Genomic DNA, 72,089 nt, shown 5'->3' with positions numbered 1-72,089 from the left:
CTTGAAATTTGGTTAAGGGTGGAGTGAAAAAAAAATGGTTAGATTTATAAGAAAAAATTACTATATGAAAATTAATTTCGTTTGTGAAGGGTCAAAATTGGGTGTCAACAGTAAGAATATTTTGAGCCTATTGGGTCTATGAGATCTAACAATATTTCTCGCATATTTTATCATATAACAATTATGTTTATAGGTATTATAATTTTAACATGTCAATTAAATGGATATTAGGCCTTCATAAATATTTTTTCATAACAATTATGAGTAGAATTCATGCCCCCTAGGGTTCTAATAAATATTTATCATATTATTCTCTATTTGAAATCATGTCTATATTTTAATACATCTTTAGTAGATCAACATTTAGAAAACCATATCCATAGCGTTTAATAAGTTTTTTAGCATGCTCTTAACTAAAGTCATATGAATAGTATTCTATAAAATATTATTAGTTAATAACTAAAATTATCAAGCATACTTTCTTTTATCACAATCATCTTAGTAATTAAGTTTGCCCATCATATTATTTAAGTTTGTACGCACACACATGATCATGATGACCTTCACAACTTATCTGTGTTTTCAAGCATGTTAATTAATTAATTTAGAGGCTTACTTGAGATTTTATGTGCTAACTGCTTGTCCTATCTGTTTAGTTTGACGATGTGTCTAATTAGGATGCCTATATTTCCTTTGGTCTAAAACTTACCCTAAATAGTACATCCAATGCCTCTTGGATATTAAGTTGGGACGTTAGACACCTTTTAAAGACGTTAATTTTTATTATTTCTTTTAAATCGCTTTAGGATTATAATAATAAATAAACTTAAGAGGGGTAGGGGTAATTAGGCCCTTCGGAAATGATGGAAGTTGACCCGAGCAGAAAAATGACAAAAAACTTTATATATTTTGTCTTCCGATTAATAAGCCGGCGCTGATCCGAAGAAGATAAGAATGCAGATATTTTTATTTCATGTCAACTTCTAAATATTTTCATTTGCATATATTTGGGGTAGTTTAATATTTCTAAAACTTAATAATTTTTAGGCATCACCAATCTTACTAGAAGTTTCACCCAAATTATATTTATGACATATTACACATATCTACACTCTTTGTTGTGAAGCTCATTCCCCGATCCCTACATAAAATGAGTCTGTTCTACGCTTTTAGGGTCGAAAGACTAAATCAAGACAAGTGGTCTATTATCTTATTCACTTTTTATTTTCTTTTTATCGTGGCTACAAACAAAGTAACAATTGCTAATACTAGACATTCATTTTAGTTACCATAAATTAGGTAAGCTTATTTATTCAAATGATTTTAAAATATACATTTGTATTTCCATACATAAAATTTTCATACATTTCAAGTATATTATTTATTATTTATTTTTACTATACAATAAATATATTATTATTAAATTTGTTCCATTCATATATAAGACGTATATATATGACATACCTTATATTTCCACCATTTTCTCAAATTTAATAAAAAACCCTTCTTCTTAATATTTCTAAAACGAACAAATGAATAAATATCCCTAATCATTTTTCTAAAACTAAATTTAAGGACTATCTTCGGATAGGCTCTGAGGGATGCCTAATACCTTCCCCTCGAGTAACTAAAACCCTTACTTAGAATCTCACAGGTTTCGCATATCAAAACAGAGTTTACATTTACAATGGTTTTCCTAATATTTTCCTTAAAATTAGGTGGCGACTCTAAACATTTTCAAAAATCAGAGGCGTAGCCACTTTTATGTTGCGAACTATTTCGACCCGTTCGAAAATAGGGTGCGACAATGAGGATACGAAAAATGTTAATTATTATGGAAGAATTACAAAGATTTTAGAGATACGTACCATACATAGGTTATAATTCAGTCATATTATTGAAATGTGACTGGTTTGAAGTTCTGCCTCAAGGTTGAAGACAAAGTAGAGGTTACAAAAAGGATGAATATGGATTCGTGTGTGTAGATGTGACATGAATTCATTACACAAAAGATTCATTGATTTTAGGCTCACAAGTTCAATTTGTGTATTATCTTAAATGAAGGAAACTTAAAAAGGAGAGAAATAAAAGATACGTAAGAAGAGAAAGTAATTTGCTGGAAACACTTAATTCTTTTATTTATTACTTCAAGCCTATATATAGGCAAATACTTAATAAAATAATCCATTTAAACAGGACACATATCAGTCTCATTATCAACTTACTCCTAAAAAATAGAGCACATGATTCCTAAACTAAGCATAACACTTTACTCCACTAATTCCTAAAGACCAGGTCAACTAGTAGAAGAAAAGAAAATAAACTAATATTTCAACAGTCCCCCCTTAAACTGATGTTTGTTAACAGTCAGTTTACATCTTTAATTGTGCAGACACCTAGCAGCCTTCTAAGTTTCATGAATGACCCCATCTTCAAAGCCTTGGTGAAAATATCCGCAACCTGATCTTCACTCCTGCGATAGATCAATTCAATTATTTCATTATTGGTAAGATCTCTTAAAAAATAAAACTTCACATCAATGTGCTTGCTTCTTCCATGTAGCACTGGATTCTTGGACATTTGGATTGCTGAATTGTTGTCACAAAAGATCTTGGTAGCTCCTGGTTGATTGAATTTCAACTCCTCTAAAGTCTCCTCAACCAAATAGCTTGACAAGCACAAGCACAAGCAGCAACAAACTTGGCTTTCGTACTAGACAACGTGACAATTGGTTGCTTCTTAGCTGACCATGAAATAGCACCAAACCCGAACATAAAAGCATAACCTGTAGTGCTTTTTCTATCATCTTGATCACCAGCATAGTCGCTGTCTGTATAACTGAGCAACTTGGATTTTTCATTCTTCTTATAAAATATCCCAAAGTCTCTTGTTCCTTGCAAGTAACGGAAAATTCTCTTCGCTGCCCAAAGTGCATTTCTGTGGAATTCTCCATATACCTACTAATTAAACTCACAGAGTACATTATGTCAGGCCTTGTTGCAGTGAGATACATCAAACTCCCCACAACCTGTTTGTAAAGTGTGCTGCCAACCTTCTTCCCAATAGGATCTTTGTGTAGCTTCAAACCAAGCTCTGTAGGAGTGTTAACGGGATTACAATCCGTCATCTGAAATCTGTCTAGAATTTCTCCTATATATTTCTTTTGAGAAATAAAGATTCCATCATCAGATTGCACTACTTCTATGCCAAGAAAGTAATGCATTAATTCGAGATCGGATATTTCAAACTCATCTATCATTGACCTCTTGAATTCTTCAATCATCACACCACAGTTTTCAATAAATATAAGATCATCAACATACAAACAAATAATGAGTATTTTTCCTTGATCCCCAATCTTAACAAAAAGTGTATGCTCATAAGGACATTTCGAAAAGCCAATTTTTAGAAAATACCTCTTAATGCGACTATACCAAGCTCGGAGAGCCTGTTTTAGTCCATAAAGGGACTTTTTCAATTTGTAAATCTTATGCTCATTTCCAATTTTAACATAACATGGGGGTTGTTCAACAAATACCTGTTCGTCCAAGTACCCATGTAAGAATGCCGACTTGACATCTAACTGGAAAATAGGCCAAGATTTCTGAGCCGCCAATGTAATTACCAATCTGATTGTATCATGCCTCGCAACGGGAGAAAATACTTCTGTATAATCGATCTCGTATTCTTTCTTGTACCCCTTAGCCACTAGACGTGCTTTGTACTTGTCAACTTCACCATTTTCCTTCAACTTTGTTTTGAAGACCCATTTTACTCCAATAGTTTTTTGTCCATTTGGAAGATCAGACAGCTCCCAAGTATCATTTCGTTCAATGGCATTAATTTCATCATCCATTGCTTTTCTCTATTTTTCTTCCTTCACGGCACTCTCGAAAGACGTAGGATCACAATCTAAAAATAAAGCAAAGTGAGTAATTGGATCTTCAATTTCAGTTACCATATAATCTTCCATCCAAGCAGGCCTTCTTCTAATATGCCCAACAGGCCGAGTTGTTTCTTTATTTTCTACAGCAACTGTTGCTGAAGTTGTTGAATTTTTTGATGTGCAAGCTGCTGAAAATTTCTCTAGTTCAACGTCACTATCATAGAGTACTTGGGTAAGCTGCTATCCATTCCAATCCCAAGTGTTCTTCTCATCAAAAACAACATCCCTACTGATGATAATCTTCCTTGTTAATGGATTGAACAATTTATATGCTTTGGAAAATTCACTTACACCAAGAAAAACACATTTTCCAGCCTTGTCATCAAGTTTTTTCCTCTTCTCGTTTGCGACATGAGCATATACAATGCATCCAAAAATTCTAAAATGATCTACTATTGGTTTTCTACCATTCCATGCCTCCTCTGGTGTGATATTTTGAACAGAAAAAGTTGAGCTTCTGTTTAAAATATGAATACTCCAATTTACTGCCTCGGGCTAGAAAGTTTTTGGAACTCTTCCTCTTGCCAGCAAACTTCTCACCATGTTGAGGATGGTTCTATTTTTTCTCTCCGATACACCATTCTGATGTGGTGTATACACAGTTGTAAGCTCTCTCTGAATCCCATGATCTATACAAAAACCTTCAAATTCTTTCGAACAATATTCTCCACCACGATCTGTTCAGAGAGTCTTGATATTTTTTTCTGCTTTATTTTCCACATGAACTTTGAAGCTTTTAAATGTTGAAAAAACTTCAGATTTCTCCTGCAAAAAATAAACCCAAGTTTTTCTTGAAAAGTCATCGATAAAAGTGATTAAATATCTTTTACTGTCATTGGATGTTGGGTTTATTGGACCACGAAGATCTGAATGCACAAGCTCCAACACATCCTTTGTTCTCCATGACTTTCCTTTAGGAAATTGAGAGCGAGGCTATTTGCTAACAACACATTTTTCACAGATTTTGGAAGGAGCAGTAATTTGAGGAAGCCATGTGACCATGTTTTTCTGGTGAAGTGTCTTCAATCCTCTAAAACTCAAATGACCATAACGAAAATGCCACAACCATGAGGAATCCTTGACTTCAGCCATCAAACAAGATTGAATATCATCAATCTTTAGCGAAAATAATCTATTGGAGCTTATTTGAACTACTGCAATAGCTCCTCTCACGGGATCATAAATTTCACGCTCACCCTTCTTAATAGTGATGACATAATCCTTCTCTTGCAATTGACCAGCACTCAGTAAGTTGCTTTTCAAGTCGGGAACATACAACACATTAGAGATTGTTTCAACAAAACCATTCTTGATTTTAATCTTGATATCACATTTTCCCATCACTTCAATAGTAGAACAATTACCAAATGCCACAGTGGAATGGAAATTTTTATTTAGAGATGAAAAAGAAATTTACTTCCACACATGTGGTTACTACATCCGATATCTATATACCAAATATCCGACTCATGTTTTATTCCACCTTGGACAGCCATTAACAAAGTTTCTACTTCTTTATTTTCGACAAAGTTGGCACTTTCTTCCTTTTCTTTATCATTAGGCAATCTAGTATAACAATCTGATGCATAATGACCAAATCTGTGACATATATAGCATTCTACCTTGGATTTGTCATGGTCTCGACTGCCTTTGCCTTGAAATTGATCAGTGTTGCCTTTGAAATTTCTGTTGAACTATCCTCCACGATCTCCTCTTTCTCTTGCTCCGCCTCTACCTCTACCCCTTCCTCTATAGTTATTGGAATGAGTATTAGTAGAAGACTTCAATGCTTGCTCCTATACCGTGGAATCTTTGTTCATCTTCTGTTCATGAACCAGTAAAGAACTTTGCAATTCATCAAGAGATAGTGCATCTATATATTTTGACTCTTCGATTGAGCAGACCACATAATTATATTTTGGTGTCAGCGAGCGCAAAATCTTCTCCACAATGGCAACATCGTCTATCTTCTCACCGTGGAAACGCATTTTGTTGGTGATTTCCATTGTTCTAGCACAATAATTGGTGATAGATTCTCCTTCCTTCATCTCTAGTGTTTCAAAATTCTTTCTCAAAGCTTGAAGTTATGCACGCTTCACCCTTGTAGAGCCTTGATACTTCTTCTTCATGGAATCCCAAATATCTTTGGAAGTTTCTTTGCAAAGAATTGTTTTCAAGATGGGACGATCAACTGCCTCAAAGAGATAGTTCTTTGCTTTCAGGTCTTTTAGCTTTCTAGCTTTGAGTTCTTCTTTTTGTGAATTTGTCAAAGTTGTACCAGTTGTTGGCTGCTAAATTTCATTTTTGATGACCTGTCAATACTCCTTGGACTGCATGAAATTTTCCATTAACATGCTCCGATGATCATAGTGACCATCAAAGCGAGAAATGGCTGCTTGCATAAAGTTTTCTGAAGCGATGGGCTCACATGTTGTTTCTCTCACAAAACCTAGCTCTGATACCACTGAAGGAAACTTAAAAAGGAGAGAAATAAAAGATACGTAAGAAGAGAAAGTAATTTGCTGGAAACACTTAATTCTTTTTTTCATTACTTCAAGCCAATATATGGGCAAATACTTAACAGAAATAATCCATTTAAACAGGACACATATCAGTCTCATTATCAATTTACTCCTAAAAAATAGAGTACATGATTCCTAAACTAAGCATAACACTTTACTCCACTAATTCCTAAAGACCAGGTCAACTAATAGAAGAAAAGAAAACAAACTAATAATTCAACATTAAACATGGTCAAAATGAAAAATGGCATGCAGTAGTAAGGGCAAAACCACGAAATTTGTATGATGTGCCCGAACAAGAAAATAAAATAGAGGCATATCAACTAATTGACTTGATTGAAAAGGGAGAAGCAAGTCTTCAAGTAGAGTCAGATAATGATATTGTTACAATACAAAGAGAAGACATTGACGGAGTGAGTGTTGAAGGGTTTTTCTCTCAATACCGAGGAAGAAATAAACCTAGAAGTTATAAATGAATCTGATTGTGAAAATGGAGATGACTTCACTAATTTTTCGACAGATGAAGAATATCTCTCTGAAGATGAACATGAAGCAAACGAAGATAATGATTGGTTGTGATTTTCATCTAGTCTACAAGAAAATTTGCTTGCTACAGTCACTTCTTTTAAAAGATTTAGCTTATCCCATCTAGATGCATCTTAATCACCATGTTGGGTGTTGAAAGTAATGCTATTTGAACTATTTTTTGGACATCTAGTGTAGCTCCATTTTATGGATTTTTTTTGCCTAATTATATCATAAAAATTATAATATTGTGATAGTGTATGTTGATGTGCTCAATTATTTCAATCTTTCAAATGAGGTAACTATAACGTGAAATAACTACTTTCGTTGGTTATTTATAAAATTATATTTTTGTGTCAAACGACACATAAATAACTTGTTAATATCTTATCTTTGCTGTATAATTTTGTTTATTTCTCTCAGTTTTTAAGCATATCTTGTCTATTTTCTAACATTTTATTTTTTATTTCTATTATAGATCAATAGTACAATTCTTTTTAACATGTGTTTCAGCCTGTCATGACGACAAATGTGTATGTTTCTGAGAATACTGAAAATACTGATGTCGTTTTATATCCCGAATCAGGTAAACTAATCATTCGCTAAATATTATCTTTTAAATTTTTTTAGCTTTTATATGTTTTGCTTGCTGTAGATCTATATTTTCATATATTTTTCAGGACAAAAGAGAAAGGGAAGGGGAAAGACGACAGGGCTTTGAAATCAAAAGAAACGCAAAAACATTGATAATGACAAGTTGAGTATGATTATTCTACCAAATCAAAGAGTTGTAGTAGGTCCTGGAGCTAACACCTTTGTTACCGAAATTTCTGTGAAAGTTTTCCAGCATGCTAGGCATGATGTAAAGAATTGGAAGAAAGTTTCTGATCTAACAAAAGATAGAATCGTTGGGCGATAATTTACTTTTATTTCTCCTAAAATATTTGATCTAGCCTATAAAAAGTCAAGTACTTATGACATCATCAATCCCATTCAGTGTCCCACAATTGTTTGGATTCACATAGTACATCAATGTTATAGCCCAAAACACAATCACTTAAATGCAAGGACACCCGAAACTATTTCTATCGGATGCAATTATCACTCTATTATATCCCTCGTACCAAATCTATGATCAATGACAAATGAATTCATTACTCAACTGAGTATGCTGCATACAAATTTGCCATCAGACACCCCTAGCTTCTCCCCTTTAATGAATGTATCTAATGGTAGTGAAGTAAAACTTAGAGATGGGCCATAAAAATGAGGAAAGACACTTGCGTCATTAAAAGCTTCATAAACCAACCCATCCTCAAGCTTTTTAGCATCAATGTGCAGCAAAAACAAATCATCCTTAACATTCAAGAAGAAGTTCAGCAAAGTTGATTGAACCGGATCGAGCTTACTGAGATGTATAAAGCAGTGGTTCGATCAAGGTCCCCGCTAAAAGTGCTGCGTGTTTTCTGCAGCAATTCCCACTCCTCATCGTACTGATGCGGTAGACGGTAGACGAATTCTTCACTTCTATCATCTACCTCTCACTCAGTCATCTCAAGAACGTTCAAATCTGGATTTCACCGACTTCCAAACTTGGCGACAAGTTACTATGACTTTGATATTGCTCTTCATTCTTACAGATTTTTACTGTATCAATATGATTATTATCGTCATCCTTCTTCTAAAAACTTACATTCATTTTACCACCTACTCTTTTCAAGAATCAAATAAGAATTATTTTATTTTTTAATTAATCGTAGACAATCAAAGTTTTATTTCAAATAAGCTTAGTTAAATTTTGTTGAGTGCAGGACACCTTCCAACTACCAGACACACAACACGTTTGATATACTATCTTTGATCAAGCTAATAAATTGTATCAATATCGTCGTGGCAGGCTCCACGATCATTTCAAGAAATATGCCACAAAAGAGGAGAGCTTGCAGAAAATGCCAGCAAAGGTAAATGAAGTTGAATGGAAATTCTTGGTGGAGTATTTCAGTTCAAATTCTTTTCAGGTAATGAGGAGTACATTAGAATTAAATAAATTTAATAATATTGTTATTTACTTTATTATTTTTATTGATATAATTAAATTAAAAATATTTATGAGTTCAAATTTAATGCAGAAAATGAGTGAAAGAAACAAAGCTAAGAAATACCTCATATTTGCGGCAGAAAATCCTTCCGAACCATATCTTTTAAAAAGGTGATGAAATATTTTTTTTTATTTTTGTGAATTTCAATCATTCCTAATTCAAATTCATAATTTGATTTGTTTTTTTAGAGAGATATAAACACCGAAAAAGAGCCAACTTTTCAGAAACTTTGGGAATTGACTCACATGAAGAACGGACATTGGATTAGCAATGCATCTTCTGAACTAAATGTACATGCATAACTCTTATCTTATTCTTAGAATATAAATTTATTTAAACATTATATTAAAAGCTTGATCTTGCATTATTCTTTGGCAGGATAAGGTGAAAGAAATTGTTACTGAACAAATTCAAAAAAAAATGAAGAGGAAACTGATGTGGATCCTTTTGTAATGCTGCATTTGTGAGAATTATGAGAGAAAAGTCGGGATATTATCGTGGTCAAAGCTCAGGAATTAATCCAAGCAGGAGATCTATGAATGAAATTCAAGAGCAACTACGAGCACAACAAAAACAGACTGAAGAAGAACGTCGTAAACATCAAAGTGTTGAAGACAAGCTAATTGAAGTAACAAAGAAGCTTCAAGAGGAGAAAACAAATCGAGAATTCATGAAAGCCCGTCTAGTGCGTATCAGAAAATGTTAAAAGAGGGCATGAAGGCACTAGTATCCCATATTCAAATTTCTAAGGTATATACTGCTAATGATTAAATTTCTTACTTTTGATCCTAAAAGTATTTTGATTGAACTACCATGTTATTCTTAATAAATTTGTCCTGGTGATTTCGATTTTATAATATAATTTCTCTTTCTTAGTTCAATCATGTTTGAACTTCTTAGTTTTGCTATGTTTAATGGAGTGGCCTTCCTCTGAAATTCTCAAAATTATTACCAATTCAACTGATTCAGAAGTTGCAAGTCCTACAAGTCTTATGGATGACATCGGGATAGGTAAATTTATATCCTTTCTTTCAATGAGGCAGTCCTAAGTCTGACTTTGTAAATAAGTAACACATTTTTGCTTAAAGTACTGCTAGTTAACCAGTCACTACAAATTTATCAATTTATACTTGATCATGTATAAGCTCTTTCACTTGGTGTCCTAATTTTTGATGATGGGAAGTCTATATGCTGTATGCATTCACTATCCCATTTGCCCTCTGTTGGTCTGTTCCTCATGCTCGTCTTATCTTTGCCAAAATCATTTTCATGTAAACTTCGATGGGACTAGTTGTTGGATTTAATTGATAGACTGAATGAGAAATTGAGGGAAAAAGAAGTGGAGAGGAAATGATATGTTCTCTCTTGCTTTATTAAATAAGCTTTGGTCCCACATAGGTGGTGGAAATAAAAAGTCTCCTACTTAAAAGTAGAAGCACTCCTTCATGTTGCTAAAGGGTCAAGAAGAGGGTCTCCCCTCGCGCCGTCATCGTCGCTCGCTCGGCTACGGCTACGGCTACGGCTTCGGATTTGGATTTGGATTTGAATTTGGATTTGGATTTGGATTTGGTCAATTGATATGATTGATTGATAATCTTTTTGGACCAAATTTTCTTTAAATTTTTAATTAATTAATATTATTTATTTATTTAATTAATTAAGTGGAAAAAATCCTGACCCGCGACCCGTTTCTTTCCCGGATTAATTTAAAATTTCCCTCCGTTTTTTCCAACGGATTTTTGAAAGGTTGCAACCTTGTCCGAAAAGTTGCAAACCTTTTCTCAACAGGCAAACTTTTTCCCAACAGGTGCCTTTTCTTAAAATGTATAAATAGTCTATATATATCTGTTAATCTTCAGAATGTTCCATACGAAAATTCTGAAATAACATCTTCTTCTTCTTCTTTCTACACTTCCTAAAATCGTGTGATATACATCCTTCAAGTGGTTCGCAGTCATCAATGATTTGCAGTACCTCTACTTTGGTGAGTAAATCGTTCTATCCTGGAAGGAAAGATTCCAAAACCTCGGGTACTTTGAGGGGAATAATTTCCTTAAGGACACACTGTGCATTCAGTGGGCTCGATTTTGTTTCTACATTAATTTTTCAGATTCTGTGTTTTATTACCTTTAGTTGTTGTTACTGATTTTAATATTTACAATACAGTTTAATAACAATCTTAAGGAAATTATTATTATTGTTTTCTAATCAAACTGTATTCTGTCTTTGGAGACTAAAACCTGTGTGGTTTTCTACTCCGTATGAAATAAATATTTTGATTTGAAGAGTATAAAATCTTCGTTGGAATATTAAAGTTCATACTTGTACAACGATTTGAAAAGTATAAAAACTTTGTCATTGTTTTTGTAAAAGGTCTGATATTCTGAAATATTAAGACAGTTTGTCTATTTATACAGTGAAAAGAAATGGCAAGTGATACTGCTACTACTTCTGCGACTGTTGCTGCAACAAGTCGCACTTCTGTGCCACCGGCAGATAAACCAGAAAACTTTTCTGGAGCCAACTTCAAAGGATGGCAGCAAAGGGTGTTCTTTTGGCTTACCACTCTTGGTATGCAGAAGTTCACTAACGAAGATCCTCCTGTGCCCGCTGCTGATATGCCGGCCAATGAAAAATTTATGATTACTGAGGCATGGACACAGGCAGATTTTCTATGCAAGGGCTACATCCTAAGTGCTTTGGATGATGATTTGTACAATGTCTTTAGTGATGTGAAAACTTCTAAAGAATTATGGGATGCACTTGAGAAGAAGTACAAGACTGAAGACGCATGCTTGAAAAAATTTGTGGTTGCTAAGTTCCTAGACTATAAAATGATAGATAGCAGAACTGTTGGAACCCAAGTTCAAGAACTACAACTTATTTTTCATGACCTTATTGCTGAAGGTATGGTAGTTAATGAAGCATTTCAAGTGGCTGTGATGATAGAAAAATTGTCTCCTTCGTTGACAGATTTCAAAAATTATCTAAAGCACAAGCATAAGGAAATGAAGTTGGAAGATCTTGTGATTCGTCTCAAGATTGAGGAAGATAACAAAACAGCAGAAAAGAAGTTGCGTGGAAATTCAACAATTATGGGAGCGAACATCGTTGAAGATGCTGCTCCAAAGAATAAGAAAAGGAAGCAACCTTTTGGAAAGAATCAGGAGCAGAACAAGAAAAAGTTCAAGGGTAATTTTTATAATTGTGGAAAAGTTGGACACAAAGCTCCAGATTGTCGTCTTCCGAAAAAGGACAAGAGAAAGGGACAAGCTAATATGGTGGAAAATAAAGAAGGTATTGATGATCTGTGTGCAATGCTATCAGAATGCAACCTAGTAGGTAATCCCAAAGAATGGTGGCTTGATTCGGGAGCTACTTCGCATGTGTGTGCAGTCCGAGAAGCCTTCTCTACTTATTCCCCTGCAGCACCTGATGCGACGATCTATATGAGAAATTCTGCAACTGCAAAGATTGAAGGATATGGGAGAGTATTTCTGAAAATGACATCCGGCAAGGTGGTGACGCTGAACAAAGTGTATCATGTTCCAGAAATGCGAAAGAATTTAGTGTCTGCCGGCCTTCTTATCAAGAATGGATTCAAGTGTGTTCTAGTTTCAGACAAAGTAGTTGTCAGTAAGAATGAAATGTATCTAGGAAAAGGCTACCTCACTGAGGGTCTTTTCAAACTAAATGTAATGGTTGTTGATGATAATAAAGTTCAAGCTTCTTCTTACTTACTTGAGTCAAATAATTTATGGCATTCACGTTTAGGACATGTCAATCATAAAACCTTGCGAAAACTGATTAATTTAAATATATTGCCTAACTTTGATCGCAATAAATTAAAATGTCAAGTATGTGTTGAATCTAAGTATGCTAAGCATCCTTATAAATCTATTGAACGGAATTCTAGTCCCTTAGAATTGATTCACACAAACATTTGTGATATGAAGTCTACACCAACTCGTGGTGGAAAGAAGTATTTTATAACTTTTATTGACGATTGCACTCGATATTGTTATGTATATTTGCTTAATAGTAAGGATGAAGCAATTGATGCATTTAAGCAATACAAGAACGAAGTAGAAAATCAATTGAATAAAAAGATAAAAATGATTAGAAGTGATAGGGGTGGAGAATACGAATCTCCTTTTGAAAAGATATGTTTAGAATATGGAATTATTCATCAAACTACTGCCCCCTACACACCTCAATCAAATGGAGTTGCGGAAAGGAAAAACCGAACATTAAAAGAAATGATGAATGCTTTATTAATAAGTTTCGGTTTACCGCAGAACTTGTGGGGGGAAGCTATCCTTACAGCTAATCGAATACTCAACAGAGTACCCCACAGCAAAACACAAACTATTCCATATGAACTATGGAAAGGAAGAAAACCCAACTTGAAATATTTCAAAGTGTGGGGGTGTTTAGCAAAGGTCCAAGTTCCTTTGCCCAAAAGGGTAAAAATTGGACCAAAGACCGTGGATTGTGCTTTTATTGGCTATGCTACAAACAGCAAAGCTTGTAGATTTTTGGTTCACAAATCGGACAATCCTGAAATTAATGTTAATACGGTAATTGAATCAGATAATGCTGAATTTTTTGAAAATATTTATCCGTATAAAACTAAATGTGAATCCTCAAGTGAAAGATCTAAACGACCAAGAGAAGTTCAAAAGGAAAGTAAACCAACCGAAGAGGATCCAAGGTGTAGCAAACGTCAAAAGATATCTACTTCCTTTGGACCAGATTTTGTGACATTCTTGCTTGAAAATGAGCCTCAAACATTTAAAGCTACAATGTCTTCTTCTGATTCAGCATTTTGGAAAGAGGCAATCAATAGTGAGATTCAATCAATTTTGAATAACCATACATGGGAATTGGTTGATCTTCCTCCTGGAAATAAACCTTTAGGATCAAAATGGATATTTAAAAGGAAAATGAAAGTTGATGGCACTATTGATAAATATAAGGCAAGACTTGTGGTCAAAGGTTATAGACAAAAAGAAGGTCTTGATTACTTTGACACATACTCGTCGGTAACAAGAATAATATCTATTCGGGTGTTAGTGGCACTTGCAGCTGTATATGGTCTTGAAATTCATCAAATGGATGTTAAGATGGCTTTCTTAAATGGAGAATTGGAAGAAGAAATTTATATGGAACAACCTGAGGGTTTCGTAGTTCTAGGTAAAGAAAGGAAAGTGTGCAAACTTGTTAAGTCACTTTATGGACTTAAACAAGCACCTAAACAATGGCATGCAAAATTTGACCAAACAATGTTGGCAAATGGATTTAAGATTAATGAGTGTGACAAATGTGTTTACATTAAAAATACTCCAAATCATGAAGTCATTGTTTGTTTATATGTTGATGACATGTTGATAATGAGTAAAGACATTGCCAATATAAATGCTACGAAGCGTATGCTTGCTAGCAAATTTGACATGAAAGACTTAGGGGTTGCTGAATTAATCTTAGGAATTAGGATCCATAAAACTCCACAAGGTCTAGCATTATCACAGTCACATTATATTGAAAATATACTTGATAAGTTTAAATATTTAAATTTCAATGTTGCAAAAACTCCAATTGATGTAAGTTTTGCACTTCAAAAGAATGAAGGTAAAAGTGACTCACAATTGGACTATGCACGAGTTTTGGGAAGTTTGATGTATATTATGAATTGTACACGACCAGATATAGCATGTGCTATTAGCAAGTTGAGTCGATTCACGAATAATCCTAATCAAACTCATTGGATGGCAATGAAACGAGTCTTGGGGTATTTGAAACACACCCAAAACTATGCTTTGCATTATAATAAATATCCCGCAGTAATTGAGGGATATAGTGATGCAAACTGGATCACCGGATCATCTGAAGTTAAATCCACAAGTGGATATGTTTTCACCGTTGGTGGAGGAGCAGTGTCTTGGAAATCATCAAAACAGACATGTATCGCCCGCTCTACAATGGAGTCTGAATTTATAACTTTAGACAAGGCTGGTGAAGAAGCTGAATGGCTTCAAAATTTTTTGGAAGATATTCCATTTTGGCCCAAACCTTTGGCACCCATATGTATACATTGTGATAGCCAAGCGGCAATAGGGAGGGCAGGAAATGTTATGTATAATGGAAAATTGCGTCACATTCGACGGCGACACAATACTATTAGACAACTACTCTCTAGTGGTGTTATCACTATTGACTACGTTAAGTCAAGAGATAATATATCGGATCCACTAACAAAAGGCTTATCTAGAGAGGCTGTTGAAAGATCATCGAGGGGAATGGGGTTAAGGCCTAGGACAAGTCAACATGGCGGTAACTTTACCTAGTAGACTAGAGATCCCAAGAACTAGGTTCAAAGAGATCAAACAAAGTTATGATTGACGGTTCAACATTGTCAAATAACTCAACCCATTCTCGTGATGATGACAATGTTCAGAAACAAAGGATAAAACCTTAAGGCTTTTTAATGAGTTAATAAAGCTTTAAAGGTTTTTTAATGATTATCTAAATCTGACGAAAAATGACTAGATAGTGTGTCTATAGGACTACACGTTTAGAAATCACCTATGTGAATGTGAAGTATAAGCCGCTTCAAGGGGAATTACAGTAAAGGCCCATTCTCTATGCATTCACGAAACCAGGCGGTGTTCATGGCTGAAACAAACACAACCGTGAGAACCATAGATGGTTGATGATTGATTATGTGACTTATGTTGTCTAGTTATACAACAAAGTTCGACGGTTCAAAGATATCGCATCTACCAATTGATCGAGTATATCCTATATAAGTTCACTATGAAAAGTTCAAAGGGAAACCTACTTATCCAGATGCAATTAATCTTCGCTTGTATATCACACACTTATCCGTGCATTCCTTTATCTTGTAGACATTCCCCATTCATGTGGGGGATTGTTGGGTTTAATTGATAGGTTGAATGGGAAATTGAGGGAAAAAGAAGTGGAGAGGAAATGATATGTTCTCTCTTGCTTTATTAAATAAGCTTTGGTCCCACATAGGTGGTGGAAATGAAAAGTCTCCTACTTAAAAGTAGAAGCATTCCTTCATGTTGCTAAAGGGTCAAGAAGAGGGTCTCCCCTCGCGCCGTCGTCGTCGTCGCTCGCTCGGCTACGGCTTCGGCTTCGGATTTGGATTTGGATTTGGATTTGGATTTGGATTTGGATTTGGTCAATTGATATGATTGATTGATAATCTTTTTGGACCAAATTTTCTTTAAATTTTTAATTAATTAATATTATTTATTTATTTAATTAATTAAGTGGAAAAAATCCTGACCCGCGACCCGCGACCCGTTTCTTTCCCGGATTAATTTAAAATTTCCCTCCATTTTTTCCAACGGATTTTTGAAAGGTTGCAACCTTGTCCGAAAAGTTGCAAACCTTTTCTCAACAGGCAAACCTTTTCCCAACAGGTGCCTTTTCTTAAAAGGTATAAACAGTCTATGTATATCTGTTAATCCTCAGAATGTTCCATACGAAAATTCTGAAATAACATCTTCTTCTTCTTCTTTCTGCACTTCCTAAAATCGTGTGATATACATCCTTCAAGTGGTTCGCAGTCATCAAAGATTTGCAGTACCTCTACTTTGGTGAGTAATCATTCTATCCTGGGAGGAAAGATTCCAAAACCTCGGGTACTTTGAGGGGAATCATTTCCTTAAGGACACACTGTGCATTCAGTGGGCTCGATTTTGTTTCTGCATTAATTTTTCAGATTCTGTGTTTTATTACCTTTAGTTGTTGTTACTGGTTTTAATATTTACAATACAGTTTAATAACACTAGTTTGTTATATTGTGATGCCAAAGCCAATTCTCATAAGGAGTAATAAATAAAGCTTCCATGAAATATGAAAAATGTGAAATTGACATTTTGATACCAACATTGAGAAATAATACAAAATGTCAATAATCATTTTTAGTATCCATATCTATTTGGTTCAAACTATAGTGCAGTATCTTCCAACTTTAACAACAGATCCAATATGCTTCTAGCTTGAAGCCTTTTCCTTTATATCCATATGTGGTATGTGTTTGTGGTAGTTGTGTTCCTAAGGCATATCAGGAATATAATTGTAAGTTTATTATAAGAGACTTTTTAACCGACGATTAGTTAGAGCTTATTCATGTGATACAAGTCTTATATCTTTTAGGTTGATTCTTTCGAAAATAACTGATTTAATTTTCAAGTTGTCGTGTTATCTTGATTTGGTGACGCAATGTAAAATATGAGGAAATGTTTAGATTCTTGATATTTTCAATGATGGGTTTAGGTTCTACAGTGACTTGTTCCTTTCCATAAGTAAATCTAGTTCTACTATATTAATCTTCTTTATGCCTTACAATTGGAGACCAACCTTCAAAGCTAAAGCTCTGTTGTATTGTTGGTTTGAATGACAAAGGAAATTGAAAATGCAACCTCTTATTTTTTTTATCTGTTTATTTTCAATGACTGGAGTAACTGGTAAAGTTGCTGCCATGTGACCAGGAGGTCACGGGTTCAAGCCTTGGAAACAGCCTCTGGCAGAAATGCAAGGCAAGGCTGCGTACAATAGACCCTTGTGGTCAGGCCCTTCCCCGGACCCCGCGCATAGCGGGAGCTTTAGTGCACCGGGCTGCCCTTTTTTATTTTCAATGACATAAGTATATGATTGTTATTGTTAGTTATACTTCTATAATTTCAGATGTATTGTTCTCTAACAAATCAACTAGAGGAGCTCATTTGGTAGTCAAAGAACAGATTTGAAGTCTTCTCTTTCAATTATGAATAGTTATTGAAAAGATGATTTAATTGGACGGTGATTTTGCTTTCCCCATTATATCTTGTGATTGTATTACATGAATTCATGTGGTCACTATTTAGTCTTATTTCCATTCTTAGTCGAAGCTCTATTTAAAATAGTTTTTATACCCCAAATAAAGGTAGGGCTAAGATTCTGTATATTCGACTCTTTTCATACTTCATTTATGAAATTACATTGAATATACTATTATCATAAATTTATTTTATCAAAATGTAATTATATTTATGTTCTTTTGTAGGATGAACGCAGGGGCGGACCTACATGCAGCCTAGGGGGTTCATCCGAACCCCCTTCGTCGAAAAATTACACCGTATGTATAGAATCAATTTGTTGTTTTATGAGTATATATTTAACAATGAACCCCCTGAACACAAGCCAAAGACTTGGTCCAGTGGTAAAGAGGTTCACGAAATTGCAAATTCTGGAGCTAAGTCTGCGGGTTCGAGCCTGGGTAGCAACATTTTCTTGTTCATATTTTAGTTTCAGCCAATTTTAATTTTTATTTGCTTAATAAATGAAACGTCCAACCCCAATATTGTAATATTAAACTATATTATATGTGTTTAATTATTTTACATTAATATTTTAGAGCACAACATAAAATAAATTACACTTTACAATAAAAAATTTTCTATTTTTATAAAATTAAGTAAAAGTTATAACTTTTTTTGAGTTTTCATATTTAAAATTTAAAAAAAAATTCTCTCATACTCATTTTAAGTCAAACATTTAATTTTTATTTGATTAAGGAATAATATGATTATAAGTAAGATTAAATAAATAGGATTGGATTTTGGAAGTATTCTCTTATCCTTCTACTACAGATTAGTGACCACAACTTAAGAAAAAATATGCCTTTAACGTACAAATCAAGAATTAAGAAAATCCTCATTATTAAACTTTCATTTAATTATTTCTCTTATTTTAATATATTTTTTTGGATAGTATAATCTTTTGTGTTCCTTATTTAGTTTCAAAAATTGAATAATGTATTTATACAACAATGACGGCGACAGAACCCATAATTAAAATTTTAAAAATACATTTTCTCATATTGATTTTAATATTATGTCAAACGCGTACTTTCTCTATTTTATTGTTAGTGTTGAGCTAAAGTTGAATTTTATCTAGTTGCTTATATTTGATCCGATCCGTTCATATATGACCCGATTCGATCTGCTTATTTGTGGATACTATTAGCGTGTTTACTTATTTTTTTGAACCCCCTCGATGAAAATCCTGGTTCCGCCACTGGATGAACGTGCTTGGACCAACAATATGATTCATGTCATGCACAAGCTATCGGGGGAACATTTACTTGTTAAGTTACTTGTAGATTAGTACGACTTAAATGATATTGCTATATGTCATATTTTTATTCATTTTGTAAGTAAGGCGTACTATTTAGGAATCTTTAGTTTTTTAAAGTCTAAATATCTAGTGCATCAGTTCTATGTATTGACGGTTGGTACTATATTGTCACCATCCAATTCACTGGGCGGGCACCAACTATACACCATAGGTAAGAGAACCCTTATATAAGAACAGTTGCGGAATTTAAAACAAACTTAAATAATTAAGTCAAAATTCTAAAGAAAACTATATTAATAACAACTTACACAACTATACAAAATCCCCAGAAAATACTAGTGGAAACAGGTACAAGAGCTACTAAGAGTAAAAATAAAATAAAAGACCAATGACCCAGCTTCCACCAAGATAAGGAAAAAATAGAAGTTGTTGGAAGATCGTCTTCGTCTTCACCTACGAGACATAACTGACCCTGCAACCAGACTATGCCAAGTGGCATATCAAGATTAGTATCAGTACAAACAATACGTACTAGTAGGCATCATCGTTCAATCTGATAACCACCGCATAATATATGAACAGAAAAGTAAGAGATTTCATAATACTTAGACTTCCTCAATTTAGCCACCCCATCCCAATAAGTGCACTCCTTATTCTTACCCTTATGGTATTCACCACCCCAATAGTCCCCACCTAGCAATCTTAACCATTCAATTATTTCGCCCAACACACACTAGTTGGTCTAATTGTCTCACAACATAAAGCATATCCGTCTCACAACTACATTCTCCTCCTCACTTAAGTTCTAGATACCATCCCTACCTCAGTTATTTATGGAGATCACAATGGTAGCACTCTCTAGCAACTAGAAACCTCAACTTCTAAGTGTATAAATACAGAATACGATCATATTATATAAATCACATCCTGGCTTAACAGGGCCCATCCTCTTACCCACCAATAAGTGTATTTATAATCATAATCTTCTATATCTAGCACACCTCAACTCAAGAATTCATTTTTAGTTCTCATTCCATGGCTCATCTACCACTATCCTTATTATCATGTGAAAATACATATATCATCACATACATACTTGGCCCTCTCAGGGGATCCAATCCAGTCATATTTGTATCAAAACGTGACATCCGATCCAAATACGTGTCAGAATGTGACATCCGATCCATATATGTGTCAGAATGTGACATCCGATCCAAACATACCACATTCACAATTACATTCAGCACTCACAACATTTATACCACCAAGAACAGGTTCACAAAAATAGGCCAGCAATTGCTCATTTACGTAAGGACTAACATGTTACCCTTATCTGTACATGTTTAGGCATATCATAAGTAACTCAATTACACATTTAAGACAATTCCAGAAACAACCAACGTCCCCACTATCAAACTTTATAGGTCTAACCTTAAAATCTACTAGTTTTACTTTTTGGTACAAAATTCTATGACCGTTATAAATTAACTAGCTGAACACAAAACATCACAATCAATAACTTCTTAATTCACTGCAACACCTTTCTACCCAGGTCACATTCTAATTTGACCCTATCTGTCACGCCTCGGGAGGGTACCCTAGACGTAACCGGCACTCAGAACCATTTCTGGCTCCCAAGCGAACCACATAGCCTGATCACACATCCGTTCCTTCATTCAATCAGCGGAAGAAAAAAAAATAAGGAGAATATTTGGTGGACAACTCAAAACATCAATCTAACTCAAAGAATGAAGGTCATGGGCCAACAAATCAACTCTAATATTTGTCATTAAAAATAGTTTGACAAGAATAATTTAAGGAAAGAAATACTCAATCGACTCATCACTATCTAGTCTATGAAGCCTCTATTATTACTATCTAATTGGTTCCAATGACATGTTCATGGCTACCTCAACTCAAAATAAAAAGGCTAACTCGACGCAAAATTTCATGAGCGGTGTCCTCCGAATGTAGGAGAGGACTCACCAATACGCTGAGTGTGAAATAGATCCCCAATGATGCTCCTATTGACGATCTCTTAAACATGTCTCTGCATCATGAAACGATGCAGGTCCAAATGGACGTCAGTACGTGGAATGTACGAGTTTGTAATATGGCAGAATGAAACATACCTTAAGGAAGAATAGCAGCGGTCCAAATATCTCAAATCAGTAAGATAAGAGAGACTCAACAAGGCGTCATAAGTCTAAAGTAATAATACATTTTTAGACAAAGACCAATCATATACCATATAGTCCAATCCAATCATACACAATACAGTTCAATCAAATTATTCAATCCAATTCGATCATATACTGTTAGCTCGAAGTCAATCACATATCATCTAATCCAATCGAATCATATATCCATCCAATCATGCACAATCCAATCACAACTCATCTAACCCAACCCAATCATATACCCTCAACTCAAAAATCAACTCAAAGGACTCAACTCAATAAATATGTAACAACTCACTCAAGTATCCTAAGTCTAACAAGAAATAGTTTAGACAGGACTAACTCATAAGCATATAGCAACTCACTCAAATGCCCTAAGTCTAACAAGAAATAGTTTAGACAGGACCAACTCATAAACCACTCAACTCAACTGACTCGGAGCACTATCAAGACCTAAATGGGAGTTTCTCTTATCCGACAACCATCACCTATGAGCCAGTGATAGTATAACAATCAGACGTCGTTTCCACGTCCTTCCATACCTTTCCAAGGCATGAATGCCTCCCTAATCATGGATACCATCGATTAGTCAAGTCCTATCATTTTAGGACAATAAACAAAATGGAAAACATCCAACTTTAACGGTTCGATCCCACGGGAAGCATCCGACTTTAACAGTTCCATCCCTACCTATGTTGGCGGCGTAGTTTCTGGGGTTCGAGTATGGACTGTACTCTCACCCGCCTTGGTGCTCGATACTCCTCCCCATGACTCCATGCTCATAAAACTCCCTCCAATCATCTCAAACAAGCCCTCACGGCTAGTTTCATATGGAACATTGCCACCTCATCAACTCTGTTCTCAATTCAACTCAATTAAGTCATAATAGCAAGTCTCATTTAGGACCTTGTCCACCCGTCAACTCCATCCTCAAATCAACTCAATCAAGCCTCATTTAGATAAGCATTTATGACATCTCCTCAAGACTCATCACAACTCTATGGCTTTTAGCCCAACAACTCAAGTGGAATAACACATTCAAGAAAATTGACTTATGCAACATAATCACATGGTTAAAGAGATCAATAAGACATATTAACAAGTAAAAATGCTCAACTCATTTATAATCAAAATACTCGTGTTCAAAATAATTAAAAGACTCCTCAAACTCAACTTATGCTTAAACTCTTTTTAAATCATAGATGAAAATAATCATTTCTTAAACTCAATAATAGTGTATAAATAGTTTATGCAAAAATGCTCACAAATCATTTATTTAAAGCTCCTCCTCAAAAGATCCTTTATTTTCAAAATACTCATAAGACTCCAATCAACTTAGATTATGCAAATCACATATCACATAATCACATTAGACTCCAATCCGCTCCATCACATAACATCCTCATCAATATACCTCTCCATCAATCATTCTACACATATTAAATAAGCACCATTCACGTCATCACTCACGTCGTCATCAAAACATCATCATCACGTCATCATCATATATTATCATTTACATCATCATCAAACATTATCATCACATCATTGTCAAGTATCATCATCACATCAATCATCAAACATCTACTCCAAAATCCTTATTTTAGTCCTATGTTTATTTTATAGAAGCAAAGGGACATTCTTAACTAACCAATTCATTCTTTTTATTCCAATCAATACATATATACACACAACTATCCATCTCAACCTCAAGACATTTATGACAAGAAATCTCATCTTGGGTTCATGTGAATGAAACATGAACCCATACTATCAACAAAACTCAACTCAAGAATATCGTCAATACCTATAAATCTATATACAAAGATATATTTGTAGTTAATAATATGAAAAATAACTATTTAGTAACTCAAGTCATTAAAATCATCAATCAACCATTTGTATCTAAAAACATTCCATAGCTTAGGGAAAACTTTCAAGAAAACCTTTCTAGAAGGTGCAACTCTTTCACAACTCCTAACCAACACATCTATGGGCATATGGAAGAACTCAATCCATATTTTAGGTTAGCCTTACATACCTTGTTTGAAGACTTTGAAGAAACCTTGATGTTGGGTCTTCAATGGAAAGCTTGAAGTCTTGAAGCTCTTGGAACAATCTCTTGTTGGAAATGGAGAAGAAGAAGAAGAAGAAGATGAAGAAGAGAGAGTTTTCTAGGGCTTTTGTAGAGAGGGAGTGGGGCTGAAAAATGATCCCCAAAATGCTCAAGGATGGTGTATATATAATTTGGGAAAATACCCAAATTGCCCTTCTTAGAAGTTCTAAAAATAATAGGCAAAACTGCACCTGGCGCGATAGTGGCGCGTCGCGCCATTGCAGCGCCAGGCCAATTATGCCTAAAATCTGCACATCTCGTAGTGGCACGCCGCGCCAAGGACCAAACTACTGAGGCACATTCTTGGCACGATAGTGATGCGTCGCGCCCTTACAACGCCAAGGCCAATATTTTTTGAGTTCTGGAAATTGGCTTGAACAACCCTGCACACCTTTTAGTGGCGCACCGCGCCAGAGCCCAAACTACTGAGGCATGTTTCTGGCGCGATAGTGGCACACCGCGCCACTGCGGCGCCAAGCCCAGTTTTCCAGCAAATGCAACCCAGGCTTAAAAATCTCTGTTGTGCTAGTTCATTTTAGGATCGTCATATCTTTTGACTCCAAACTCCAAAAATTACATTCTTGGTGGCGTTGGAAAGAAAACTCGACGACCTTTAATTTGGTAGGTCGTGGGCCACCCAGAACGTCATATTTCAAAAGATAAGGTCGTTAGAAGACAACCCCTCATGCGAACTCCTCCTCAAACTTAGCCACGACGAATTTTTTGGCTTGATTTGGTCCTAGGGGTCCTTCATGACCCCACATCACCTCTAACGCTCTTTAATTACTTAGGAACTCATCCTAACTCATGTGAAAAATTTCAAGTCCTCCGATCCGAGTCTACACTCACGTGAAGAAATGTTCGAATCTTAGCGGAAAAAATTCTGGGGTGTTACACTATCACAACTGGATCTATGCCCGTAACCCATGACCCGCAGCTTAGTATATGAATTCTCATTAATTTTTTTTCTATATTACATAGTAGGTATATGTTTACTACTCAGAAAAGAGAAGCCTAGCCTACTTGGGCGCCAAGCATTCACGGAGAGATAACACTACTGAAATCATTGGTTCCAGATGTTCCACGGGTAAGACCAGATTGAATTCCTCGGGTTGAAGCCTTCAAAAGCTGAGATTCCCTTCCCTCCTCTTCTTCATTCAAGAGCAGCCTTTTTGTAGGATTTTGCAGAAACCCTCGCCTCTAACCTCCACTTGAAAGAAGTGGGGAAAATAAGAAAATTTGCGACTTAAGTTCTATTCCATGACTTTCCGCTCTGACGGTGGCGCCCCGGTGGGACCATCCCATTCTGACTGGGTGGTGGGACCCAGTCAAGCCCAATCCTTGGGATTGCTTTTTACTATATATATATATATGTATTAATTTATATATACGTTCATGGATTTTATTATTTTTAAATGTGAATTGTATATGTAGTAACTACTAATAAGTTGCTGCTAAAGTTTTACAAGAAAATTTGTTCACAAATATCTTAAATGTGGTGACTAATTGTAGACAAAATATAATTTATAGCCATAATAATAGTTGTTGCTAAAAGTCTTAATAACCGATTGTTAATTCAGTCTTTTCTGTCCATTTTTTGCAACTACTAATTGTGTTGGGAAAAAAATAATTTCTTGTAACAAAAAAAAATTTTGCTAAAAATTTACATTAACCACAACCATGTACTTTTTTACCAACAAACTTCAATTTATGGCAATAACAATTTTTGTTGCGTAAGTTAGCTTTTGGTAACAATATTTTTTTGTTGTTGCAAAACTTTTCCCAACAGCATTTTAGGCAACAACGTGCAACAACTTTTTTTTGATTGCTAAAAATACTTTTGGCAACAACATTGAATATATTACAACAAAATATTTTATTGGCAAATCCCTTTTCTCTTGTAGTAATCCACCAAAAGATCTTTCATGGTACCTTAGCTAAGTCAATAAACATCATATGTAGATCTTTTTTTTTCGTAATAATTAAATTTACATCGATCTTCTAACAAAGAATATAGTGTTCAGACATAAATCCAAACTGATTCTTTATCATTCTTGTCATAATCCTAAATCTACACTTTATCAATCTTTCTCAGAGTTTCATTGTATGCTAAATTGCGTGGCCTCTTCACTTTTGATGTCACATCCATGTCGCATTCTCCAAAAACTCACAACTTTGAAAAATTCATCACGCCCCCGTTGACATTTTGAAGAGTCTGAGCAACATAGATCGTATGACATGAGTTTAACATCACAATAGTTTGCATAACTTTGAATATGCATTTTGTTTTTCAATTAACAATATAATCAATCTATTTTTAAAAAAAAATGAGAAATTGATCTTATATAAGTTCTTATTAATTCTACTTTTGAAAAACTTCTTTTTAGCCGAGATAACTAAGTCATAGGAGTTGAATGATTATTTAATTTATAGAAAATCTTGATCGGGAAATTAGGAAAGCATTAGTAGCAAAATAGCGCAACCTCATGAGACATCAAACTTATGTTTTATCCTAAGACGACAAACATAAAGCAAACCAATTTATAGTAGTACATTTGTAGTAAAATATTGCAAATCTTTATCACTAAATACAAGATTAAATGCATGATTTACAACCTGCACTAAGATAGCACCTTGGATATGTAGTTGCACCTACTGAACATGAATGTGCTCTTCAGAAAAGTACAAACACAAATTGGTAGGGCAGATATGTCAGGGTAAGAAGAGCAACTAACTAGTTATTTTAAATAGAGAAGTACTGGGGGTGGATGGGTGTAATTATATAATGTATTCTGAAGAAATGTATTGTTAAATCAAGAAATCTCCACAATTTTACGAAGAAACCAAGGGTTCACACATACTCCATATTTATTTGCAGTGTACAGTCCCCTGATCTGTCGCATCATGCAAAATGAACCCTTCATTACTAATCCTAACAATAATAAGTCTTTCTGACTCATATCATACACTCTCCGCCTCTCTTTAGGAGTACTCCCTTTATACTCCTTCTGTTTCAATTTATACAACACATTTTTTTATATTTATTGTCAAAATATAGATGTGTTCAGGATTTCAAAAAGATGAATGCATTATTATGACAAGTAGATCTGAGATATAAATTTGATCGATTTGATTTTTAGATTTTTATCACAATAAATCTGTTAAAGTTTTAAAATTATAGGTCCAAAAGTAATTCTTAGCTATTCAAATAATATTTGTTTCCCCATATATAGTACTTCTACAAATGGATTTACCAATCTTTGCTTTCCTAACACTGATCCACAGCAACCCCCACCCCCACCCCCGAACCAAATCGGGAAAAATTTACTTGCTTCAATTTATTTGTTTTATTTGTTTTTTTAGTTTATTTCAATTTTAAAATGTCTCTTTTTTTTCTTTTTTTTTTTTGGCAATTGTTTAATTTTAATTTGTTTACATAACATATTTATCCATAAAATTAAATGATATTTCGATATATTCTACATACCTTTTATTTAAAATCACAAAATTTAAGAGTCTTTTTCATTTTTTTAAAATTATGTATCATGATTTTACAAATAATATAAATGGAGTATAACATATGGATTTTTCCATAAGAGCCCCCGGAGGGTAGGGATAGGTCATTTGCACTTTTGCCACTATTTTGTGTTTAGCCTTTAATTTTTGCCCCTCTTAACAAATAATTTTTTGGCGAAGCATAAGTTTATATTTTTATACCATAATATTTAAAAGTTTTGCCCGAACATATAAAACGATGAATCTTGAGTGTAACTCAATCTAAAAAAAAAAAAAGTTAGCTTATGAAAGGAAGATTGTCAAAATCCATATTAGGAGACCACCCCTTCCTTTTTTGTCCAATGTGGATTCTTCAATATCTCACCTCACATCCAGAGCTGAACATCTAGTATGTGAGCAATTTAATTTCGAGGTCCAACAATCAGTACACAATAATTGAGATGATTCTTATTTTGATACCATATTAAAAAAAATAGATATTGTGCTTAGCTCAACCCTAAAAACTAGTTCATGAGGGAGATGAAATCATCCATCCGTTTTTCATTGGATGTGGATTTCATGCATGACTTCAATTTCTTGAAAACTTATAACCCACTAGACGTAAGTTTCATTTGAAAAGCAAAAATTAAAAATCAATTTATTTGAAAAGCAAAACATGCAGTTTTACCTAGGTGATATGAAGGAAATAAAATACCCACAATTAAACTAAAAGATGCGCATAAATATATATATAAAAAAAAAAAAAGTAGCAACAATTTGTTTATTACAACATCACATACTCGTTGGTCCTCGTGAATATGTGCCTCTTCACTTGTTTAAGCTCCTTGAGAACCCTATTACTACTACACATATGATTTGATATCTTTGTTGCTGATGAATCATGGCACATCAATTCTTCACAACCTTAGAACATTGCTTATGAATGAAGTCCTTAACCTCAAGAATTAGTTGTGCAGATTCAGGAACTTCAGGGAAAATGTAGAAAGCATGCACCATAGTTGGATACTCTGAGAGGTGAACATTTTTGCCAGACTTGTTTAGCCACTCATAGTACCTCCTTTGCCAATCTTTAAGGGGATCAAAACCACCCACGACTACCAAGGTTGCTGGGAAGTTGTCCAGCTTTGATATGTCAAAAGCCCTTGGACCGCAAACATTAATAACCTCATGGTCACGGTCCATCCCTTCACCTGGTGGCATGAATGCATTCCACATCCAATCTGTTCGTCTCACTGATATCAATGCGTCAACATCTACTAGTTTTAATTCTGCCTCCGTTCTTTCTTCCCCTCCAAAAAAGGGTTGTATAGCCACCAGTCCAATTACCTTTTAGAGTCACATCATCTTTCAATATTTAGAAAGGCTGATAATTATTCAAGTATAGTAGAGCACATAATACAGTAAATGGCAAATCCAGAATCAGGGGAAATTGTCCCTTCAAATTTAATTAGTTTAACATGCTTACATTTTGGCTAAACAGGGTTTAGAAGTACCACTATTTCATACTAGTTCCCAAATATATGGGGCTGTTTGGACATTCTAAATTAGATACTCTCTCCGTTTCAACTTGTTTGCCTTACTTTCCTTTTAAGTTTCTTTCATAAACAAGCGTTTGATTCCAACTTTCCACATGGCAAGTTTAAGGTCGGAAGATTGAAAAACATTTTGGTACATTCCACATATTTTTAATTAAGATTACAAAATGCAAAAACTTTATTTAGCTTCTTAAATTCCGTATCAAATCATAATTAGACAAACAAATTACTATAAAAGGAGCACATTGGATTGATTTTTCGAATTTCTTTTCTCTTTGAAGATGAGTTTCACATTTGAAATGTGATTTTGACCAGTTTTACTGGTGAATTATTTTTTCCACTCACAAAAGTTATATTTTTTTATTTTCAAGTTAAATGTATGTCTAAGCACAACTACAATTTTCACATATATTTTTACATTCAAACTTCTCTATAATGATCATTCGTTATAACGATATTTTACTATAATGGCCTGATTTTCTCGTGAATCAAATTTTTCATTTTATATTTTACTACTCTAACAGCATTCTACCTCTAACAACAACTTTCATTATAGCAACACACTCTTTATAAAATCATCTCTCTATAACAGTCATGCTCAAATATTATGTATAACATAAACTATTAAAATATTTATGGTAATCATTATCAAGTGATGCACATAATAAATTTCAAATATGAATATCTAAAAGGAAAAAAAATATATATTTAAATAGGATCCATCAGTTATGATCATAATTTCGTGAGGAAAAACTACTATATATTTTTTACAAAACATATATACATTAAACTTGAAATTTTTAAATTTTCAATTAATTTGAAAGGCATATGTTCCTTAGATTTTAATTCTTTGTCATATGGTATAATTAGTTATGAATTTATTAGTAATGTATTAGTCCTTTCAATTTTTAATTAATGAAATAAGAAAATCAATTGAGATTTTAAATTTAATAAATATTTTATTTTCGTTCATAATATAAAAAGTACAAAAATAATAATTTTGCATAATTTATAATAATTAAATGAGATCTAAATGTCAAATATCAATATACATATATAATAACAACTCATTATAATAGCTATGAAACTTTGAGACAAAGGGAGAAAATTCTGTACTAGAATCTAGAACAAATGATGATTGAGATTGGTTTTCTCGCGAAATTATTATTTTTTATTTGGACGCACATGTCTTAAAAAAAAAAGTTCAAAGATTTCATAAATAGATAATGGGCCACTTTTGTTCAATTTCTCTCTTTTTGTTCAAAGTTGACAAAAATGGAGACTCGTAATGCAATGTTTTTCATTGTTGGACGAAACTATAACTGAAGTCTGTTTGGTTAACAAATGGAAAAGCGTTAAAAGGAAAGAGTTACAAGTATCTCCGAGGATTTTGGACTAATTGGTTAATATAATGATCATCAGCTAGTGCCTTTTTTTGTCTACGGGGAGATCATTATAGTAATTACAAAAAATATATGTTTGTTTGTACTAACATTATTATAATATTATATTTGGTTATATGAGTGTAATTATTTAATTAAATAATTTCTTAAAATTAAAATTATAAAACTAAACGAATTTACTTTAGATGAACAAGTAAATAAACATTAATGTGTGACAAATACATGTTAGTAAGAAACATAAAAGTTATTTTGTAATTTAATTATGTAATTACTAGCAATTTTCATTACTACTCAAAATTAGAGAGTATAATTACTCTTTCTTAATAATTATACTCAATTTTGTACTGATTAAATAATTATTTCACTAAATAAACAATCCAAAATTATGTAAGCTTTAGATTTGCACGTTTTTTTTAAGAATTAGAACTTGCAAAATTAAATTGTATTGAATATTTTGATGTTTAAGCTTATAGTGTATTATTATTTTAATTTTAATAAAATATAAGGCTCTTAAACATTTGATGTTTTTATCCACATATTTTTCTTAATATTGAAAATGACTAATTTTTTAATAAACTTAAAATTCAATAAATTATAAAGTAAGGGGTCGTTTAATAGTTGGATAAAAAAGTTATTCATGTATAAAATTAATACAATGTTTGGTTGACAATTTAAAAAATCATATAACTAATATGTATAAGTTATGAGGAAATCTATGTATTATTTTATGCAGGATACAAGGTGGAATAGTTAATACATGTTAGTTCTGCATAACAAATATTGTATAATTTTAAACAACTACCAAACGACCCTAACTAAATAAGAAATAAAAAAACATAAAAACAAAAGACGTGTAATTTGATAGTTTATTAAATATAATTATTTAACACTTATGAAAGAATATAAAATAAAAGACTTGTTATAAAGTACATAAGATGACTTTTTTAAGACTTTAAATTTTTAAAACTTTACTATTTAAAGTGTAGTCTTTACTTTGAATAATTTATAAATTGCAAGTTTCAGGATATTTAAATTTGGTCAGATAAAACCCGCTAAAAGCCCGAATCGATTGGAAACAGAACCCCCACCTAGAGGCCGTTTGGATTGGCTTATAAACTGTTTTCAGTTTTTTTTGAGTATTTAGCTGGCCAACTTTAAATTATTTTGTACTTAAAATAAGCCTCAATAAATAATTGAGTTTATTTGAATGAACTTATTTTAAATCGTTTATAAGTTGAAAACTGCTAAAACTCCATTAATGGAGGTTAAACTCAGGCATCCATTAATGGAGGAAAGGAAAAGAGAGGAGAGGAAAAGTAGAGAGAGAGAAGAGAGAAGAACCTGGAAGCAGAAAGAGGAAAATATCTCATTATGTATTTCTTCAGCTCATTCGTACATGTACATATATAATGCCACTTATTTGTGTATTGTGTACATGTACACAACTAACTAACAACCAATTAGTTAGTTTCTAACAACCTACTAATCAATTTAGTTAGTTTAACTACCATTAATTTGTCATGATAGCTTGACTAACTAGACCCTTAGTCAACAAAAATAGCTTATAAGTTAAAAAAAAATTAATCTGCACCTATTTTTTTTTAATTTATAAGCAGTTTTCAACTTATAAGTTGCTTAAAAATAAGTCAATTCAAACAGGGTACTAATATACCTAATATCAGTTACAATGATGACTTTCTAAATAAACATTTTAAATACTTCTGACAAAATATGTATCTACTACCTATAACATTAATGGTCCTTCGTAAAACGTCTTAAGGACATAAGAATATGATGCCAAATTCTTAATATTTTTTAGTGGGTGAAAATCATGTATACGCTCTTTAATTTTGTTTTAAAAATTAAATTTTTTTCTCAAACTTTGAACAATAGATCATACCCTAATTTTTTTTTAATATTGGTGAATCTAAAAACGACCTACTGAATTACTAAATTATTATTGTGATTTTTAAAATTATTATATTATGTATTGTATTGTAATCTTGTATTTAACTTATTATGTTATGTATTGTATTTTTAATTAAAAATTTCTTCTTATCATGTAAATCTTTTGCATTCTTCATAGTGAATAATTATAATAATTTTAAATTATATATTTAAAGTGACAAATACTAAAAAAATGAAATATTATTAATTCGGGATGAAACTAGTATATATTAAATAATATATTTTTTAAAATGTTATATTACATTAAAAATAATTATGAATATTAGAATTTTAATTAATGATCTTATATGATTTATAATATGTTAATTACAAGTAGTATATAATATAAATAATAATAAAATAATCAAAAATTGAAATAGAGATGATCACTTCTTGATAAATGGAGAATAAAGCGTGAAATAGAGAGTAGTTGACAAGCTCATTCTCTATTCTACTCTATATAAAATCCAGGTGGATTGAATGTGGTCAAAAAGAAAAGTGAAACTTAACATACGCACATGTAATATATACATATATAAACATGCAATATCAAAATAAAAAACATTAAAAAAATAGTGTTAGAATTTTTAATAAATGCATAAAAATATTATTGTACTTATAATGTTAATGCGCTTAAATAAAAATTTATAATAAGCTATAAATTATTTAACTATAGATAAAATAAGTTTTTTTTAAAAATCCATAGTTATCCTTCTGATTCTCTCTAATTGATTTTTAAACCCCAACACTAATTATTTTTACTTTTAGAAACACTAGAAAAAAGTAAAATGATTAAGATTATCAAATAATTCTTTAATTAGGGCAACTAATTAACTTTTAAAAAATTATTTATTTTAGAATGGAGGGAATATTTCGATTTATATTTGCTTCTACTCCAAGTATAGAATATATTGGGAAAAGAAATCTCAAAATAGAAAGAACCCAAGTTACTATCGTTTCAGGAAATCACTTAGATGCCCTTCAAAGTTCCTCTACATTGGCAAATATTGGTTAAAACTTCATTACCTAAATTTGACAAAACCTATGAGCATACATACAAGATCTCTATTTCGAGCCACGTATGTATTTATGCAAAAAAAAAAGGAAAAAGAAGAGATTTTAGAATTTTCGAGAAATTTTTCATTATTCAAAAATAATTGAATTGTTCAAAATTTAAATTTGATATAAAATTTAAATACTTTTTTAAAATTGGTGATATAAATAAGTTATTATGTTGGTATAATTATAAACTACATTATTAAGAATTAAATTCGTACTTTAAAAATAAATATATAAACATATTATTATTTTTTTGGAATCGATTAAAGTAAAAATGAAAGTGAGTGACGTAAATTAATGACTGTGACGTGTGTATGCATGGAATATGGGAGAGAGGGACCATACCTTTAGTGCATCAAAGGTCGACGTCAATTCCGATACTCGTTTGGCGACGTGATGAGCGAGGTTCCCGCCGGCACTATCTCCGGCGAGGAAGCAGCAAGACAAATTGACATTTTCCGGCAATAGCTCACGGTTCTTCTCATTGTCAAGGAATTTGAGCACATCAAAGCCATCATCGTACTGCGCAGGATACCGGTGTTCCGGAGCCAATCGATAATTAACGGAGACAACAACGGCCGGGCATTTCCTCGCGAAACGGCGGCAAACGGCGTCGTACACCTTGGTATCCGCGCTAAGATACACAAATCCGCCGCCGTGAAAGAAAACGATGATCGGGAGTGAACTCAAATTCTGGGATTCATCGGTAGTCGGAACGAAGAGGCGGAACCAGAGACCGCGAGAAGGATCTACAGTGACGTCGAAGGACTTAACGCCGTTAACTGGATTAGAATTGGCCGAAGTTTTAAGGCCGAAGATCCCGAGTAGCGTGCGGTTGACGGTGCCGTTTTGACGGCGAGAATAGTCGGTAACAACAGAGACGAAGGATAGCACAATACGAGTCCTCCAAGGAATTACCGGCGATTTGGCTGATGGTTTCTTCAGTTGGCCATCAGCGAACCCCTCTTGTTGAGCCATAGATGATGAAAGAAAAACGGAGATGAATGGTGATTTATTGAAGCTGAAAAACAGTGAGCCAAAGCAGCAAGAGTTAAGAGCCTGTTTGGCCAAACAGTTGGGGAGACCAAAAGACTTTGTTTAAAAATAGAAACGGTACTTTAATTTAAGTAAAGGGAAAAGGGTTAAAAATGTATTTACGGTATATGAAAAGAAAGAAAAATATCTTCTATTTTATAATTATCTAGTGTCCGAGCTCGAACTCGAGACATTTGATTAAGGGTGAAACGATCTCACCACTGCACCACAACCTATGTTGATCCTTATTGTTATTTAATGATCAAAAATGCATTTTTTCAAATAATTTTTTGAAAAAAATCCATAGTTACCCTTCTGATTCTCTCTAATTGATTTTTAAACCCCAACACTAATTATTTTTACTTTTAGAAACACTAGAAAAAGGTAAAATGATTAAGATTATCAAATAATTCTTTAATTAGGGCAACTAATTAACTTTTAAAAAATTATTTATTTTAGAATGGAGGAAATATTTTGATTTATATTTGCTTCTACTCCAAGTATAGAATATATTGGGAAAAGAAATCTCAAAATAGAAAGAACCCAAGTTACTATCGTTTCACGAAATCACTTAGATGCCCTTCAAAGTTCCTCTACATTGGCAAATATTGGTTAAAACTTCATTGCCTAAATTTGACAAAACCTATGAGCATACATACAAGATCTCTATTTCGAGTCACGTATGTATTTATGCAAAAAAAAAAGGAAAAAGAAGAGATTTTAGAATTTTCGAGGGATTTTTCATTATTCAAAAATAATTGAATTGTTCAAAATTTAAGATGGATGTTTGAAAATTTTTTCATATTAATTAGTAATTTAAGAAAATATTAATTAGTATAAAAATTTCAATCAAAAGTCAAATAAAATTCATAATTAAATTAAACAAATTCATGTGGTCATTTTTTAGAGAAACAAACAGGATATGAGCTTTTGAATATTGCCATAAACATGAAATAATACAATAATTAAGACAATCATATATATCAAAAAATAAGCAAGTAAAAGGGATTTTACCAAGTCTAGTAACCATAATTTTCTCTAAAAATAAAGTAACCTTCAGAATTTTATGTCAGTGATTAGCGGAGATAATTATACACTTAATCATGTAATTTTAGGATCAACATGGACAAACAAAAGACAAAACAAATGATTAAGCATGGAGATATGCTTGAACTGTCCGGAATCTACAAATCATCACAAAAATAACAAAATTCATCTCATGCATAACCCACAAACTAATGTATACACAATCTGGAAATGAAATTTCATATGAAAGTATAAATCTTATAATCAAGAAGACAAAAGAACAATGAATAGAATAATCGATCAGTCCAACATGTATACTATAATCATAAAAGAATATGAACCCTTTAGATCCGTTCATAAGGAAACACAATATACCGTAAATAAGAATTAAACGAAAACATACCAACATGGATCTGTAATGGCGGTGCTGCTCGTGTTGCTGCTGTGCGTCGTCGCTGCTGTGCGTCGTCGCCGGAGTTGCTGTTGCGTGTTGTTGCTGCTGGTCGCGGCGCTGGAGGCTGCTGGTGGCGTCGGAGCTGCCGGCTGCGACGTGGAGGAGCTGCTGCCGTCGCTGCTTGCCGTCGCTGCTGTCCGACGCGTGAAGGAGAAGCTGGTGGTTGCTGTGGCGTGTTGTTGCTGCTGGTCGCGGCGCGGAGCAGCTGCTGCTGCCGTCGTGTGGCGGCGTCTTCGTCAGAGAGATCGAGAGAAGAGGGTGGCGACGTGAGGGAGAGAAGAAGAGAGTAGCGGAGGGTCGTTTGGTTGTGGTGTTTTCCGGCGAGAGAGGGGTGAAGGTGCGGCGGCTTGCTGTTCTCTTCTTCTCCTTGGAGAAGATGACCAAAAAGAGATCCCCAGAAAAAGTTTAGGTTAGGGTTTGGTATTAGAAATAGGAAATGTAATCTTAGCCGTTCATCAATTTTGATGAGCGATCCGGATTAGATTTTGATATTTGATATAGATGAGATGGATGGTTGTGATTAAAAGTTGAATTTAAGATTTAAAAATGGGCTATATATGAATTTAATTTAGGGAAAAGACTACACTTAGAATAAAAATAGAGAAAAAATTAAATAGATTGCTATCTAATTAATAATCATAATATATCATGAATTTTATTTAAGTAGTAGTATATATATAACATACGTATGTACATATTAAAATGTGTGTGTAATTAATATAAAAATATATTATAAACTTCATTAAATAATAATTTTAATGCACGTGTATAAAATAGATATGCAATATAATAAGTAAATTATAAAATAAATTTAGTTAAGAAATATTTTTTATATAGATAAAATACACACGTACATAATATATGCTAAATAGACACGTAAAAATATTCGAACATATGAGGCTCGTTATAAAAAATAAAAATAGCAAAGATAATAGTTATAATATTAATAAATAACAAAAATATTATAAATTACTAACGTAAAAATATGTGTTTTATTGGGTAAAATTAAATATTAATTATTTATTTAATAAAGAGATAATTTTGAAAAATGCATATTTATTAAAATAACAATCCAAAAAATGGTTGTTGGTTGGTCAAAATTGGGTGTCAACAGTTGAAGCTGAAAAATAGTGAGCCGAAGCACCAAGAGTTAAGAGCCTGTTTGGCCAAACAGTTGGGGAGACCAAAAGACTTTCTTTAAAAATAGAAACGGTACTTTAATTTAAGTAAAGGGAAAAGGGTTTAAAATGTCTTTACGGTATATGAAAAGAAAGAAAAATATCTTCTATTTTATAATTATCTAGTGTTCGAGCTCGAACTCGAGACATTTGATTAAGGTGAAACGATCTCACCACTGCACCACAACCTATGTTGATCCTTATTGTTATTTAATGATCAAAAATGCATTTTTTCAAATAATGTTTTTAAAAAAATCCATAGTTACCCTTCTGATTCTCTCTAATTGATTTTTAAACCCCAACACTAATTATTTTTACTTTTAGAAACACTAGAAAAAAGTAAAATGATTAAGATTATCAAATAATTCTTTAATTAGGGCAACTAATTAACTTTTAAAAAAATTATTTATTTTAGAATGGAGGGAATATTTTGATTTATATTTGCTTCTACTCCAAGTATAGAATATATTGGGAAAAGAAATCTCAAAATAGAAAGAACCCAAGTTACTATCGTTTCACGAAATCGCTTAGATGCCCTTCAAAGTTCCTCTACATTGGCAAATATTGGTTAAAACTTCATTACCTAAATTTGACAAAACCTATGAGCATACATACAAGATCTCTATTTCGAGCCACGTATGTATTTATGCAAAAAAAAAAGGAAAAAGAAGAGATTTTAGAATTTTCGAGGGATTTTTCATTATTCAAAAATAATTGAATTGTTCAAAATTTAAGATGGATGTTTGAAACTTTTTTCATATTTGCCATTTTATTTATTGAATTTTTATATTTTCAATTGAATTGTTCAAAATTTAAATTTGATATAAAATTTATTTACTTTTTTAAAATTGGTGATATAAATAAGTTATTATGTTGGTACAATTATAAACTACATTATTAAGAATTAAATTCGTACTTTAAAAATAAATATATAAACATATTATTGTTTTTTTGGAATCGATTAAAGTAAAAATGAAAGTGAGTGACGTAAATTAATGACTGTTACGTGTGTATGGCATGGAATATGGGAGAGAGGGACCATACCTTTAGTGCATCAAAGGTTGACGTCAATTCCGATACTCGTTTGGCGACGTGATGAGCGATGTTCCCGCCGGCACTATCTCCGGCGAGGAAGCAGCAAGACAAATTGACATTTTCCGGCAATAGCTCACGGTTCTTCTCATTGTCAAGGAATTTGAGCACATCAAAGCCATCATCGTACTGTGCAGGATACCAGTGTTCCGGAGCCAACCGATAATTAACGGAGACAACAACGGTCGGGCATTTCCTCGCGAAACGGCGGCAAACGGCATCGTACACCTTGGTATCCGCGCTAAGATACACAAATCCGCCACCGTGAAAGAAAACGATGATCGGGAGTGAACTCAAATTCCGGGATTCATCGGTAGTCGGAACGAAGAGGCGGAACCAGAGACCGCGAGAAGGATCTATAGTGACGTCGAAGGACTTAACGCCGTAACTGGATTAGGATTGGCCAAAGTTTTAAGGCCGAAGATCCCGAGTAGCGTGCGGTTGACGGTGCCGTTTTGACGGCGAGAATAGTCGGTAACAACAGAGACGAAGGATAGCACAATACGAGTCCTCCAAGGAATTACCGGTGATTTGGCTGATGGTTTCTTCAGTTGGCCATCAGCGAACCCCTCTTGTTGAGCCATAGATAATGAAAGAAAAACGGAGATGAATGGTGATTTATTGAAGCTGAAAAACAGTGAGCCGAAGCACCAAGAGTTAATAGCCTGTTTGGCCAAACAGTTGGGGAGACCAAAAGACTTTGTTTAAAAATAGAAAAGGTACTTTAATTTAAGTAAAGGAAAAAGGGTTAAAAATGTCTTTACGGTATATGAAATGAAAGAAAAATATCTTCTATTTTATAATTTGATGTAAAATGTTTATGTCATCAATATTTTGGTTCAACAATGTATTTGTTGTCAATATTTGTTATAAATTAACTAACTTGACAATTTTATAAAGGAAGAAGAACAAGAGAATATGTATATAGAAAGTATTAATAGAGAGAGTAGTAATATAGAGAGAGTAATAGTAATTCTCTTCTTTTATGTATTTTGTGTGTTTTTACATTGAAGTTTAAGGCTATATTTATAGCCATATTTACAAGTGGAGGAAAATATTAGTGGGCAATTTACCCACTTAAAAAGTAAATGGACTATCCATCATTTTAAGTGGACAACCATTTTACTTGGTTGATAATACTCCCCCTTGGATGTCCACGAGAAATGTGTCTCGTTAAAACTTTACAAAAAATAAAATAATATACATTGTTATTTTGAACATCCATAGATGTTGTGCCTCGTTAAAACCTTATTAGGAAAAACCCAGTGGGAAAAAGCCTAATGAAGGAAAAAGAGTACACACATCTGATAATACGCCTTGAGTGCTGCCTCATTAAAAACCTTATCAGGAAAACCCAGTGGGACAAAACCTTGACTAAGGGAAAAAGAGTACAGCGCGTATTTTGCTCCCCCTGATGAAAATATCACTTAATATCTCGAAGACGACGCATTCCAATTTTGTATCTCATTTTCTCAAAGGTTGAAGTTTGCAATGCTTTGGTGAACATATCCGCCAAATTGTCACTTGAACGAATTTGTTGGACATCTATTTCACCCTTCTTTTGAAGATCATTAGTGAAAAAGAATTTTGGTGAAATATGTTTTGTTCTGTCTCCTTTGATGTATCCTCCCTTCAGTTGATCTATACATGCAGCATTGTCTTCATACAATATTGTTGGAGCGTCTTTTGTCAAACAAAGACCACATGTTTCTTGAATGTGTTGAGTTATTGATCTTAACCAAACACATTCTTGACTTGCTTCATGAATGGCTATTATCTCTGCATGATTTGAGGAAGTGGCAACCATAGTTTGCTTTGTTGAACGCCATGATATAGCTGTACCACCACATGTAAATAAATAGCCTGTTTGCGACCGACCTTTATGGGGATCAGATAAATATCCCGCATCTGTATAACCGATCAATTGTGATGTGGAATCATTTGAGTAAAACAATCCCATATCAATGGTATCTCGAAGGTATCTGAATATATGCTTAATTCCATTCCAGTGTCTGCGTGTTGGTGAAGAACTAAATTTTGCTAACAAGTTTACTGAGAAAGCTATATCTGGTCTAGAATTATTGGCAAGATACATTAATGCACCAATTGCACTAAGGTATGATATTTCAGCACCAATAAATTCTTCATCATTTTCATAAGGCCAAAACGGATCTGTATTAATATCAAGAGATCTCACAACCATTGGAGTACTCAATGGGTGTGCTTTATCCATATAAAATCTCTTTAAAATATTTTCAGTATATGTTGACTGATGGACAAATATTCCATTTGTAAAATGTTCAATTTGTAGACCAAGACAAAATTTTGTCTTTCTAAGGTCTTTCATTTCAAACTCCTTTTTCAGACATTTTATTGCCTTTGAAAGTTCTTCTGGAGTTCCAATAATATTCAAATCATCAACATATACTGCTATTATGACAAATTCAGATCCAGACCTTCTCATAAAGACACAAGGGCAAATTGGATCATTTTTATATCCTTCTTTTAGCAAACATTTGCTAAGACGATTGTACCACATTCGCCCTGATTGTTTGAACCCGTACAAGGATTTCTGAAGTTTTATTGAGCAATTTTCTCGAGAATCCTTGTACGCTTCAGGCACTTTGAACCCTTCGGGAATTTTCATAAAAATGTCGTGGTCCAATGAGCCATATAAATAGGCAGTGACCACGTCCATTAAGTGCATTTCAAGCTTTTCATGAACTGCCAAATTCATTAGATACCTGAAAGTAATTGCATCCACCACAGGGGAATATGTTTCCATATAGTCAATGCCAGGTCTTTGCGAAAAACCTTGGGCTACAAGTCGTGCTTTATATCTTACGACTTCACCCTTTTCATTTCGTTTACGCACAAAAACCCATTTGTGCCCTACTGGCTTGACACCTTCAGGTGTTCGAACTATTGATCCGAAAACTTCACGTTTTTCAAGTGAAGTTAACTCTGCTTGAATTGCATCCTTCCATCTTGGCCAATCATTTCTTTGTCTGCATTCATCGACAGATTTTGGTTCAAGATCCTTATCTTGTTGCATTATTTCAATGGCAACATTATAAGCAAAAATATTATCGACCACAATATCATTTCGGTTCCACCGTTTTTCTGTCGAGACATAACTTATTGAGATTTCTTCATTCTCATTATTTTCAGGTACTTGGACCTCCTTGGTGGTATCACCATTTGTTGTGTTTCTGGGCTCTTCTTGAGCACTCTCCTCCAAATTATGATCATCTTGATCATTTATTCCTTTCCTTTTTCGAGGATTTTTATCTTTGGAACCAAATGGTCTTCTACGTTTTAAGCGTGGTCTAGACTCATTTGCTTGAACAAGTTGTCCTACCGGGACATCAACTCGAACTTGAGTATTAGCAGCTGGGATATGCGATTTAGTAACCCGTGGAAGGTTAGTAAATGCATCCGGCAGTTGATTTGCAATATTCTGCAAATAAATCATCTTTTGAACTTCTTGCTCACATTGATTTGTTCGAGGATCTAAATGAGATAGTGACAATGAATTTCAATCTATCTCATTTTTCAACTGCTTATGTTCTCCCCCTAATATTGGGTTTACTGATTCATCAAAATGACAATCAGCGAATCTTGCCGTAAATAAATCTCCAGTCATAGGTTCCAGATATTTTATAATAGAAGGAGATTCATACCCAACATATATTCCCAACCTTCTTTGGGGACCCATCTTTATGCGGTGCGGTGGAGCAATTGGGACATATACCGCACACCCAAATATTCTAAGATGGGATATATTTGGCTCCCTTCAAAACGCCAACTGTAATGGGGAAAATTCATGATAATTTGTTGGCCTTATGCGCACAAGTGCTGCTGCATGCAAAATAGCATGCCCCCATACTGAAATAGGAAGTTTTGTCCTCATTAGCAATGGTCTAGCTATCAATTGGAGGTGTTTAATCAATGATTCTGCTAGACCATTTTGAGTATGTACATGAGCGACTGGATGCTCAACTTTTATTCCAACCGACATACAATAATCATTAAATGATTGAGATGTTAATTCACCAGCATTATCAAGACGAATTGTTTTTATTGCATAATCTGGAAATTATGCTCTTAACCTTATAATTTGAGCTAACAATCTCGCAAAAGCCATGTTGCGAGTTGATAATAAGCACACATGTGACCATCTTGTAGATGCATCTATCAACACCATATAATATTTAAATGGTCCACATGAAGGGTGAATTGGCCCACATATATCACCCTGTATACGTTCCAGAAACGCAGGGGATTCAATCCCAACCTTAGTTGCTGATGGTTTGATAATCAGTTTTCCTTGAGAACAAGCAACACAAGAGAATTCCTTAAATTGTAGAATTTTTTGATTCTTCAAAGTGTGTCCATGTGAATTCTCAATAATTCTGCGCATCATATTATAACCGGGATGATCCAACCGGTCATGCCAAATGATAAAATCATTAGAATCAGTAAACCTTTTGTTTACAATGGCATGTGATTCAACAGTACCAATATTTGTATGGTACAACCCAGAAGAAAGTGCAGGTAATTTTTCGTGCATAATTTTTTTCTCCATATTTATTGTAGTAATATAAAGGTATTCAACTTTTCCTTCATTTGCAGTCTCAATATGATAGCCATTTTGGCGAATAACCTTGAAACTTAACAATTTTTTTTGAGACTTACTATAATATAATACATTATTAATTACCAATATCGTTCCTCCAGGTAGTAATAAGGCTGATTTTCCAGAGCCTTCAATTAATTTTGTACTATCAGATATTGTATTGACATAGGCCTTTTTCATAATCAAATGACAGAAATATTTCTTTTCTTTTAATATCGTATGAGTTGTGGCACTATCCAAAATGCACATATCTCCATTATTCATCTTGAATCCAATTGAAGACTGATAAATTTATTTATCTTCATAAAATAAAAATGCATTGTAAAAAATAAAATAAGTAACAATTTTGCTAGAAAAATATAAGTCCCTTTTTTTAAAAAGTTAAATTATGGTTATTTAGAATTTAAAAAATTATATGATTCAATTATGATGAATGTTACAATAATTTAGTTTATCGAATTATATATTTATTAACCTTAAATAAATATTATACGTAAGTATTAAAAATAAATATAAAATATTATAAAACATTAATATAATATTATTCATCATGTATAGATAATTTGTTTATTGACAAAAATAATACAATCATTATAAATTATTAATGTCTAAAACATCAACAAGAATAAACAATTAGTATAATGACATTAAATAAGGTGAATATTATTTTTAGTAACAATATGATATTAAGATTAAATAATAGCACACTAATAGCAATTAATTACAACATTGTAAAATAGCATAATGTAATAAACAATATACAATTATCATAAAAATGTGACCTTGATTTTTTTTTCCAAATACATAAACGTAAAAATACAATAATTCGAAGTACATGACAACATATTGAAAAACATGAAATTAAACATCAATTAAGATCCTTAAAAAAATCTTCAACCTCCAAATGAGTAATATCATTGAGGTCATTAAAATCATCATCCCTTAAAGCCAGATTTACTTCAATATTATCATTATTCAAAGGCCTTGCCTCAATATTATTTTCGAATGCCAAGTGTGACTCTATCCGAGCATTAGAAGAAGAGGCACCACCTCTATTTGCCTTTCTTTTGAAAGAATTTTGATAAAGTCTTACAAAATGCTCAGGCGTCCGACATTTATTTTTCCAGTGGCCTTTCATGCCACAACGATGACAGTTACTTCTTGAAGGGCCATTTTGAGAACTGATATTGTTCTTACTTTTATGTTGACCACCACCTCGCCGATTATTAAATCGTCTTCTGTCATTGCCACGTCCACGCACATTATTGTGGCCATAATTTTTATTTTGTCTTCTTTCAGACTGGCCATGTGCCTTTACCATATTTACCTCTAGTAACGGAGCAGTTCCAGTGGGACGGGCTTCATGATTTTTCATTAAAAGGGCATTATGTTGTTCAGCCACCAGAAGGCATGATATCAATTCAGAGTATTTTTTAAAACCCTTTTCACGGTATTGCTGCTGTAATATTACATTAGAGGTATGAAAAGTAGTTAGTGTCTTTTCTAACATGTCCTCATCATTTATATTTTCCCCACATAATTTTAATGTAACAACCCCTAAAATGTTGTATGTCGGTATTTCAATTCTCGACAAAAATAATACAGCCTTTGTATTTTGGGCATAACTTTTCATAGGTTGGTCCAAATTAGGTGATTTAAATTTCTGGGTAATCACAACATCCTTACCTACAACTTTCATGAAGAACATAACTTAAAATTCGGAATATAAGTAGGTCAAATAAATTAATCTTTGCAAGATATAGTGCTGTGACGGAATTGAGTGTTGATAGAAGAAAATTCATATCTCACTGTAGGTTGCTCCAAATTGGTTGATTCTTGAACGATATGAAACTAGACTTCCATATCTACAATTCTTATGAAGAAACCAAATCTTAATAAGGAATTTATCTTATTCAAACGTAGCTTCGAAAATGAGTATTCTGTTAAAAAGAACTCATCTTACCTACCATGGAAACATCTAGATGCATTTGACATCATGCATGACATAAATTGTCCTCCATTTAACATCATCCATGACATCAATATATTCCATTAAATTTTCAGATTTTTCTTTATAATTATTTTATTTATTGTTAGGTCCCTCTTTCCCACCTATAAATACCCACCTTATTTCCTCATTTTATTCACCAAGCTTTCTTAAGCAACTCTTCTCTCTATATACTTCTTTACTCCTTCTCAAATATAGTTTTAGTTTTAGTAGTATAAAGATACTACTCTAGTGATTCTTATACTCCGGGTAGTACACAAAATAAATCGGCGAGAAGAAAAGGCTAGGGGTCCAAGAGTGTTCCAATTCGAAGTTAAGCTTCCGATTTAAGGTATGTAAGGCTTTCATAGCATTGGATTGAGTTCGTCCATGCGCCCAATATTTAAATTTATTATAATTGAGTTATAGTTGAGTTTTATCCAAATCTTGAATTCTAAATGAAATAATTCTTCTTCTATTGAGTTTGATATATTTATGCATTAATATTATTATTATTATTGTTATCTCTCATATTATTGGAATTATTGTTCATGGCTACTTTCCCATGAATCCTAATTGATTTGATGTTCATGAATATTTTTACACATATATTTTAAGTAAAGATGTTGGATTTTTAATATTTTCATTGATAAAAAGAGTGATATGAATTAATACTATATATGTATTTTATTGAGTTTTGAAAGAGTAAAAGAATTGAGCTTAAATGATGTTTTTTGAGTAAATGATGTTTTGAGCAAGATGTTTTGATGAGATGTAAATGATGTTTTCGAAGTATAATAATTGATGAAGAGGTAATGAGATGAGTTTGATGATTTAAATTAAAGTCCAATGAGACTAGATGATGAGTTTAATATGAGCACATATTTTTGGAGTAGTATTGAGCACCGAGTTGGGTAAGAGTTTAATTGACTCAAACCCCAGAACTACGTAGCCAGCGTAGGATGGAGGCTATGCCTCTTAAGTCCCAAAAAGAGGACTTTGATGAGTGGATCCAAGATGGTGATGTCCTTTACCCTGGCAAGGTATTGGATGGATGTGGCAACGACATCGCTTCGTTGTATCATCGCTAGCTCATAAGTGATGGTTGTCGGTTAGAGAAACTCCCAACTGAGTAAGCATTGCTTATTACTATTATTTTTATTATTATATTTTAAACTTGCATTACATATTCATGTTGAGAGGATGTTGAGTTCTGAGCTGAGTTTTCTTGAGAGGAGTTTCTTGATATCTGTCCTTACCTTCCTGCCATTTTACATACTCGTATATTCCACGTACTGACGTCATTCGACCTGCATCGTTTTATGATGCAGATACAGGTGTTAGAGATCCTCAACAGGCGCATCGTTGAAGATCATTTCTTTTCAGCTATTTGGTGAGTCCTTCTTGTATTCGAAGGAACTCCTTATCCTTTTATTATTGTTGAGTGTGATGTTTCTTTTGAGGTAGCCATGGACATGTCATTGGCACCATCTAAGAGTATTAGAGGCTTCATAGACAGAGTCTGATGATGTAATCGGAGTAGTTCTCCTTAAAAACTACTTCTTCTAAGAATTATATATTTTTCCTTTGATTATGACAATCCCACATTAGTATTATTAAGTCTTCCGCTGATGAACAAATGAGTAATGAGACCAAGTGGTTCTCTCGGAAGCCAGAGATGGTTTCTGAGTGCCGGCCACGCCTAGGGTACCCTCTCGGGGCGTGACATTTAATTGGGAAGTTATTCTAAATACAGCAGAATTATACTCAATTACGGTTTTAAAATCTTGAAACCGTAAGTGCATCCACTCATAACGAGCCCTTGGCAATACCGTTGCCCTGAGGTGGTCATACCTCCCTTTTAAGTCTTTCCACAATTCAAGTGGATCTTTCACTGTCAAGTATTCTATTTTTAGGCTTTTATCTAGATGATGACGAAGGAAAATCATAGCCTTTGCTTTATCCTGACTTGATGCTGTATTTCCTTCAATTATAGCATCACCAAGACCCTTAGCGGTAAGGTGAATTTCAGCATCAAGTACCCATGACAAATAATTTTTACCAGAAATATCAAGTGCCACAAATTCCAATTTTGACAAGTTTGACATGATGAAAATTAATTTGAAAGTAACAAAGATAACTTAAAATTAAATTTTTTTAGTAGATATACCTGATATAGAAGTTAATTTTTTGAAAAATTAGAGTTTCGTGCTGATAACGTGTTATAAATTAATTAACTTGACAATTTTATAAAGGAAGAAGAACAAGAGAATATGTATATAGAAAGTATTAATAGAGAGAGTAGTAATATAGAGAGAGTAATAGTAATTCTCTTCTTTTATGTATTTTGTGTGTTTTTACATTGAAGTTTAAGGCTATATTTATAGCCATATTTACAAGTGGAGGAAAATATTAGTGGACAATTTACCCACTTAAAAAGTAAATGGACTATCCACCATTTTAAGTGGACAACCATTTTACTTGGTTGATAATAATATTTTGATTTTAAAATGTCTTTATTATTTTTTTTGGTTTCTCACCTACTGTTCGAGCTCAAATCCGAGACCTCTGATTAAGGGTAAAGCGGTTTCGCCATTGCACCACAACCTATCTTGGTCCTTATTATTATTTAATGATCAAAAATGCATTTATCAAATAATATATTATTTATTTTCTTTTTGTACACATTATTTTCTTTAAAAAAATTCTTATTAGAAGTATTTATTAAGCTTCAATTTTTAAAAAATAAAAATAAAAATATTTCTTATTTTCTTATAATTATATTTATCATTATCTAACTAAAAATTCATAATCAGTTTACTATGATATTATATACATATATATGACATATATTATTCATTAAAAGGCAATCTTAAGTCATTTTATTTTAATTGATAAAATGAGATTAAGAAGAAAAATTATTTCATACATTTTTATTAGTTAAAGTGATTTTAAAAGGAAAAAAATAAGAATAGAATTTTTTTAAAGTAATATTTTTGTTTGGAACTAGATGTGTTTAAAAAGAAACAAATAATATTTTTTTTTGAAAAATAACATTTTGTTACCCATTAAGTAATAATAGGTGCATTTTTGTATAAATGAAAATCAACCTTCGGAAGACACTTGAAACTCCTCAATTGTGATTTCTTGTTTTGGAAGGACTATCTTTTCTCGTGTGTTTCATGAAGTTTCGCAGACAATTCAATGGATTTTATTTTTTTCATACTCTCTATTATATTTGTCAATTGATAATTTGTGCGTCTTGACCTTCGACGTACTTTAATAGGTCTTCAATTGCTTCTGTCAAATTTGTAAGTTGTTCTTTTACTGTGGAAATTTCAATCACCATCGCTTGCACAACCATCATTGAAAATGAAAAATAGTGCAGAACATCACTTGGATAAAGCTTGAATTGAAAAGTGACATAAGGAAGGATCGGAACAAATCCACTGCTCAATACATCATCATCTTTCTGCATGAAGAAATTGTTAGACTAATGACGATGTTCTTGTTACAACCTTAGTCGATCCAAAGTTCTTTCTACAACCTCATCGGTATTATTCCCTCGTTCTAGAACATATGGAGAGGATATTCCTTCTTTTGGAGAAGATAAACCGAAAACATGAGATGATTTGGACGGTGCTTGAAGCACTTGTTGTCTTAGCATTTTGGCTTTACTCCTTCTAAGTTGGCCAACAATCTCCATGGAAACTTTCAAGCCATTTGTGGAGTCAACATCCTCAAAAGCATTGAATTTAGAGTTTACATTCATTGTGGTCATATTGATATTTTTTAAACTTTGAAGAGAGAATTTGGATCCAACAGTTTTTGCAGATGCGGATTTCCAGTTGACCTTTTCGGAAGCCATCTTAGTTTTCTTGAACCTTGATTTTTGAAAAGAAGAAATGAGAGGTAAAGATTATCCCGCTGAACGTGCCAATTTGTAAGCAAATAAGTTTCGTTCCTGAAAACAACAATCAAAAAAGAAAAATAGCGACAAATTATGATATATATATAATAATTTATGCAAAGGTTACAATCTTTTTAAATCTAACGAAAAAGATATAATCCTCTTATTTTTCTCCTCACGATCATGAACTCAAGAGCTTTACTTTGTTCTTGAATCGATGAAATACTTCTTGGGATTTCACCACGAATGTGGAGCCAAGCTTTGATCACAATCATGGAGGTATGGAAACTTGCGGCTCATCACTTAGAGATGAAGACATCTTTGCATGCGGAATACTCGCGGATCACCACTGAAGATGAGAGCTTTTCTATGTATTTCTTTCTTTGTTTTTCTTCTTGTTCCTCTCTTTCTGGTCTTACGAAGACCCATTCATATAGGCGTGAGTTAGGGTATTTTGGTCTTCAAATAATTTTAGAAGACCTTGGACTTGAAAAACATAAGTTGGGCTTGTCTTTGTCAACTTAACAGACTGACTCAAATGTAATTTGGACTTCATTTAAGTCATATAAATTTAACTTAAATACCAATCCAACTTTATTAACCAATAATTTGACCTGGTCAATATATTATGAATTTAAGAATTAATTCAAAATTTAATATAAATTTATTAATAAAATTTCACTATCTAGAAATGCCCTCTACTTCGAGGCTTGTTGGGGGTGCTCGACTTGTCGAACCTTCAAAGACAAGGTTTGAAGTATTGTGAAGTAAATATTTTTTTTCGTAGGAAGCTTTACAAAACTTTTCATATTTGATTCCAATGAAAAAAATTCATAATTTGGTCCCAAGGAAAACTTATCATAATTTGGTTTCAACTATAGTTTTCCATAATTGGTTGAACAATATTTTTCAAAACTTTCTATATTTGAATCCAATCGAATTTTTGATAATTTGATTCCAATGATTTTTTTCATAACTTGATTTAAATGGAAACTTACCATAATTTTGGTTCCTAGAAAAACTTGTCATAATTTCATTTTAACTATGTTTTTTTCATAATTTGTAGGAACATAATTTATGTATATATCTATAAATACTCATGTTCATACAATGGTTGATTATCAATTTGAAGCATCGTCAAGCTCATCAAATCAAGCTCCATTCAATTATATTTTTTTAATTATTTTCGTCACTTTTTTTCTAGCACAACACACTTGTGGTAGAAAATTCATATCTTGTTGTAGAAACATTGGAATCATGATTCGCTTAATTTTTCAGAAACTAGACTCGTAGAGCTACGACATATTCGAAAATAAATTCTTCTCAATTGACGAAAGTTTTGAAGTTTGCCATCAAACCTGCCATTTTTCCTCACAACTCTATGCAATCTCACCAAAATGTCTGTATCTTGGTGTAGGAGTGTCCAAATGATGCAAGACTTGATTATATAGAAACTAGACTTCAAAGTCTACAACATATACAAAAACATTAAGGTAAAAATCCTCATAAAATGGCGAAATCGAATTTTGAAGTAGGCCTTCAAATTTGATTTTAAAAAAATCAGATATGTGGAGTCTCACTCAAACGTCTGTGTTTTGTCTTGGGATTTGCCATAATTTGTTTTTTCACTAAGAAACCTTGTGAATTTGACTCTGCTTACAATTTCTTCTCTGGTGTATATATTCAGATACATAGAGGATGGAACACAGGAATTAGCCTTAATGGGTCTTCATATAAGGTGAGTGTGCGGGTAGAATATTAAATAAAAAATAAATATTTAATTGTGATAAAAATATATCCATATAGGTGCCATGTAGGTCACATATGGTGATAAAAATAGTGATATGATACTTAATTATCCAAGCGCAAATATATGTCCAAAATTAAATAACAAGGACAAATATATCAAAAAAGTATGACGAGGGGTAAAAATAACCCTTTTTCTAAGACTACAATGACAAACATGACCCTTTTTTGTTAAAAAACAAATTAAGCATGATAGAAAAAATAAAGATATAACAGTTAATCACCAATTAGCCTAAAGTTTTAGACAAAATTAAGCTAAATCTTTCATAAAAGATTCAAAGCATAAGAAGAAAACATTCTTCAAAATAAAATCCAACACAATCTCCAATCTAAATAACATTGATAATATGAAAAAAAGAGATGAAAGAAAGTGTCACGATCCAAAAATGGACGTGATGACACTTGTCCTATCCCACCAGGACAAGTCAGCCTAAATCCAACATATGCGGAAGAAATCAATACATGATATAAACAAAAGTAGAAATCTTTAGTCATCTCAAATAACCCTCAAAACTTGATTGTCACGTGTACAAGCCACTAGTAAATACAGAACTGAAGATAAATACAAGTCTCAAATATCTTTGTGTCTCGAATAGAAAAAAGCATAAGTAAATGGACAAGAGAGATCGCCGGACGTCACCAGCTACCTCTCAATGTCACATCGAAGTCTCAGATAAAAAGGAAAAGACTCAAACTCACGGACCGAGCTCAGAACCTACACAAGTGTAGAAATAAGGAGTGAGTACCAAACAACACAGTACTCACCAAGCCAACTAATAAAACTAGGCAAATCTAATAAAATTCTTTCATCCTAATCGAACCTCCATAACTGCGACCTGCACAGAAAATCATCCTAACCTAGAGTTCACAATAACAATTCATATAAATTCCACAATCACAGTTAAGTCATCATAAGATAGAATCACAAGAATCACACAAAAGATACAGAAAAGTTAATACACAACACATAAATATGCAAGAATGCTCATGCACAAATAATAGTAGAGCATCAGTCACAATCGTTGGCAATAACCTCGGCATCATACTCTCACCGAAAATGACATCAGCAACACACACTCGTCGGCAATGACCTCAGCATGACACTCTCACCGAAAATGACATCGGCATCACACCCTCGTCGAAAATTACCTCGGCATCACACTCTCGCTGAAAAGGACCTCGGCAACACACTCTCATCGGAAATGACATCGGCATCACACTCTCACCAAAAATGACATCGGCACACACTCTCGCCGAAAATGACATCAGCATCACACTCTTGCCGAAAATGACCTCGGCATCACAACATGTTCGTCTCACCACAGTGTTCAAGAACAAAATGCAATTGGCATGTTCACACAATAATGAGGAATGACAACTACAAGATATTCACAATCACAATGAAGCTATCAAAGCATTTCAACAAGTACACATCTATATCACAATCAAGACATTTCATGCTTTCACATCACAAGATTAGAACACATTATCTTTTTATTAACCCCGTCTTTTAATTTAGATTTATTCATGTAAGAAGACAACCCAAAACCTCATTCCTATTACTTCCCAACACACACACAAGAAAGGAAATTCGGGAATTCTACAGGATTTAATGGAGTTTTAAAAATTCACTTACCTCAAATAATCGAACAATTACTTCGGTACTGAGCTTTTCCCTTTCGTTGGACTTCAAAATAAATTCAATCTATTCAAATGTACAATATTCGTAAGCAAACAAGTCCTTAAACACATTTACTATATGTCTAGCCTACACCAAAATCTATAATCAATTCCTAAATATCAAGTTTAGGATTAAGTCTTAATTCCTCCAGATAAAATAACTCTAATGGTCTTCATATGATATAATACACCTAGTATTAAATTACATAATGATACGTCCAACATTTTTCACTATGGGAAATATTCTAGGACCAGTGAAAAGATTTCTCTATCAAAATTTTTGATTAATTAAGCATGATCGCAACACCCTTTCAGGGCAATGCTTTTGTGTATGCATGTTTGCTTTTGAATCATGATTCAGAGTATGAAGGTCAAATTATTTTATTATTTTATGTCAATTCATGATCAGTTTAAATAAAATATCTTTAATTTTTTTAAAAGAAAATTTATATATTTATAAATTACAATTGAAAGTGAAAGTAAATTCACTTTTTATTATTTTATGTTTGTAGAAAATCTATTTATTTATTTATTTTCTTTTTGTGAATGAAAATGTGGAAAGTAAGAAAGCAAAACAATAAAAATAAAATAGAAAAAGCGTAAACATAAGAAGGAGAAAAAAAAAGAATTGAAACATAATAATGTATGAAAAATTATAATGAATAAATTATTGTAATTTTTTTATGTGTTTTTCCATCTCATTCTATCAAGGAGAATAAATACACTGTGTTATGTGGACGTAATAACTAATATGGACGCAACATATATAATTCTTACAAATACATATGGTAATTCAAATTTTGGTATGTTATGTGTGTATTATCCCTTTCTTAGAATTTAAATCAAGAATAATTCTATGTTATTCCTTTCTTAGAATTTAAATCAAGAATAACTATAAAAGTATTAAAATTTAAACTCACTAATGAAAAGAAAAAAAAGGATGTTTTAAAATTTATTACTCTACTACATAGAAAGATATCAATTTTCTCTATTTTTCCTCATTTATGTACTATATTAAAAAAAATCACTCTTTTAACTCTATTAATTATATTAGATATGCAATGTTAAGAAGCTAAAAAGTCATTTTTGTAAATTTTCTTAATGAAAAATTTAATGGTCTTTATTTAAATTATCCTAACAACTTTTATGATTAAAATCGTAAAATAATTAATGGTCATATTCATGACATTATTTGATATTTAATATTATAGTCCTATAAATAAAGATATTGTGACATTATTTGATATTTAATATTGTAGTCCTATAAATAAAGATATTGTAGACTTTGTCGAAATGATCATATTAGTATTTAAAATTGTTATGTTAATGATGCTTATTATATTCATCTTTCATTTTTTCTATTTTTTAATGATTAAAGTTGTAAGAATGAGATAGATTGTAAATACATCTTTCTTCTATATTATATTTAATAAAAATTTTAGCATCTTATCATTTTTTTATAATAACCAAGATTTTGGCAAATTTTTGTTAAAGAAATGAAATAAACGTCAATATTAATGAGGAAAAAATTATTGTTTGAAGTTTTTTGGTCAAAAATTAAGGAGAAAGTTCAAATTTATGAGAAAAAAGATAAATAATGATATTGCCCAATGAGACATGCATTGGCCTTTAAAATTGTTATGTTAATGGTGCTTATTATATTCATCCTTCGGATTGACTCGAAAAATAAAATGAAGACTATTTAATGATGATCGGCTTGTGAGAGTGGATGTCAACAAGGACTTGAAATATTGTGCATTGATTTCGTTTCTTCCATTTTTTAATGATTAAGGTTATAAGATCGTAAGAATGAGAGAGATTGTAAATACATCTCTAATCTATAGTATATTCAATAAAATTATTTGTATTTTATCGTATTTTATAATAACTGCACGAAGCGCGGACAAATTCACTAGTTAGTTTTATATATCAGGGTGTTCATGATTTGATTAAAAATCGAACCAAATCGATTAACTGAATTGATATTTTTGGGGTTTGATTTTAATTTTTTTAAAATCAATAATATTTGATTTGATTTTAATTTTAATTTAAAAAATAAATTGAATCGACAAATTATAAACATAATATATTATTCTCTTTGTCCTAATTTTTGTGACACACTTTTTTTTTAGTTCATCCAAAACTAAAAGAATGTCACCTTTCCACAATTGAAAATAATTTAACTTAAAAGTTCTCTTTTTATCCTTAATAAAATAATATATTAGCCACACAAATGGTCAATAAGTGTTTTGGACCACAACTTTTTTCCTTAAACTATATGTATCAAATCAGACGATGCCACATAAATTAAAATGGAGGAAGTTATTGTAAACAACAAAATTTTGAGCCGAGAAAAATAAATAATCAAGACCGGAAAATTGAAGTAACAAAGTGTAATATTTGATTTCAAAATGTAGTGCGTATTATCTCTATGATAATCCTCTGATTCTTCAAATAATATGTAATATGTCAAACTTGAATTTGATTTAGAGTCAACGGCTTGAATATATTGATCTTGAATCTTCGTCTTCAAATTTGGATTTAAATTATTCGTCACGAACACTTGTATGGTTATGACGAATAATAAATATGAACAAGTAACTTGATCTTGAACTTCTTGATATTTTCCTTCGTTCTTGATCTTGAACTTGAGCTTGAATTTGATTACTTGAACTTTGTAGCTTTGTAGAAAATTTATGGCCTTTGATCCACGAACTTTTTTCTTGCTGCTTGTTCTTGAAAAATCCCCGCCCCCTTCAGATAATAATGAAGACCCCTATTTATAGTTGTAGGGAGTGGTATGAGGGTGTGATTTGATTGGTTGGTTTGAAGTGACCAATCAGATTTTTTGGGTGAAGAGCTTTAATTTGATTGGTCAGAATATGTCATATATACACATAACATTATTATAGTGGCTCATTTAATTTGACTTAGATTGCTACATAACTTTGACATGTGGCATGATTTTAGTGGCTTATTTAATTTGACTTGGATTGCCACCTAACTTTGACACATGACATAATTCTAGTGGCTTATTTAATTTAACTTGGATCGCCATATAACTTTGGCACATGGCATAATTCTAGTGTCTTATTTAATTTGACTTGGATTGCCACATAACTTTGACACGTGGCATGATAATGAGCCTCTAGGATGAGATGATATTGGGTTTAACAAAGTAGGGTCATCTTTATAGCCCAAATCAACGGATTTGGATTTTTAATTAAATCCACATTTATTGGACTTAAATAATTGACCCAATTTTATTAATTCAAAATATTTATTTGGATTAATATATCTCGAATTTAATATAAATTAAATCATTCTATAAATTTATATTTAATAAATTTTAAATGATTACAAATGTCCCCTGCTTCAAGTCTTGTCGAGATATTTTATCTTTTGAAGACTAGGCTTGATGTATTAATTGTAGGATAATGACATGCCATGTATTTTGAGATGCACCGTGAATTCATACTATATTGATGCACCGCTTCATCATTGTTGGAGTAGAGATGTAGCAAATTAGTTCTATCCAATTAGGATTAGGAAAGAATTAAAAAAAAGAAAATAAAAGGTTTTGCACATGGTCAGCCACTTTTTTTTTCTTTTTTTTTACCAATTAGGCTAGAGGAAAAAAAAGGTATATGCTTGTTATGCAAGATTCCACCACCTGTAACTAGAATTTGCTTAGGAGTCAATTTTGTAGAAGCCTAATTCAAGTTTGAGTCTAGTTACAATAGATGCTAATAAACCTCTATAAATAGACGCCTGACCTTCATTGTTTTGCATCAATGTGGCTTGACGATCAGCGCCGTGGTACTTTCTTCTTCTCTTTTCTTTGATTTTCACCAACCTTTTCCACATCTTGACAGGTCTGTCGTAGAAAATTCATATCTTATTGTAGAAATGTTGAAATCATGAACGGTTTAATTTTCTAGGGACTAGACTTCTTAGTCTACGATATATCCAGAATTTAGAATTTAATATCTTGATAACCGTTCTGTATGATTTTTTGAAGTTAGCTCTAGATTCTGCCATGTTAAAAATTTTAGATTTGTATGGCTTTACTAGAACTTTCATATCTTGATGTAGGAATGACGAAATAACAAGCCACTTAATTTTTTTGAATCCAAACACAAAGGTCTACAACATATCCGAAATTCAAAATTTAATACCTTAGAATTATTTTAGATATGTTTATGAAGTCAGCTGTAGATTTGGGCGCACCAAAAATTTCAGATTTGCGTGAAGGCACCAATTTTTTTTATCTCAATGTAAAAGTATCGAAATTACAATTCTCTTGATTTTCCACAAACTAGATAAGAACGACTACAACATATCCAAAATTTAGATTTAAACTCCTTCAATATCGTTCTAGATAACTTTTTAAGTTTAACTTCAAATTTTGTCATGCTGAAAATTTCTGATTTTTGTTGCCTCACAAAATATTTTATATCTTGATGTAGGAACATCGTTACCGAAAAGGGTTGGGATTGCTAGAAACTAGACTTCAAAGGCATTATTATCACCAAGAAAATCTTGTTTCAAGTCTAGCCTAGTTAGTCTAGTGTGGCTTCCTCGACTTGACAGGTAGTGGTTTTTTTTGTATTATCTACTTGCATATTTGGAGGATTTAAAGACTTCAACATGCATATTTGGTATGATTTAAAGACTTCAAACATACCATTGAATAAGTTCATTTTTGTTGACTTTGTAACCATGCATTATTTTATTTTATTTTATCTTTTTTTTTATCATTTGAACCAAAGGTGTCGCATTATTGGAAATAATTTCACATTATTCTTGGCAAAGACTTTACACCGTTTGATCCGAAGGTGCCGCATTGTTCGAGCCAAAGTCTTTACACTGTCTAAGATAAATATTTTACACCGTCTGAGTTAAAGGCATCCCACAGTCCAAGCCAAAGACTTTACATCGTCTGAGGCAAAGACTTTACATGATTTGCGGCAAAGACTTTACACCATCTGAGTCAAATGCATTCCATAGTCCAAGCTAAAGACTTTACACCATCTAAGGCAAAGACTTTGCATGATTTGTGGCAAAGACTTTACACCGTCTGAGTCAAAGGTATTCTATAGTCCGAGCTAAAAACTTTACACCGTCTAAGGCAAAGACTTTACATGATTTGTGGCAAAGAATTTAAACCGTCTGAGTCAAAGACATTCCATAGTCCGAGCTAAAGACTTTACACTGTCTAAGATAAAGACTTTACATGATTTGTGGCAAAGACTTTACACCGTCTGAGTCAAAGGCATTCCATAGTCCGAGCTAAAGAATGATTTATGGCAGGGACTTTACACCGTCTGAGTCAAAGATATTTCATAGTTCGAGTTAAAGACTTTACATCATCTAAGGAAAAGACTTTACATGATTCGTGACAAAGACTTTACACCATATTAGTCAAAAGCATCCATAGTCCAAGACAAAGACTTTACACCGTCTAAAGCAAAGACTTTACATGATTTATAAAGACTTTCCACCATCTATATTAGGCATAGGTCTTGTTCAAATAATATAATCGTTCATTATTGAGATTCATGACCATGGTTATTGAATTATTAATTTAAGAGCTAACAAAATATTTTTTTTTTACAGATTGAATCATGGTTTACTTTAGAGATTTGACTTCTTCTTCTTCAGAGTTGCGATACCTTGTGATATCAGATCATAAAGACAGCGATGTAGAGACCAAACTGCTTGTAAGTACGCCCTTAGCTGGCCAATATGCTACTCCATGGCCATTTTTGGGGGAACTTCCTGGTTTAGATGATTGGACTCTTGAATATAACAACCGTCCTCCCAAGACGTGGGTACTTTGCACTCCTAATCATCGTACCAAAAATATTACAACTTATTTACCATGTTTGGGGTGATGAATTATTAATGGAGAGACTCGATGGGATGACACTTTCACACTTGATAGAGAGTTTCACTATATTCCAGGTTATTTGGAGTGGGCTGAAGATATTCTTAGCAAGAATCGCCAGACTTTGAAGGATGCAAAAATATATAATATTGTGTATGATTCACTCTTTACCTATGATCGTAACACTAACATCTTGCAAGCCTTCTGCGAAGCTTGGTGTCCTGTTACAAATACACTGCTTACTTTAATCGGAGAATTATCTATATCACTTTGGGATTTACACGTGATTGGTGATCTACCTATAGCAGAAAGTCTTTACGAGGAAGTCGTGCCAAATATTGCAGAACTTTTAGGCATATTTGATAAGGAAAAAAAGTTTCTCCCTCACTCTTGTGAGAATTTGCTTGATGCCTTTCATCAGATCCGAGTAAAGAATAATCACGACCTGAATGTTTCTGTGGAAAGATGGATAGAGTTTTGGTGTAAGAAAGATACAAAATATGGACAATCCCCACCAAGAAGAGAAAAAAAGTCTGCCCGTCTTAAGTCATCACATAATCCAAATGGCGTAATTGGTGAATCTGTTAATTGGTCTCCTGCTAAAGAAGCTTTATTTCACAAGTTGGAAGTTAAGAGTCACAAGAAAAATGAAACATACTTGGCAGCCTTTTTATCTTGTTGGTTGTGTGTATTTGTGCTTCCTACGAAGGAGGATGGCTTTATTCGTTCGGGTGTCTTTAGAATCGCCTGTCATTTAGCATGTGGACGAAGAGTTAGCCTTGTAGTTCCAGTCTTAGCCAGCATTTACAAAGGTATAAATACAATTTCAAGATGTACACGACTCGATCTCGTTCAAACTTGTTTTCAAATTTATTACGTGTATGGTTGGTTGGCCTATTACTTCAAAACTCATTACCCATTAGCAGGTGGACCGATTGATCCTCTTATGACTTCTTTTTCTGGCGAAGGTGCTATCAGGTATTTTGTAAAAGAGGATGTGAGGAAGCGTATACATGGAGGGGGAACCATTATCTGGGATGCAACATTGATCAAAATGCCTAATGCTCACCACTACCACGACAACGGCACTGAAAAGGAATTTCAATTGAATTTCTTTATGAGCCTTCGCTCAAACTATCTCACTTTAAGGGATGAAAATATCTTTATTGTGGAGCCTTATAGTCCTCATAGATTCAGTCATCAATTTGGCTTTTTTTAAGATGCTCCTGGTCGATTAGATCGAGATTTTATTGAAGCTTCATTAGCCGAAGGCTTGAGGCTTGCACGAATTTGTGTGCTAATAAAATCTAGGGCAAGAGCAACATTTCCTCCTAGTGGGTCCAACTTGAAGAAGTTCTTTTCGCTCAATTACAAGTCTTGGTGGGAAAAGGTGCATGGAAATTTTCTTTGAAAATTATATGCAGTCCTTGGTGAGTGTTGTTGGTCTGGATAGTAATGTTCTTCAAAAGCAAGATGAAAAGGTCTTAATTGTGAGTCAACCTGCTATTTTGAAGTCTAAAGTTGTTGTTCTATACAAGATCAAGGGATCTTCCTTTAAGGAAGTTCAAAAAGAAAAGTATTCAGCTCAAATTCAACGGACCTCCCATAAGCGGCCATCTCAAGACTAAAGTAGTAGCACCCGTAGTGATCGTTGTTGGAAGCAATTGAAACTGCCTTCTGACACGCCAAACGATGCTAATTCACATATGGTAGAGATTTTCGACAACAATGTTAGTTCTTCAAAGACTCTGACAGCTATTAAAGAGGTGATGATTTTTTTCATTCCATGATACTACTTGATTCTACTAACTATGGTATTTCTTCTTTTATTTATTTACATATATATATATACATATATATATATATATTACTATTATTATTTCTTTTTTTTTGCAGGCAAACAATGTTAGCATGTTGGAGACTTCTTACCAAAGGAAGCCACAAGATAGTAATGAATCTGTTGAGGGGACGACTTCAAGAAAATCAATTCTGTCATCCAAATTTAAGCGAGAAGCTACTTTTGTCCCACATGAAAGGACTACATCAAATGTAGAATATCCTCCCCATAAGAAACCGACAATGTCCGTGTCCATTTTTAATGGAAAGCAAGTCATCTCAGAACTTCGAATGAATTTTGTCGAAGGAGCTTGGAATAAGATTCGTTCTAAGCTCGCTGATCTCACTGATCTCACTGCAAAACATGTTTTCTCTCTTAAGGATGAGGTCCAAGTAATTCTTAAGGATGTAGATGAAATGGGGGTGGATATTTCTCCTTTGAAGAATTTATTGGAGTCTCTCTTTGAACTTGCCACCTCCTATGACTAAGCACGACCATCCCTTGCTGATAGAGTCCTGAAAATTGAAGAAGTCGAGCCATATCTAAATGCCAAGATATACCTTGATCTTGTCTTGAATGAAAAGAATGAGAAGTTTGAAGAATTGTCTGACATCTGTCAATCTCTTAAGGAGGCGAGGAAGAAGGTGAAGGAGTTAATAGCCCTCCGAGATGCTGCCAAGAAAGAAGTCGAAGATGTCGAATCTAAAGTCTCAGCAGCTGAACAAGAGTGCAACAAATGTGCTGATGTTTCTCTAGCTACTGCAAATGCCTCAAATGATGTGGAAGAGAAGAAGAGAGTTTTAGAGATTTCTCTTCAAGACTTAACTAATTATAAGCTACGTTTAGACTAGCTTATTATGAACTATTTTTTTGCTCCTTTTTTTTTAGCATTTTGATTGATTAGTTGTTGCTCTTTTATAAATCCTTTTGATTGTATTATACTGCGCATTTCTTTAAGTATTTCTTTTACATTTCAGCTTCAAGAGTTATTTACTCGTATTGATGCATTGATGTAATCGCATTAAGCGTGGACTTTCCCCTAAACATCGTTGTTTATTACCTTGTATATTTCAATTGTACGAGATATATATCATTGTATAAGAGCACCAAAGCCAGAAGAGACTCAATTTATCAGAAACCAGACTTCTTAATCTAAGACATATTCAAAATTTATAGCTCAAGTCCCTCTGATCATTCTAAACAAACTTCAAAACTGAATTTCACATGCAGAAAAGCTGACAGATTTATATTCTCATGATCTTAAAAAATACTCACAGCTCAGCATAGGAAAGCCAAAAAGAAGATTCATAGAACTGCAACATGTACAATAATCACAACTAATAGCTTTACGGATTTGTACGGATATTTCTTTGAAGTCAATTCAAATTCTATCTTGATTGGCCTTCTCTAATTCACACATTATATATGACAATTTACAAGAACATCGTGATGCTCAAATAATATCGTACCCCATTTCTTTTGTACTTATGAAACTAGACTTAGGATGTAATTCTAAGCTCCACGGACCACGGTGAAGAGGGTCAAGAGAGACTATAAATTTTTTGGATACTCATGCGACTGAACTCAGAATGTAATTCCAAGCGCCTACGTACCTCAGTGAAGAGGATCAAGTCATAACGTAATTTTGAAAAAGTAATTTTTTTATTTTTTGATAATTTTTTTTGCGTCCTATCTTTTGCCTGGGCTGTCTCTTTTGAGATTTTCAACCTAGTGGACATTTTTTTTTGATGCCGTGCACAGTTTATACTCTTGCGGGCCAGGAGTATCATACAGTTTATACTCGTACCTTAAGGAGTGTGTTTTGTTTCTTCAAGGATAGTATCTCTTTATGAACTTTCCATTAATAGGGACAATGCGCAATCCTTCTGAGTCAACCAATTTGTAAGTGCCACTTGAGTATACTTCTTGCACCACATATGGTCCATCCCCTTTAGCAGAGAACTTGCTTCCAGACCGACGAGAAGTAATAATGTGCCTTCTTACAACAAGAACTTGATCACCCACTTGGAAGCATCTAAGACAAACCTTCTTATTACAAGATCGAGCTAGACGAGCTTGATAACATTCCAGACTTTGTTGGGCCTCTAGTCTTTTTTCATCAAGAGCCTCCAATTCTTCAAGGCATAACCGAGCATTTTCTTCATCAGTGAGCCCTTCTTGAATGGCAAGGCGCAATGACGGGATTTGACGTTCAAGTGGAAGAACTGCTTCAACTCCATAAACAAGAGAATAGGGAGTCACTTGTGTTGGCGTGCGATACGTAGTCCTATATGCCCAAAGAGTCTCTTCCATTCTTTTATGCCAATCTCTCTTAGACTTGGAAATAACTTTATTTAACAAGTTGCAGAGTGTCTTGTTAAATGCTTCAGTGAGACCATTAACAACCGCATAATACATAGAGGAATTGTGTTGCTTGAAGCCAAAAAGATCACATATCTTCGTCATTAACTTGTTATCAAATGACTTGCTATTATCTGTCAATATGTATCGAGAAATACCAAAACGGTAGATAATATTGACTTGAATGAAGTTAGCGACATTCTCTTTCTTCACTTCTCTAAGAGAAACAACTTCTACCCATTTTGAGAAGTAGTCAGTTGCAGCCAGGATGTACAAATGTCCACCCGAGGACTTAGGCAACGGTCCAACAACATCCAAACCCCAAGCTTCAAATGGCCATGAGGCAATCGTTGGGTGCAATACTTCTGGGGGTTGATGTATAAAATTCGCATGGAATTGACAAGCTTTACATCTTCGGATATAATCCAGAAAATCTTTCACCATGGTTTGCCAATAATATCCCATCTTTTTTATATGAAAATGAAGTTTTGGCCCAGATTGATGCACTCCGCATACTCTAGAATGTGCTTCTTGCATAGCTTGAGTAGATTCATCTGCCCCCAAACATCGTAAGAGAACTCCATTGAATGACCGCCTGTAAAGTGTATTTTTATAATAAAGAAAACGAGGGGCTCGTCATTGGATCTCTGTCCTTCTTCGAAGGTTTTCTGGCAATATTCCATAAAACAAATAATCTATTATTGGTTGTCGCCAATCGTCAATTCCAGCCTTCGAAGTGATGATAACTTATTGAAATTCTTCTTCATGCTCATCTAGAGGCAGAGTTGTCCATCTTTGGAAAACCACACCTTGCATTTCATCAGGCGATACTAATGTAGAAGCCAAAGCTGCCAACGCATCAGCCTTTTTATTTTCCTTTCTTGGGACATGTTGAATAGTCACCTCTCCAAGCCATTCTATCATCTTTTGAGCATAATTGCAGTATGGGATTAACTCAGGCTTCTTTACTTCATAATTACCCAAGACTTGGTTGATCACCAACTTGGAATCCCCCAAAACTTGTAGTTGCAATTGTTTCATATCAATGGACATTTTAAGCCTAAGTAAGAGTGCTTGATATTCAGCAACATTATTGGAGCAGTGTTGTGTTAGAGTGAAGGAGTACGACAAAACTTCTCCATAGGAAGTGGAAAACACCACTCCTGCACCGGCTCCTTCACGATGTGCAGCACCATCAAAATACATCTTCTAAGGTGGTTGAATTTCCACTAGCATTGCGTCTTCATTAGGTAATTCATCAGATAACTCCCAATCATTCGGAATTAGATGATTGGCCAAGAAATTTGCTAGCACTTGTCCTTTTACTGCCTTCTAAGATTTTTACACAATTTCAAATTGTTGAAATTGGAGGTACCACCTTGCTAGTCGATCACTTAAGACAGGCTTGGACATGACAAACTTGATAGGATTCGCTTTAGAGACAAGTTGCACAATATGAGCTTGGAAGTAATGCTTCATCTTCTGAATCGAGAATACGAGTGCCAGAACTAACTTCTCAATAGGTGAATACTTGATCTCATTTTGTGTCATCCTCCTACTCAAGTAATATAGGACATTTTCTTTCCCTTCATTGTTTTCTTGTGCGAGAAGTGCTCCTACTGACCTTTCTTGTGCTGCAATGTATAAAATCAATAATTTTCTAAGTATATGAGCTACAAGTACTGGAGGCTTCATCAGATAAGACTTTATGTTCTGGAAAGCATTGGTACAAGCTTGGTCCCATTCAAAAAGAACATCTTTCTTCATAAGGCGACTGAATGGTTGACATCTCCTAGCCAGATTTGAGATAAACCTCCTAAGGTATGCTAATTTTCCTTGTAAGCTTTTTAACTCATGAATATTTTTTGGCTCAAGCATCTTCAAAATAGCATCTATCTTATCTTGGTCAATCTCGATTCCTTGATGTCGAACAATAAAACCGAGAAACTTTCCCGAAGTAAAAGGCACATTTTAAAGGGTTCATTTTGAGTTGGTATCTTCGAAGTCGTTCGAACACCATTTTCAAATCTTGCAAGTGGTCATCACTCTTTCTTGATTTTACCACTAAGTCATCGACATAACACTAAGCATTTTTATGAAGCATGTCATCAAAAATATTCTGCATGGCTCGTTGATAAGTGGCCCCAATATTTTTTAAACCAAAAGGCATTACTTTGTAGCAATATATACCTTTAAAAGTGCGAAATGCGGTAAGTTCTTTATCCCTTAGTACCATGCGAATTTGATTGTATCCAGATGAACCATCCATGAAAGACATTGTCTCGTATCCAGTCGTGGCATCAATCATAAGCTCAGGGATTGGAAGAGGAAATTCATCCTTAGGGCATGCATTATTAAGATTTCTAAAGTCAACACAAACTCGAATTTAGCCATTCTTCTTTCTTACATGTACAATGCTCGAAATCCATGTAGGATATTTGACTTTACGAATGAAACATGCTTCAATAAGCTTGTTAACTTCAGTTTCGATCAAAGGAACCAGTTCAGGTCTAAAGCAACGTTGAGCTTGTTTAACAGGACGAGTCTCTCATTTCACAGCAAGATAATGAACTGCGACTTTAGGGTCTAATCCTGGCATCCTTTTGTAACTCCAAGCAAATACGTCCCGAAATTCCATAAGCAGCTTAATATATTTCTTCTCTTCATCGTCATCTATTGAAGCACTTACATATGTAGGCCTTATATCATCATCAACCCCAAGATTTACTTTCTTCAATGCATCAACAGTATTCTTTACCCCTTCCTCGAGTTCAGATGGCGCATCTTCAGCATCCTCATCTTCTTGAGGGTCACCATCATTAAAAGATATGTGATGGCATACATGAATATCAACAAACCCATCCTCAATTTTTGCATATAGTGAAGTACTTTCCTCATCACAAATTATGATGTGATTTGATGATCCCACACTTTCTTCATCTTCATCTCTCTCCCTGGTGTGAACTATGGTGTGAGTTCTTGCTGTCAGGACATTTCCACATGAAACTACAAGTTTTGTTTCTCACCTCATTCTAGAAGGAATCAAACTGGGGCAATTCTTGGGTGAATTATGCTCTTGAGCATGTACCCGTTCTTCCATCATTATATAATTTCTTTGGCGCTTGTATTTCTTCTTCATTGGTCCCAACCGATCAAACACTAAAGTTTTTGGAGTTAATTAGATAAGCTGATCAAATGTAGAAACATTAGGCGTCATGCCATTAAGTCGATCAAACACTGAAGGCTTCTTGTTGAACATCATAGGTTCTTCCACGGGAGTAATGTAGTTGATGCTCATCCTTTTAATAGAGATTCGAACTAGCGACGGTTGTTTGTAACCCAAGCCTTCACGCGATTGCTTGACAACATACCCTCTCTCTATCATCATCCTTTGAGTTGGATTTAGGCCATGATTTGCCTTTTCAATAACTTCATTTGGAAGTTTCCCTACTTTAAAAGCTTCATTGGGATTGTACCCTGCTTTCACCAACAACTTATATGCATTTGGTCAAAACCCTCATTTGTACACTTTTTAGGAAGTGATTCATATGAATCATGATTTGATAGTCTGACAAATCCTTCTATCATTTTTGAAGGTGATTTGATTGTATCAATTTGCTTGATAGGAAATGTCAACTTGTTACTCTGTAACTCAGAGGGTGGGATCTTGACCTTGTTTGTCTTTGGGACATAGTGAGAAATAGGAATCGCTCTCTTACTTGAAGATGCCTCACTTGCCTTAGGTATTTTACTCATATCTGAAGGCATTTTATTTTTTTCAGTCATGACCCTCGCATCATCAGGTGCTATATCAACCTTTTTTTATGATATCAACCTTTCTGATTGGTGTCGCATTATCAATTTTGATTTCTTTTGAGACATGATTCTTTAAGTAGAATTTTGCATCAGCAAAGTGTGCTTCTATCTCGGTGAAAGGTTCATCATCGACAACTACCTTCTTTTGAACCCCATCTTTAAAGTATTTGAAACATTGATGGTAGGTGGATGGTACCACTTTGTTCTCATGCATCCATGACCTTCCTAACAAGATATTATACGAGGTTTTTGAGTCAATAACATGCATCCATGCACTCGAACACATATCTCCCATCGTTATATCTAATTTGACAGCGCAAATGACTTTTTTCCCCCATTGGTTAAATTCCTGAATTATCAGATGACTTTCAGACAGTTCATTTATCGAGATTCCAAGTTCCTTCATAGTGCAAATAGGGAGGATATTGACCCAGATCCGTCATCCACCATGATCCTATTTACTTTATGTCCACGCACAAAACCTACCATATATAAAGGGCGATTATGCAACACTTCACCCAATAAAAGATCATCATTAGTGAATGTAAACTTCGCATCACAAGTGTCCACTTCTTTAGAGTGAGACTTGATAGGGCCTTCATGTGATGGAAGTAATGATGGCAATGAGTCTTCTCCCGTTTTCTCTTCTTTATCAATGTTACAACATGAGGCCTTAGTGTCACAATGAGAAATCTTTTCACGGAACCAACTTGGCAAGAATTCCTCTAATGTCACCGAAGAACGTTGCTTTTGATAGTAATTCCCCCCAACTCTTGACTTCTTCATATTCTTCTTTACCCTTTGAGTTTTAGGTAATTTCTTCATTTTTGCTCTTGTCACTTGCTTACTTGGCTCTCTTTGCGAATTCGTTTTACAACGTCTTTGTCGTGTTACTAAAATCCATCCCTCATCATCAGTATAAGCACCGCAAGATTGATTTTCCTCTAGAGGTTTATCTTCCCCTATTACTTCATTCATCAAGGGAACGAGCGATGATGTGTTAACGTCTATCGGTTCGAAGTCACCAAATTTAATTATTTTTGGTGATGATATGGCTAGGACATCGCCACCATCATGTATTTTGACAAAGTTGCAAAGAACTATGGGATTGAGTGAACTAAAAGTGACAGAGACTTGATTTGAACTCTCTTTTTCGTCTTCAAGCAATATCTTTCATTCACGGGCCAAGTCCATGATCTTTTCCTTAAAGATAAAATACTTTTCAATAGGATGGCCCATCAAACGGTGATATTTGTAGTAATTTAGATCATTAGTCCTCCCAGCCTCATCTGGACGCTTCATTTCAGGTAGCTCAAAGAGTTTTAATGCCAGAAGCTCTTCAAAAATTATTGGGACATCTGAGTCCAAGAAAAGATACTCTTTTGCCTGCATTTCCTTCAAAGTTAGTTTTCTACCAGCGTTATTCTGAGAAGTCGTGGTCTTCACCCTTTGATTCTTGCTTAGATTCGTAGCCATTTTCAAAGGCACGATATTAACATTCATCGACTTCTTATTTCCAAACTTAGGTGCCGATTTTCCTCCTTTCTTTACCTCTATTTTGTCTTTTCCCTTGGGAGGCCCATAAATAATTGGTCCTTCAATCCCGCTTGCAGACATGCTCAACTCCATATCATGAGCATGTGTGGCTAGTTCCTCAAATGATTTGGGTTTAATACCTTGTAGGATATAACAAAGTCCCCAACGTATTTCTTGAATACACATTTCTATTCTGAAAGTTTCACTAAGCCTATCCTTACAATTGAGGCTTGCATTTCTCCATCGGTTGATGAACTCGATGACAGGTTCATCGTCCCATTGACGTGTATTTGTAAGTTCAACCATGCTCACTGTACGCCTTGTGCTATAGAAACGATTGAGAAATTCATGCTCAAGTTGTTCCCAACTATCAATAGAGCCAGCCTCGAGATCCGTATACCAATCAAAGGCATTTCCTTGTAAGGAGCGCACAAATTGTTTGACCAGATAATCTCCATATGTTCCAGCATTATTGCAAGTTTCAACAAAATGGGCAATGTGTTGCTTTGGATTTCCCTTTCCGTCGAATTGTTAAAATTTTGGAGGTTGATAACCTGCAGGCATCTTTAAAACATCGATTCTTGAAGTGTATGGCTTTGCATACATAAATGATGACTTTGAAGATACGTCATACTTATCTTTGATAGTTCCCATAATGAAGTCCTTCAGTTGATGAATGGGAATTCCTCCTTCAGCAGATACTTGCAGCTCATTACCCATATTTATTTGCTTTGTAATTGAATCTCCCTTTTCTTGTATCATCGGACGTTTTCCAGGTGCATGACTTGAGTCCCCCTCCATAACATTTTCAACTCTGTCCGTCAACTTGACAATTCGATTATCCTGATCTTGCACATATTTTGTTAGACCTTCAATTGCCTTTGTCAAACTCGCCAGTTGTTCTTCAACAGTTGAGGCGTTAGTCATCATCGCTTGGATGTCCGTTATGGATGAGGAGCAAAGCAAGGATTTTTTCTCAAACTGAAATTTTTCTGAAACAAGTTACGTGGAGTGACTGGGGCAGATCTAATGTTCAAGACATTATCTTCATCTTGAATAGTGCAATTCCTTGTGTTAAAAGGACTAAGTCGAGCCAACGTCTTTTCAACAATATCAGCTATATTCTCTCCTTCTTCCAATTCATTTAGAAAGAATCTTGCCCCCTTTGAAGATGGAAGATCAAAAATAGGAACTGATGCGGACGACACTTGGAGTGCTTGTTGTCCTAGCAAGTTTGCTCTGTTCCTAGTGATGGGTCCCAAACTTTCCATAGTTGTATCCAGTATGTTCTCCACCTCAGAGGAAAACTTGAAATCAATAGCCTTAGCAATAATAGTCCTGGAGTCAAACTTCTTAGATGCCATTTAAGTATTCTTGAAGTTTGATGATCGATGTAAAGAGATGAGAGGTAGAGATCGTCCCACTGGACGTGCCAAAATTTGTAAACAATAAATTTTCAAGCCGAGAAAAATAAATAATCAAGACAAAAAAATTAGAGTAACAAAGTGTAATATTTAATTTCAAAATATAGTGCGTATTACCTCTATGATAATCCTCTGATTCTTCAAATAATATGTAATATGTTGAACTTGAATTTTATTTAGAGTCAACGGTTTGAATAGCTTGATCTTGAATCTTCGTCTTCAAATTTGGATTTAAATTATTCGTCACGAACACTTGTATGGTTATGACGAATAATAAATATGAACAAGTAACTTGATCTTGAACTTCTTGATATTTTCCTTCGTTCTTGATCTTGAACTTGAGCTTAAATTTGATTACTTGAACTTTGTAGCTTTGTAGAAAATTTATGGCCTTTGATCCACGAGCTCTTTTCTTGCATCTTGTTCTTGAAAAATCCCCTCTCCCCTTTTGAGAATAATGAAGACCCCTATTTATAGTTGTAGGGAGTGGTATGAGGGTGTGATTTGATTGATTGGTTTGAACTGACCAATCAGATTTTTTTGGTGAAGAGCTTTAATTTGATTGATCAGAATATGTCATATATACATGTGGCATTATTATAGTGGCTCATTTAATTTGACTTAGATTGCTACATAACTTTGACATGTGACATGATTTTAGTGGCTTATTTAATTTGACTTGGATTGCCACCTAACTTTGACACATGACATAATTCTAGTGGCTTATTTAATTTGATTTGGATCGCCATATAACTTTGGCATATGGCATAATTCTAGCGTCTTATTTAATTTGACTTGGATCGCCACATAACTTTGACACATGGCATTATTCTAGTGTCTTATTTAATTTGACTTGGATTGCCACATAACTTTGACACGTAACATGAAAATGGGTCTCTAGGATGAGATGATATTGGGCTTAACAAAGTAGGGTCATCTTTATAGCCCAAATCAACGGATTTGGATTTTTAATTAAATCCACATTTCTTGGACTTAAATAATTGACCCAATTTTATTAATCCAAAATATTTATTTGGACTAATATATCTTGAATTTAATATAAATTGAATCATTCTATAAATTTATATTTAATAAATTTTAAATGATTACAGTTATTTTTATGAATAATTTTAAATATTTTATATTTTTTCTTCAAAAATTTTAATTTTGATTTATAATTGTGCCATCATTTCTTGAGTGAAGCATGCATGGTTTGTATTTAAGTATATTTGACCTACTTATACCGGTGATGATTTTTTTTTAACCTTTAAGAGTTTCATGTGCAGATTTATTTTGGGGAATAGAATTAAAAGAGATTTTTGAGTTATCTATTTGAGGATTTAAGACACAAGTTTTAAAAATTAGGTAAAAGAGACTCTAGTATAATTAGGTATTAATGAGTTATGCTGATTTAAAAAAGAATATTTTTATACACCCCAAAGTTTTGCTATTTACCAACAGACCCAACATATAGGAGGGTTTTTTAGCCAAAAGGGTAACAAACAATTTCCGGAAAATATGCTCATTTTTTCAGCAGGAGCAGCAGCAGTCGCCCTTCCCACATTCATCTTCGTCTTCTTCCATATCTTTTTTTTTCTTTTTTTTCAATCTCAACACATTTCAGCCTTCCAAACGCCTTGCTCTCTTCAAACTAGGGTTAGATTTATCTTCATTGAACAAAAATGAAATCTGCATTTGCCTTCTTCTTCATCACTAAATCAAAGATTTTTTAATTTGTGTTACTTCTCCACGTCATCATCACCTTCAAACAACTAGCAGATGTTTAAACATTTGTCTAAACAACTAAAAAATGTTTTCATATCCCGATCTCTAAAACAATTAAAAAATATTTTCATATTTCTCCAAACAACTATCTGATATTTAAAATATTCTCATTGTTTTAACTAAAGAATCATAAAAAACACCTAAACAACTTAGGGTTGTTTAAATATCTTTTGGTTGTTTTAACTAAACAACTTTTGGTTGTTTAAACAATTTTTGGTTGTTTAAACAACTTCGGTTGTTTGAACTAAACAACTTAGGGTTGTTTAAACAACATCTCTTGGTTGCTTGAATAACTCTTGTTTATATAAACAACATATCATCTCCTCTCTTCTCTTTTCTTTTCATCAATTTTTTATATATAATTTTCACAATCAAATTGGAGTGAAAGAATTGGGGAAAAGAAAAGAGAAGAGAAGAGAGAAGAGGAGAACAAAGAAAATCGAATAAAGGAGAAAGAATTGGGGAAAAGAAAAGAGAAGAGAGGAGAGGAGAGGAGAACAGAGAAAGAGGAAGAAATGCGTTTAAAAAATGAAGAAAATGAATGGAATTTTGGGTTTTGTTAAAAGTTTTTAATCTTTTAATTTTTTATCCTAAGTTTACAAATATTTTAAATCAACCCCATCTCTTCATAATTAACCCCTAATTAAATGTTTATAACAAAAAAAAAGAAAAAAGGAATAGAAATCCCTTATTCTTCATTCCACTCTCAAATAACCCTTTTAGCTGATTTTTCCGATTTATTCTAGCCTCTAAGTTGTTTGTGGTCTTTTAAAGTAGATTAAAATAACCATGAAATTCACGAAGTTTAATAATATTTTTTTTTCTTTCATAAGAATTAGCCAATCTTTCGTGTACTATAAGGAATATAAAATTACAAAAAACTTCAGATTTGTAGTATTCTGGCCACAGAAGTTTATTGTATACTCGGTGCATTCATATTGAAGGCCTCCAATTCAAATTAAGACGTTATATAGTTAAATATATATGAGTATATTTTAATGGACTGATGTTTACATTTCCTAATAAAAAATGTCGCTTTATTTGTTTGTTTAATGTCAACAATAATATGAAAAAAGAAGAAAACAGTATATATTCATGTATAGTTTAAACCGAACAACTTAATCAAATCAAACTAAATTCGGTATCAACTAAATCAATAAATATCTATTATATTTGATTTGATTTAATTTTTCTAATTTAAAATTGACTAAATTAACTTACTTTTAGGTACCGTTTGGCCCCAAGTTTCCAAATATTCTTGGGAGAAATTTTGGTGAAGTTTCACCATGCGCCTGGCCATAAATTTTCTCAACTTTTGGTGAAATTTCAAAAAATATTATTTTATACCTGTAAGTTCTAAAAATTATTAAAAATACCCATAAAACGTGTTATACGGCAAAATTTTCCCAAGCTTTGATTTTCATGTAAAAAAATTATGTAATACGGCACAAACAACTACTATTTTCACCTGCATGTCTAAGTCATAGTTGTTCATGCCTTGTCGTAGTATTCTGTATCTACTTTTCCACGCACCAAATGTTCTTTCAATTACATAACGCAAAGAGACATGTCTATAGTTGAATAACTCTTTGTCATTCTTAGGCTTTCTTTCACTTCCCCTGTAGTCTTGCAA

At 33.4% G+C, this 72,089-nt stretch overlaps 2 protein-coding genes and 2 pseudogenes across 2 annotated transcripts; 1 reads left to right on the top strand and 3 right to left on the bottom strand.

Moving 5' to 3' along the window:
- Nucleotides 1-3,865: 3,865 nt before the first annotated feature.
- LOC129875636 (uncharacterized) lies at nt 3,866-5,952 on the bottom strand. The gene is made up of 5 exons (XM_055950923.1): nt 5,749-5,952; nt 5,569-5,693; nt 5,385-5,512; nt 4,892-5,289; nt 3,866-4,123 (listed from the first exon to the last, which is right to left on the bottom strand). The coding sequence occupies exons 1-5, from the start codon at nt 5,950-5,952 to the stop codon at nt 3,866-3,868; spliced, it is 1,113 nt and encodes a 370-aa protein (XP_055806898.1).
- Nucleotides 5,953-7,512: 1,560 nt separating this feature from the next.
- On the top strand, nt 7,513-9,863 carry LOC129875635 (uncharacterized; annotated as a pseudogene).
- A 17,927-nt stretch (nt 9,864-27,790) lies between these two features.
- Nucleotides 27,791-35,938, bottom strand: LOC129876027 (probable carboxylesterase 18). The gene is made up of 3 exons (XM_055951310.1): nt 35,465-35,938; nt 33,346-34,021; nt 27,791-28,382 (listed from the first exon to the last, which is right to left on the bottom strand). The coding sequence occupies exons 2-3, from the start codon at nt 33,976-33,978 to the stop codon at nt 27,945-27,947; spliced, it is 1,071 nt and encodes a 356-aa protein (XP_055807285.1). The 5' UTR covers nt 33,979-34,021; nt 35,465-35,938; the 3' UTR covers nt 27,791-27,944.
- Nucleotides 35,939-36,512: 574 nt separating this feature from the next.
- LOC129876652 (probable carboxylesterase 18) lies at nt 36,513-38,478 on the bottom strand (annotated as a pseudogene).
- Between the last annotated feature and the right edge of the window lie 33,611 nt (nt 38,479-72,089).

The sequence above is a fragment of the Solanum dulcamara genome, chromosome 12, assembly GCF_947179165.1.
Source record: "Solanum dulcamara chromosome 12, daSolDulc1.2, whole genome shotgun sequence".
Lineage (NCBI taxonomy): Eukaryota > Viridiplantae > Streptophyta > Magnoliopsida > Solanales > Solanaceae > Solanum > Solanum dulcamara.
This window is presented reverse-complemented; position numbering and strand designations above follow the sequence as displayed.

Bases quoted from the DNA above. Each gene is read 5' to 3' on its own strand.
- LOC129876027 (XM_055951310.1), bottom strand. From the start codon at position 33,978: ATGGCTCAACAAGAGGGGTTCGCTGATGGCCAACTGAAGAAACCATCA. The intron at 28,383-33,345 runs GTATGGTCCCTC...TGACTCTAAAAG, and splicing joins CGACCTTTGATGCACTAAAG to GTAATTGGACTGGTGGCTAT.
- LOC129875636 (XM_055950923.1), bottom strand. From the start codon at position 5,952: ATGGAAATCACCAACAAAATGCGTTTCCACGGTGAGAAGATAGACGAT. The intron at 5,694-5,748 runs GTATAGGAGCAA...ATAACTATAGAG, and splicing joins AGATGAACAAAGATTCCACG to GAAGGGGTAGAGGTAGAGGC. The intron at 5,513-5,568 runs GTAGAATGCTAT...TTGTTATACTAG, and splicing joins GAGACCATGACAAATCCAAG to ATTGCCTAATGATAAAGAAA.